The sequence below is a fragment of the Alosa alosa genome, chromosome 5 (genome assembly GCF_017589495.1).
Source record: "Alosa alosa isolate M-15738 ecotype Scorff River chromosome 5, AALO_Geno_1.1, whole genome shotgun sequence".
NCBI classification, from domain to species: domain Eukaryota; kingdom Metazoa; phylum Chordata; class Actinopteri; order Clupeiformes; family Clupeidae; genus Alosa; species Alosa alosa.
Window position 1 is genome coordinate 7,542,334 of NC_063193.1, and position 65,513 is coordinate 7,607,846.

At 41.0% G+C, this 65,513-nt stretch overlaps 5 protein-coding genes across 6 annotated transcripts; 4 read left to right on the forward strand and 1 right to left on the reverse strand.

The window, feature by feature from the left end:
• The first annotated feature begins 4,110 nt into the window (after positions 1–4,110).
• On the forward strand, positions 4,111–17,299 carry LOC125294987 (solute carrier family 2, facilitated glucose transporter member 11-like). The gene is made up of 13 exons (XM_048244088.1): positions 4,111–4,418; positions 6,385–6,483; positions 7,220–7,380; positions 7,854–7,978; positions 8,114–8,243; positions 8,424–8,572; positions 8,834–9,021; positions 9,422–9,532; positions 10,372–10,473; positions 10,759–10,834; positions 11,106–11,233; positions 11,602–11,734; positions 16,253–17,299. Exons 1-13 carry the CDS (start codon positions 4,335–4,337, stop codon positions 16,453–16,455), a joined length of 1,689 nt encoding a protein of 562 aa, XP_048100045.1. The 5' UTR covers positions 4,111–4,334; the 3' UTR covers positions 16,456–17,299.
• Positions 17,300–20,487: 3,188 nt separating this feature from the next.
• Positions 20,488–29,013, forward strand: LOC125294988 (solute carrier family 2, facilitated glucose transporter member 11-like). Of its 2 annotated transcripts, none has more exons than XM_048244089.1 (12): positions 20,488–21,137; positions 21,389–21,487; positions 21,920–22,080; positions 24,055–24,179; positions 24,474–24,603; positions 24,918–25,066; positions 25,619–25,806; positions 26,304–26,414; positions 26,768–26,869; positions 27,354–27,429; positions 27,594–27,721; positions 28,418–29,013. In XM_048244089.1, exons 1-12 carry the CDS (start codon positions 21,069–21,071, stop codon positions 28,619–28,621), a joined length of 1,542 nt encoding a protein of 513 aa, XP_048100046.1. In that variant the 5' UTR covers positions 20,488–21,068; the 3' UTR covers positions 28,622–29,013. The 2 variants fall into 2 exon arrangements, with proteins under 2 accessions (XP_048100046.1, XP_048100047.1); XM_048244090.1 differs by having other exon boundaries at positions 20,488–20,760.
• Positions 29,014–33,844: 4,831 nt separating this feature from the next.
• Positions 33,845–36,785, forward strand: gstt2 (glutathione S-transferase theta 2). The gene is made up of 5 exons (XM_048243512.1): positions 33,845–34,027; positions 34,522–34,609; positions 34,682–34,832; positions 35,372–35,548; positions 35,833–36,785. The coding sequence occupies exons 1-5, from the start codon at positions 33,904–33,906 to the stop codon at positions 35,977–35,979; spliced, it is 687 nt and encodes a 228-aa protein (XP_048099469.1). The 5' UTR covers positions 33,845–33,903; the 3' UTR covers positions 35,980–36,785.
• chek2 (checkpoint kinase 2) lies at positions 36,753–43,176 on the reverse strand. Its single transcript, XM_048243510.1, has 15 exons — positions 42,752–43,176; positions 41,856–42,128; positions 40,700–40,821; positions 40,472–40,604; positions 39,588–39,678; positions 39,366–39,462; positions 39,211–39,264; positions 39,065–39,129; positions 38,397–38,496; positions 38,198–38,284; positions 37,910–38,073; positions 37,630–37,745; positions 37,437–37,522; positions 37,253–37,315; positions 36,753–37,056 (listed from the first exon to the last, which is right to left on the reverse strand). The coding sequence occupies exons 2-15, from the start codon at positions 42,109–42,111 to the stop codon at positions 36,907–36,909; spliced, it is 1,584 nt and encodes a 527-aa protein (XP_048099467.1). The 5' UTR covers positions 42,112–42,128; positions 42,752–43,176; the 3' UTR covers positions 36,753–36,906.
• Positions 43,177–43,284: 108 nt separating this feature from the next.
• hscb (HscB mitochondrial iron-sulfur cluster cochaperone) lies at positions 43,285–49,783 on the forward strand. The gene is made up of 6 exons (XM_048243511.1): positions 43,285–43,720; positions 47,676–47,772; positions 48,806–48,895; positions 49,050–49,197; positions 49,299–49,346; positions 49,525–49,783. Exons 1-6 carry the CDS (start codon positions 43,368–43,370, stop codon positions 49,626–49,628), a joined length of 840 nt encoding a protein of 279 aa, XP_048099468.1. The 5' UTR covers positions 43,285–43,367; the 3' UTR covers positions 49,629–49,783.
• Positions 49,784–65,513: the final 15,730 nt, after the last annotated feature.

The following is a 65,513-nucleotide window of genomic DNA, read 5'->3' on the forward strand; positions in this document are numbered from 1 at the left end:
TGTTTGTCCTTAACTTTTTTGAATTGTAATGGAGCAATATCATCCATAATGTTCACCATTTTTGCATTGTGTGATCGAATAAGTCTTCTAATGAGTCTGACAGTTGACTTGATGTCTGTGAAAGTGCTTTCTCAAAGACAGCACTTGTCTGATCATTTATGATTCTCCTATTTACCATCATAGCTCTGTTTTGAGTGTGTGGGGACATAGACACATCAAAAAACACACAGAAATGATCGGATAACGCCAGGTCTTTAACAGCTGTAGAGACATTGAGACCCTTTGTGATAAGGTCGAGGGTATGGCCGAGAGAGTGTGTCGGCCCCTGTACAAGCTGTGTTAGGGAGAAAATATTGATTAGTGCAATTAATTCCTTGGCATAATTTTTTTCAGGATTATCCACATGCAAGTTTAGATCCCCTGATATAATAAGACAGTCAAACTCTATGCAAATGACTGATAGCAGTTCACCTAGTTCTTCAAGCAAAACTTTAGCTGAATGTTTTGGAGGCCTATAAATTGTTAGTAATGAAATCTGAGGAGAAGACTTAATGCGTGCACACATATTCAAATGAAGTAAAGTCACCGAATGATGACTGATTGCACTGAAAAGACGTCTTGAAAATTGTCACTATCCCCCACCTCTTTCATTTGCTCTGGTAGCACTCAAAAAAACTGAAATTTGGGGGAACTGATTCGATGAGACTAGGAACACTGTTTGCTTGATCTAATCATGTCTCAGTTAAAAGTAAAAAATCAAGGTTGTGTGTGCAAATCAGATCATTAATTAAGAATGATTTGTTTGAAAGAGATCTGATATTTAGGGGTGGTGGTTTTGCTGTAAGTGACTAACTGAAATATGATCCACAGGGGAAATCTGAGGTTGTTGTGGTACGGGTAGGAGATTTGACTGGTTTACCCTGTAAGCTCGATGCACTTGTCTTCTATTACTTGTCAATACAGGAATAGAGAATGTCATGGGCTTACTGGGTCCCGGCATTTTCTCAAAACTACTGTCAGTACCATTTATATGGCAGGGACCCTGTGAATATCATATAATTGTCCCCTGCAGCTGCCATCAGTATTTTCCACTGCACATTCCGTGCCGGCTGAGAAAATGAACTAAGAGGTTGTTGCTGCTTAAGAGATCTTTCTGAACGGGGGCGAGGTGGTGGAGGTGCCCTGCGCTTCTTTGGTGCTAAAGATCTTGGGCTAGTAAAACACTGCATGGCTACTGGTTAGGGATGTAACGGTATGAAATTTTAACCTCACGGTTATAGTGACCAAAATGATCATGGTTTTCGGTATTATCGCGGTATTTTTAAAAGTGTGTTCAATATGTTCAGAAAGCACTGCTAGGCCTACACAAGCTGAAATAGTTTCAAAAAGTTTGACAGTGTTTACTATGTTGCAAAACTATGCAAAACCAAAAAAGTCAACCAACCAAAAATCAAAAGTTAACCGGGGACGCTGGAACTCATTTTCACCTGGGGGTGCTCATAGTTGTTAATGAGTAGATGTGATCCATTTATTCTGGTACATTTTAAGGTGGCCTATTGCTGCCTATTGCTACTGGAGAAGGGCATATTTTCATTCACATTCATAGGCCTACATCCTGACTGCCGAAATGAACTTTGTGACTACATGATACAGTGCACGTTTTGCGGTGAAAATGAAAATGTTTAAAATGCCTTTTAAAAAGCAGGTGTAGCCTAATGCGAATCTCAGTTAAATCCATCAATTAGACATCAGAATCAGTAGGGTACCAGTTTTGTTTTATTGTACCAGGCCTACTGTATGTCAAAAGCAGGCTTGGATGAAGCTGGGAAGGATTAAACACACGGTTTCCACACCGTGGTAATCAACCGTGATAATCATGATATTTGAAATGAAAGCGGTAATTATCGTCAACATTTTTATCGCAGTTTACCATTATCCCTACTACTGGTACAGTAGTCTCTCCATTCTTGCAGGGAACATCATGTGCTTGGGTGGGGATGGTGATGGGTATTTAGGGGATCCTGTGGAGTTTGATTGGGTGGTGGGATGATAGGGTGGGGATAGTGATGGGAGATTAGGGGGGTTTGTGTGGCCTGGGGAGTTTGATTGGGTGTGGATGGTGATGGGAAATCTAGGAGGTTGGGGTTGAATATTGATCCAGAGTCTACATCTGCCTGCTGAGGTTCTGGGAAGTTTGTTGCAGACGCTCCGCTTTCAGCAGGTATTCCAGTAGTGTATTCTATGTTGTTGTGTCTTTGTGGTGACAAGGAGTTAACGGAGGTGGTATTGGTAGGAGTGGTGGTTACAACATGACCCTTCCTTTCTGATAGCCTCTAAGTAGTTTTGATAGGTGCCATCTCCTCATGCTCATTACATCCATTTGTTTGCTGAGATTCTAGGGAGTTTGACGCCAGTGATTGACTTTGAGTTATTTCAGCGGCACCCATCTTAACTTGTCCAGTGGACATGGCTGGGCATTGTTGAGCAGCTTGTTTGTTTCTCCAAGGTCTGCATTTCAGTGGAGGCTAGCGGGTGGTTACCAGAGGGCCCCACAGCAGGGGGGTTGGGCATATCTCTGTTTCAGCCAGTGCAGAGTGTTTTGGTTTAGCTGAGTTGTTGATGTCATCAGCTTGTTCCGTCTGCATGGCTACTGAGCGCTTATCAGAGGCTCGGCTCAAGGTTGGCAGAAAAAATGTTGGGTGCAGGAGAGAGAAGTGATAGGTTAAGATCTTGGTCCCAGTCCAACTCAACTTTGTGCTATTTGGTCTGAAATATTCCCTGCGATTTCAGAAAAAGTTAAAATTGTCAATAAAAGCCATCCCAGCTGAAAAGCATGTTTTTGCGAGCCAGGTGTTTAAACTGAATAGTCTGGTAAATACAAAGCTTCCCTTTGCTGGGAGTGGGCCACTGATGAAAATTTGTATTCCAAGCTCATATAGGACCGAGAAAAGTTCCTTTAAATCTTCTTGGACATACAGCTGTTCTTTGTAAATGTCATTTGCTCCAACATGCACAATGATGCGCTTGATAGTTGCATATTTTGACACCAGTTCTGTAAGTTTGTTTTTTGTGTCAGTCAGACTTAAGGATTTGGGAAACAACATACAATCATCCATTCCCTGTTTAAAAGTCTCACAGCAGAGTCGCCTAGAATGAGGGTTGTGGGATGAATAGGTGCCGAGTGCTGCTTCTTGCCTGTGCCCATCTTTCTATTGTTGTGGTTAGATCACTGCCTGCTTTGGGTCTGTTCCCTGGGAAATTCCTCTCTTACGCTCTGGAGGAATTCAAATCTGTTCCATAGTTTTAGGGGCTGTGGGTTTCCCTTAGGACCACAAGCCCTGTAGCAGTCTGCTGATCTGTCTGAGGTCTGAAGTTAACATCTGAGTTTACTGGTGTTGAGGTAATTACAGTTCTTGTATTATTTCTTTTTGTTTTTTGGTCTGGCACCTTGCCTGTGCCAAGGCTCTGTACCCACATTTTCCTTTGTGAGGTCTGCTCTAATAGCAGTGATATTAGACTGCTTGGTTACATTTTGGGTATTTCCAGTAATTGCTGTACTCACTTCATGAAATGTCTCTCGCAGTTCATCCGTCTTTGATGGAAGGGCTATGCATCTTTGATTCCAAAGTGGAAATCCTCTGTTCTAGCTCAGTACATTTTCGGCATGATCTCCTGGGTCTGGCCGGAGGAGCGCATTTAGTTTCATTCCAACTTCAAGGTGACTTGCCGTTCAGTTTTTGCTCATTGACTTAGCTAGCTCATGTAAAGTAAAAAAGTTTGTAATGTTGTAATGTTTGCAACTCTCATGCCCCTCCCCCACTACCACCGAGCACCCTCTCATCGAGTTTGTGCTAGTCAGTGCGCACCAAACTGCACCAGACTGTGATTGACAGTCAGATCTCACACAGCCCTGCTCTTATTGGACCAGAAGAACCGGGAGCTGTGGATTTTTGCAAAACAAATAACAGGCTCTAGGTGGAGCTAGAAGTGTTTTTTTTTCTAAAACCGGCTGATTTATGTTGTTCTTTCGGAGCATAGTGTCGATTTCAATGAATACGATAAAAAAAAATCACTCGAACACTCGAAGTACAGTTTAGCCTGGGTGAACCCAGACAAACTTGTTAAAATTTGAACTGATCATAGACATACTATGCAGATGACCCTAGGGGAAATTTTCTTTCCATATAATTTGCAATTTGTATGCTGTTTAAGTTTGGCTCAGACTCAGAACAAGACATTGATTGTGTTGTTCTGTACATAAAAGAGGCACAGCTAGACTTTTTTTCTCACAACACTCAAATATTAGTAGGCTACAAAAGGAAAATTCATGAAAAATGAAAAAGTCCAAAGAAAATGGAGATATGATGGAGACGGAGCCTTTGCTCAGAGATATCAAAGAAAAGCATGTGCAAGTTGAGGTAAGTCAAATTTCATCAAATTTACTACAACATAATCCATATTTTCTATATGATATACTGATGAGATAGCATGAGACCTATTATTATTGGCTGATGTAAAGGAGACATTTCCTTGACATCACAATGTTATGGTTATTTTATATTTCCATCAATAGTCAACTCATCTTTATACCTGCAGTTGTACTCCACATTGGTCTTTGAATCCATGATTTGTTACATTCCATCATACAACCCCAAAACAGAAAAAGTTGGGACGTTGTGTAAAATGCAAATAAAAACATAATGTGATAATATACAAGTCTCATAAACCCATATTTAGCAGCAGAAAGGACATAGACAACATATCAAATGTTGGAAATGAAAATTTGACTATTTCATGGAAAATATATGTTCATTTTGAATTTGATGCCAGCAACATGCTTCAAAAAAAGTTGGGGCGGGAGCATGCTTCACTGCCTAACCTCTTCATTTTACAAAATTCTGTAAATGTTTAGGAACTGAGGAGACCATTTGCTAGAGTTTTGAGAATGAAATGTTGTCCCATTTCTTCCCAATAGAGGATTTTAGTTGCTCAACAGTATGGGGTATTTGGGTTAGTCATGTTTTTCATTCCATTATGCACCTAATTTGACAAATGTGGACTGCAGACAGGCCATCTTAGCACCTGGACTCTTCCTCTATGGAGAAATACTATTTAAATATGTGCAGAATTTATTTAGGCATTGTTTTCCTGAAATATTCAAGGTTTTCCCTGGAAAAGACATTGCCTGGATGGCAGTATATGTTGCTCAAAACCTGTATCATTCAGAATTGATTGTGCTTTGCTGAATGTGCAAGATGCCCATGCTGTAGGCACTAATGCTCCTCCACACCGTCATAGATGTTGGGTTTCGATCTGAGCACTAAAACAAGTTGGATACTTGGATAGGCCCTCTCCTCTTTAGCCCAGATGAGTCCATGATTTCCAAATAGAATGACAAATTTTGATTGGTCTAACCACAGGACCTTTTTCCATATACCTCTTTTCCATATTTCCATATATTTTAAACAAGCTCAGGCCCAGATAAGACGGTGGTATTTTCTGTATCATGTCTCAATACAATTTTAGCCATTACAATTTTGGCTGCAGTTTTTGAATTGAGTATCAAACTGTACAAATAGAGAATGGTTATCAGATGTTTTCCTGAGCCCATGCAATGACAGGTCAGGAAACAGGTCTGGTGTTGATGCAGTGCCTGTAAATGATTCACAATTTCATATTAAGAAGCATTAAAATGATATTGTTTCATCATTTGTGCACACAGGTTTGCACAGAGTGATGAACACCCCTACATCTTTACTTTGCAGACACAGACGCGAGACCATATCATAGCCTTAAGAGACCCTGCCTCTCTGGGATGCTCTTTTTCATACCCAATCGTGTTGCCAGTTACCCTAATTAATTTTGAAACATCCATTTTCATGTTTCCAGCATTTTGTTACCCCTGTCCCAACTTTTTTTGAAACATGTTGCTGGTATCAAATTCAAAATTAACATATATTTTCCATGACAGAGTCAAATTTGCCATTTTCAACATTTGATATGTTGTCTGTGTCCTTTTTGCAACTAAATATGAGTTGAAGAGATTTGCAGATTATTACATTCTGTTTTTATTCACATTTTACACAACGTCCCAACTTTTTTTCTGTTTTGGGGTTGTAGATTGCTCAGAAATAATAAAGGTCTATGTTACACCCTAGATTGCAAATTGTATGGCAATTGTATCTTGATCATCAAATATTTCCTACCTACTATCATATAGGCCAATCCTCTCGTGGTGAGAGGTATTTCCCTGACCACTGCATTTGCTTAAATGTATGTTAGTATTGACTTACAGGAACTTGTTTTATGATCACTGCACTTAAAAACAAGCCGTCAGTGTTGCATGAACTTTGTCTTGGGATTGAATCATTCTCTTCTGTTTAGTCTCTTAGCAGAACACTGGTTTTGGCTGCCTGTGCTTCTTGCATCGGAGGAACATTTCAATATGGATTTAACATCTCTGTTGTAAATGCACCCACTAAGGTAAATATGTTTGGGATATCATTTTAACTGAGATTGCTATGGTTAATATTTTCTCTGTCATTTCCTGATCAAATCAAAATTCCTTATAATTGAAAATGATTGGATATCGTAATCATTATATCAAATGGTACATACATCATGCATCAAACATATATCATATTGTGAATGATCACATATGATATATCACATATACTGTACACTGTAGGTCTTGAAGCCAGCCTGGTCTCAGCACATGCTCTGCAGATAGCCACTCCATCAATACCCATGCCTCCTGTGGCCTACCCTCTAATGCATGTCCAATACCCATGCCTCCTGTGGCCTACCCTCTAATGCATGTCCAATACCCATGCGTCCTGTGGCCTACCCTCTAATGCATGTCCAATACCCATGCGTCCTGTGGCCTACCCTCTAATGCATGTCCAATACCCATCCCTGGAATGTCTCAAAAGGAGCTCCAGCATTCCTATAGGGCAATTCACACAACCCTAATGTCCATAGTGTGACTCCCCGTGCCTGACTTGGCCAATAGCGACGAAGTCCAAGCACATCCGTAACCATAATAACAGCCTTTGTCACAGACTGTCACATGAAGTAGACCTGTTGAAGGTCAGACTTTGCTTAGTCACAGGGAAGAGGCGCGTGACGCACAACTGTGCTAACAGCAATTCATGGTCTGATGTATGGACTTTGGTGTTCTCTTATCCAATGACCCCCTTGTCTGTCTCTGGTTCCTCAGTATGTGATGACATTTATCAACCAGACATGGATGGAGCGATACGACACGGAGATATCAGAGCAGCGGCTGACACTCCTCTGGTCCGTCATTGTATCTATTTTTACCATTGGTGGACTTGTGGGCTCGTATGTTGGTGGAGCATTGTCGATCAAGTATGGAAGGTATTGCACAGTCATGTTTTATTCCTCTTTCATAATGACCTTGATGAGGACATCTAGGCTATCATATGTAATAGGCTACAAATCAGACACATAAGATGTAGCTGCTGTAATCTAACATTTGAATTGCCATAAAAAGAATGTCACACTAAGGTCTGTTTATTACAGTATTCTCCTACAGGTAAAGCCAACTAGCTAATACGTATCATTCACTTTTATTCAATCAGTTTGGTTGCTCTTAGGAATTGTAGCTCAGTTTGACAGCAGGGCAGGTACATACTGCATGAGTGTCATGAGCAAGTTAAATCCATGGTGTTGGATTCAAAATAATATTTTGTCCACAGAAACCACATTAGTTGGTGAATGATTTTGAAATTAATTTTTGACTGAACTTGGTAATGAGTGGAAAATTATCAAAGTAGTCCTTGTGATACTGCTTCTCATACTCACTTTGTTCTGTTATTGTTTTATTATAGGAAAGGGACATTGATGATGAACAACATATTTGCTTTGCTTGCAGCTTTTTTCATGGGAATAAGCCAGACTACACATTTGTTTGAATTGCTTATCATTGGACGTTTTCTAATTGGCATAAATGCAGGTAATTATTCAGACAAATTCAAAAAGGTTTGTCTTCACCAATGCAAAATATTTTTGGAAGATAACAAAAGCTGAAGGAAAAGTTTTGGAGTTTTCAGGAATTGGCTATTCTTGAGTCTGTCCCTCTGATGTACAGGCATTGGTTCATGTGTCCAGTCCCTCTACCTGGGAGAGATTGCCCCTCGTGCACTGCGTGGAGCCATGGCCATGGGCACCTCTGTATTCATCACAGGGGGCATTTTTGTGGGTCAGGTGGTCGGACTGCGGTAAGTAAGGACCAAGGGGTTAACTGACCTCTTGGATTTGGTAAAAGCCAGTCACACTGAATTGACTCATGGACTGATACACAAGTACATTCCCCCATGTGAAATACATCACCCATGCATGACCAGGCAACGGTTCTGTTTTTAATCTACCTCACTAACATCAGCTGACTCTTGTTGCAGTGAATTATTGGGGGGAGAGGAGTACTGGCCCCTCCTGTTGTCCACCACCTGCATCCCAGCAGCAATGCAGCTCCTTCTTCTGCCCTGGTTTCCAGAAAGTCCCCGTTATCTACTGATAGACAAAGGGGACGAGCGTGCGTGCGACGAGGGTAAGGGAAGCTATTTCTATACTGAGTCTTCTGTGTGACCAGTCACTGCATGTGGAGTTCCTTGTGGTCGTGTTTACGCTGTCTAGAATGCGGTCTAGTTTGAGTTTTTATAAGTGAATGAGCCATTGCAGTAAGCATGGTTTTGTGTCAAAGTGCTCAGAACAGTAAACACATTTTCATTCCTGGAACAAAAGTGAAGAGAATCTAGTGAATAAGAACTCATGAGCCGTGGAATGTCTGCCATCTTGTGTTTCTGAACAGCACTGAAACAGCTTCATGGTGCAGATCAATACCACGGAGAGAAGGCAGACATTGAGAGGGAGAGACTTGATGCTCTTGGAGTCAAACCTAAGAAGCCCTGGGAACTGTTCCTGGATCAGAGTCTCCGCTGGCAGCTCCTCACAATCATTATCCTAAACATGTTCCAACAGCTCAATGGCATCAATGCGGTGCGGTTCAGACATATCAGACTCAGTATTATAACCAAGACAATGGTGTTGAGACATAATTTAAGTCATTGTGTACAGGCCTACTGTAATAAATCAAATTTTCATGTTAATAAAATGTCACAGTACTTAGTCCTGAAATCGTATCTGTTGTATATATGACTGCATATAAATATCTGTTGTGGTAATATTTGGCAGATGTTGAGTTTAATAGACTGGAGTACAGTTATTATTATTCAAAATGAATGAACATTATTACTGTGTCTAAATCACTAAACAGGACATCACTGGGGTCAATGATAAATATAATAATGTCTCACAACTATGTAAGAATGGAATGCAGCTCATACAGCAATATGTCTTGTCTTTAATGTAATTATGTTATTGTGATTTCCTGTTCCAGATCTATTTCTATGCAGATTATGTGTTTTCCCAATCAGGAATTCCAGAAAATAAGATACCTTATGTGACACTTGGCGCTGGATTATGCGAGCTTTTTACTGCTCTTACCTGTGTAAGTCAACTTATTTTAGTAATCTAACAATGTCAGTTAGTATGTTGCCGAGAAGATTGTTTGTTGTGTAGTGACACAGCTTCTCTGACATTAACTGTGACAAAATCTCAGACTTAAAAAGAGATGATTATGGAAGGGTGAGTACATGAAGGGGGAAAGTGGTAAGAAGGAGGAGATTAGTTTCACCTGTCCCTTGGGAAATGTGGAATTCAGTTGGCCAACCATGAGATCAGATGACAGATGCCAAAGGAAGATAAACGTGACAATCATGAGTGATTCATGTTCCACAGTAATGTACCATGAAGTAACTGTTGCTTGTCCTCAGTAATAAGCATAATTTCTTGAATTTCCCCTGGGGATCAATAAAGTATCTCTATCTATCTATCTATCTATCTATCTATCTATCTATCTATCTATCTATCTATCTATCTATCGAGTAAAACAATTAATTAGTCTATTATCTGCAAGCAATTAATTAATTATCTGCAAGCAAAAAGACCTGATGCTTCTTTCCCGAGGTCTCAGAACGGGCCATGGATTTATCAAAGTGGAGGTAGACTGGTTAGAAGGGTGTCACTTGCGCTCAAGCCTTTTCGGTGCTCACAGTCCAGGACCAAAGGGTCAGAGAGACTGGCTGGGCTACTTCAAAGAGGCTAAACCCAGGGATGACCGGAGCACTCAGAGAACTTTTGAACTTGTTTTATTGTGGTGCACAATCGACTGACGTTTCGACGCACTGCCTCTTCCTCAGAGTCAAGAGGACTCTGGAGGTAGACTGGCATGAGCGGGTGGCCAGCAGGACTGTCATGTGACATGATATGAGCTGTTGTGTCTTCCAGGGTCTGCTGATTGAATCTCTGGGCAGGAGAGCACTCATCATCGGGGGATACTCACTGATGGCCTTCTGGTGCTTCTGCTTCACTCTGGCTCTGACTTTCCAGGTGAGTCATTTCACACTTACGGCTCTGTGTTAAAAGAAAGATTTTGAAAGAGAGAGATTTGCTCAGCATGAATAAACTACCAGCATTTGCTGTATTGGCGAGACCCATAATTAATCATCAGTATCAGTGATGGAGTTATTTTACAATCTTGAGTCCTTCTCCAGTTCTCTGTCTCTCTCTCTCTATCTCTCTCTCTGTGTGTGTGTGTGTGTGTGTGTGTGTGTGTGTGTGGCAAACCATGAGCAATGGAATCCTAAATGCTGGATAATTCTTTTCTCTTCTCAGGATGTCAGCCCATGGGTGCCGTATCTCAGTATGATCTGTGTCTTCGCTTTCATCCTCAGCTTTGGCTTGGGACCAGGTGCAGTCATGCACTAAAATACACTTTAAGTGTTTTTTCTCTTAGTACAAAAAGTGTACTAGATTTAGTTCAGCCACTGACCTCACTTTAAGTGTATTTTAAAATACAGTAAAATCATTATTTGTGTAACATTTTTCAGTTAGTTCAACATCAGAATATAAGCACAACATGTTTTAGCCTAAATGGCAATCCCAAAACAAAAACATAATGATTAGATAATGCATGTAATTTAAGGACACCAAATGTGAATATTGCCGTATCTCTGATTTAGGTGGCGTCACCAACATTTTAACTACAGAGCTGTTTACCCAAACCGCACGCCCTGCTGCCTATATGATCGGACTGTCTGTCAACTGGCTCAGCTTCTTTATCATTGGAATGGCTTTCCCATTCATTGTGGTAGGTGCATACAGGGCAGGTGTTTCTGGTCATTGTGTTGCCTTCATGGTTTCTGTATTTGGCCTGAACTGAAGAGAGACTTACAGTAAATATCACTATGATCACAGGTCTGATTTGATCAGCCATGTTGATATTCAAAGTCAAATCACAACCTCACATGTGAAAGTGTTCATATCCTTAGAAAAAAAGACCTCAACGATATACATATTGCTCAAAATATTTGATTTGAGAAAACAGCTTGTGATTTTTTAAAGTCTAACTGATATAACTGAATTAAGGATTGTCATGCATCATTATGGTAATCGTAATGTTTAATCTGTTCTTTTGTTAACTAATATAGCTAATAGGCTTCTATGCTTTTCTTCCAGAGTGGGCTAAAGCAGTACTGCTTCCTGGTGTTCTTGGCCGTCTGTGCTATGGTGGCCATCTACATATTCCTTGTAGTTCCAGAAACCAAGAGCAAAACTTTTCTGGAGATTCATGCTGCGTTCCAGTCCAAGGGTAAGAAAGGTGCGGACGGGCTTGGAGCATCACTATTGTCAACTTCTTTGTAAAATTAGCAATTTCACTCATTGCAAAGGGGACTCACAATTATGTAACCAATGTCTTTACTTGTGCGTAGGCCTACTTGTTTGGTTATCGTAAAAAGTTAGTTTTTTCATGTGATCAAGAAATAAAGACATGAACACTGAGAATGTCATTTTTTAATGAATGGTTTATGGTTCTGTAAGGAATTACAGCTCCCATGATATACAATAGGAGATCTGCCATTACAAAATCACTTGCTACATATAACAGTGTGTACTGCTAGTATTACAGTCCAGATCCTGTTGTGACATACTGTAGCCATACCAGGAACCAGTTTGCTAATGGCAAACCAAAAAAGCGAGTCGAGGCGAGTTGAGCAAATACCACGCAGTGAAAAAATGACTTTAGAAACCTTGGTAACAATCAGTAGCAATCTACCTACAGTTGACAGTTATAGGGCCTTATTTTAGCAATCTAAACCCATGGTCTTGGGTGGTTTTGTTATCAAACGTCGGGTAGATGGCGCAACAAGGTGTTCCTATGTTTCTTAATCAGTCATGGGTATGTTTTGGGCATAACATCAGCGCAACTTCAAACAACGCCTGGAACGCAACATAGCCTGGAAAAAGCAACACTTTTCCACACTTTTCCAGGGTAGTGTACGGATCTTTCCGTGCACAGGTATATCTTTCGCTCCGCCTAGCTCCACTCATCCATCTGGAACCGATCCATTGAAGTGTTGCTTCAGAAGGCTGGGCCTAATCAAAAAATGCTTGCATATGATTGAATAAGCCACTTGTCCGTCATCTATTGACGTGCTACTTCAACCACTCACATCGAAGCTAATAACAGACTCACAGTCGCTTCTACGCTATGTCACATCTATGAAACTCCCGCCCTGCGTCCTGATTGGCTAAACCATAAAGTTGGTTGGAGAAATCACTCTCAATGGAAGAGGTCCCAGATGGATGTGAGTGAAGCTAGGCGGAGCTAAGCGGTTGGATTACCAAAAACATGTAATGTAATCTGATTACTTTAGGATTACTTTTAGATTACTTAAATAAATATGTCCCTTAAGTAAAAGACACCACCACTGAATCGATGAAAGAATTCTCCTTCTATTTTTCTCTTTATTATTTCATTACATCTAAGAAATCTCTTTGCTCTGAGTAAAGCATTCCTGTGTGAATAACTGATCTTTTCCTCCAAAAATCTTAATGTAGCCCCTTGTTTTAGTGTTACCATTTACTTTAAGGTCACCAGGTCCCATTGTCTGAAAAACACCCAAAACTAATACATTTCTATAGGCTAGCTATTCTCCACTTTGGGGGTGGTGTTATGGTGGTTGAAATTTTCACCCCATCCCAAAATTTATCACTTAGTCATCATGGATGTGATCATGGATCACTATTCTCCAAACATGCACAACTCAGCTTAACCTTTATAAGGGCACACCTGGACAATGAATTTTGCTTTCACTGGATTTTTCTGACCCAGGGACATGGCCTGAGATTGAATAACACCATGTCCATTTCAATTGTGGGGGTGAGAAAATTATTCCTTTGGGATGTTTTTCAACCAGGGGGGCCTGGTGACTTTCTCAAAGTAAACGGTAACACTAAAACAAGAGGCTACATTAAGATTAAACGATCAGGCAGTGTGCCGAGAGACCTGCCCCAATAGTAAATAAGTTAGTGAGTAAGTATAGATACTCTTTTGATCCCGTGAGGGAAATTTGGTCTCCCAATCCGTGAATTAGGAAGCACACAGTACACAGTGAGGTGAAGCACACACCAACCCGGAGCAGTGAGCTGTCTGCTACAGTGGCGCTTGGGGATCAGTGAGGGGTTAGGTGCCTTACTCAAGAGCACTTCAGCCGTGGATGTGGGCATGGGAGAGCCCACATTTTTTCTTCTGGTCGGGGATCGAACCGGCAAGCCCGAAGCTTGTCAAATTAAAAGATAGCTAGGCTATCATCATAAAAAAGTTGCATTATTTGCATGATAAAATGTAATCAGGTAATCCTCAATGATGTAACTGTAATCTGATACACCATTTTTTTTATTGTAATCTGGGCTGATTATAGTTACTTGATTTTTGTAATCTGATTACGTAATCCAGATTACATGTAATCCGTTACTACCCAACCCTGATGATAAACCTATTTATATATTATTTACAGTAGGTGTGGCAAATCTGATGGAGTTTATATGTAAGCTAAGTGACAGGTTCTCAGATTACATTTTGGTGTCATTAAATTTCAAGTGTTTATGTCGGTTATATATATAAAATATTTATTATCATTCACTACATATGTTAACAGTGGACTCGTGTTGACAGTATCCTACACTAAAGAAAATTACAGTAAAATGAAAAGGAAATAAAATGGAAGCAAACATCTTTTTGTTCAAGAAAAACATGGACAAAGTAAGGTATTTTTGAGTATATTCATAACAACTAGATGTACCTATAGCGGATCGCCACTCAGTCCCGTATATCCTCTCCGTGAAAATAAATCACGCTTGTCAATTTGTCTTCAACAGCTCCATCCTCTGCTCTTGCGACTTTTGTGTATGCTTGTATGTGTGTGTGTGGTGTGCATGCGTGTGTGCCTGTGTGTACAGTATGTGTGAGTGTGGGTGTTCATGTGTGTGTGTGTGTGTGTGTGTGCGTGCGTGCGTTTAAATTTGCTGTTTGTAAATTTGTATCGAAACTGTTAGCCCGTGGTAAAAGTGTTTACAGGGTTGTACATTTGTTTTAGATTGTCATTTTGTTTTATAACATGTAAGTGTGTGCTTGTGAATTGTAAAGCTGCTCCCACAAACGTAAAAATGTTTTCCACCGTAATAATTAAGCATAATAATGATCCAAGAGTGTCTATTAGAAAGTTAAGCCTTCTCTTGCATTGAGTTCCTACTGTGGGGGGCTGTGGTAACACAAGTAAGTAAAACCAAATGAAGCAGCTGGAGGATGGATGGTTACATTCTTACCGATGTACTCCTGCACTGTGCCAGTCACAACTGCTGTTTGTCTTGATGTGCATGAGCCTGGTACATTCTTTTGGGTTTAGATTCCCAACTTCCCTCTGATTTCAGCTACCATGGGCTGCTTGCATTGAAGGCTCGTTTCAGTATGGATATAATAGCAGTTGTAAATTCTCCCTACAGTAGGGTAAGGATGTGTATAATGCTTGTCATAATTTCCACATGGAAACATGGCCTTTTTTTACAATCATTTACAAAAATCCCTCTTTAATGTAGAAGTGAAAGCAAATTTCTACAAAGTAATGTTAATTAACACACCCATCAGCCTGTAGATGGTGGTGTTGAGTAGGGTTGCCGGTAGGGGATGTTGAGAAATTAAGATGTAGAAATGTACCCCCCCTCCTGCTAATGACATCCCAATATAACCTTATGGTCACCCAGATAAAGGTTAGTTCTAAAGTAACTCATGTTCAAATAACTTTTCCTTAACGACTCATAATGATATCCCAATTTTTCTGAATGAAATCCCAATTACTTTCTTGATGTTCATGGTTACTGTATTTTGAAGTTTATATTTATATATTTATATGTTAAACCAAGATCACTATAAGGAGATGTAGATAGATGAATTGTGTAGGCCTATACCTTGAAGCAAATGTGGCATTTGGCTGTTTACTTGTTGGCTGTTTTAACCCAGTGTCAAAATAGTCAATGGTGGATGACTCTTGACTTGACTGTTGATTATTCTATGAGGGGAAAATAATTTGACAGTGTTGTTAAGTAATGGCTTTGTAGGAATATCATCTTTATTATTAATAATAAAGATATATAATAATATATTTCTTTAGTTCACAGAGTGATAGGCCTAATATGCACAACTAACATTGATAGCAACAACCTACAAAACCCCACTAAATCCTTTGACTTTAATATGTACTGCAGCAAGTTATTGGGGGTACTGGCCCCTCCTGATCTCCTCCACCTGCATCCCAGCAGCAATGCAGCTTCTTCTGCTCTGGTTTCCCCGTTACCTACTAATAGATAAAAAGGACGAGTGTGTGTGTGACAAGGATAAGGAAAGCTATACTGATACTTCTGTGTAACCAGTTAGTGCACAAACAGCACTCTGTGCTGGTACACCTGTAGAAATATTAGAGTTATTGATTAACAGAGAGAGTCTTAAATGTTGAAAACAAGTGTAACAAGTGTAAGAGACCAGTATCTGCACCCACAGTTCCTTGCAACTGTACACTGTCTAGAATGCCAGTTAATTATTCTTTTTAATGTGACAATGTTTCATCTGGGCCATTGTGTCAGCATGGTTTTCTGACAGAGTATTCGAAACAATTCTGGGAACATAAGGCCTGTTGTACTACTACTTTTACACTAGTAGTGCTATTGAAACTGATTAACAGAGAGCAAGCTGGGTCTCAAATGCTCACGAGCCTTGGAATGTCTGCTGAACTCATGAGCCGTGGAATGTCTGCCATCTTGTGTTTCTGAACAGCACTGAAACAGCTTCATGGTGCAGATCAATACCACGGAGAGAAAGCAGACATTGAGAGGGAGAGACTTGATGCTCTTGGAGTCAAACCTAAGAAGCCCTGGGAACTGTTCCTGGATCAGAGCAAGATCTCTTGCAAGTCTTCACAATCATTATCCTACTGTAAACTTTTTCCAGCAGCTCAATGGCATTATCTGTCCTGTTAATAAAATATATACTGATCATAAAAATGGCAGTCAGATGAAGAATGAGTGTGTGGATGCAGCTTGTAGGACCATACTTTATATCTCTGCTCCTAATGTCATCCTTTTTATTGTGCTTTTATTTCCCCAGATACATTTTTATGCAGATTACGTGTTCTCTGTGGCAGAAATTCCAGAAAATAAGATACCATATGTGACACTTGGCAGTGGATTATGTGAACTCTTCACTGCTTCCATCTGTCTAGGTCCACTTGATTATATTTGATCAGGCTTATGTTTGTCCAGTGGAGGGTCATTTATACCCATGACCACGTATTAACTGTAGTGTTCAATAGGCAAAGATCATGCTTTAATCTTAAAGAAGAATGAAGAAGAATTCCCATGTATAGCCCGCCCCCATGTATTAACTCAGGGGTCCTGATGGCCATAGAAAGGACAGTGCACAAGCAGGAGGAAATGTCTGCTCAGTTTGTCAGCAGGAATGTCAAGTATATGGTTGTGTCTTCCAGGGTCTGCTGATTGAATCTCTGGGCAGGAGAACACTCATCATCGGGGGATACTCACTGATGGCCCTCTGGTGCTTCTGCTTGACGCTGTGACTGTCTCACATACTTCATGTGAATAGCTTTACAACTCTCTGGTGAAAGGAGGACCAGCTCCTTGACCTTGAGTATAATTAATAACCCCACTTGTGTTTTGTTGTTTTTTCTTTTGCGAGAACTATATATAATTTGTCAGGATCACTAGTGATAAATACCTTACTGTGTTTTCACAGTGTAGTGCAGCAGTTCAGAGGTGTATATCTCAAACCATCAATAATCTTGCAGACTTACTGTGTGTGTGTGTGTGTGTGTGTGTGTGTGTATGGGGGGATCCTAAATGCTGGATAATTCTTTTGTCTCCTCAGGATGTCAGTCCATGGATACTGTATCTCAGTATGATCTGTGTCTTTGCTTTTGTCCTCAGCTTTGGCTTGGGACCAGGTAGACAGTATGCGTGGGCATATGCAGTAAAACCTTTTGTGAACCAATGTTTTTCAAACATCCCGCCTTTTGGCGCATTGTCCAACCCACACGTTAATTTAGCAAAATGTGGAAAAAAGTGACGTGGTATGCAGGGCTTTCCATCAGCTCTCTTCCAGACCCCATTTGAAAGGATACAGCCATCACGGCGCCAGGTTTTCCATTCTCCCTGAGTGGCAAATATTTGTAACGCAATTAAGTCTTGTGGGAGAGAAGTGGTTAATACAGGACATGTTTTAGTCACATCGAGGGTCAGAGCGGCTGCGGCCTTGGCAGCAGCATCAGCCTTCGCATTACCCAAAGACAGGATAAGCAGAGGAGTGTCATGCAATGTTCATTTCTGCACAGATGACAAGCAAACATGATGTGAACTAACTGGATAGATAGAGGGAACTAGGCTATTATCAGATAAATGTTTGCCAATATTTGCATAGCCTGTCACTCATATATCATAAAAAAAACAACGGTGATTATTGACTTAATTTCATTCCCTAGGTTACAGACACAGAGTTGAGAGATGCAAGTCAGCAGATCAGCTATTATTATTTGTTGACATCAAACCAGAAGAGGAACACAATAAGTTTATCCAACGGCTGTTCCCACAGTTCACTCGCATGGAGTTTTTGTCTTCTGCGGTCTGCTTCATCTGGTCATCAACAATATAACTCTCACTAAACTTGATTCAAGGGGGAGGCGAGGGGCCCTGATTTATTTTGCGGGGGCCCTACATAATGTGCGTAGTGTGCGTATAGGGCAGTCTGGCTCTGGTATAGTTGAACAACAACCCATTGGTACATTGAACAATTGTGAAGCCAGTAATTATGGCATGATCAATATGTTCTAAAATTGTAAAAGTAACAGAAAACATCTTAATAACGTAGGAACTTCCCAAGTGGTACAAACCCACCCATTCTCTAAACCAATTGGGAGAATTCAGGGACCATGACTAAATAAATAAATAAATAAAAATTTGTTGCACATGAATGAAATATCTGCAATTAGTCCAGCATTTATCTTTCAGTTTACAAAACTGATTCATGATGTGATTACCCAATTTGATCAAGTAATTCCGATAAAAATGTTAAGTTAAGTTTATATGAAATATTCATGTAATTTCAGGTGGCATGTACTGAAAGTAAGCATTCAGATGTACTTTGTATTGCAACATCAATGTTAAAGGAAGATAACTTTGATGCTGAATGTTAGTATTCACAAAGCATGGTTCGTCTCAAAGCATAACATAAGATACAACTAGGCTCCAAATTCTGGTCTCTAAACTTAACACTCCTTAAGAAAACGTTTGCCAACACCGTTAGCTGCTGTTATGATCTCAGTATTCATCTGGCAAAGGCTCATGGGAATATAGCCAATGCATCAGATTTTAGTCACTAGTGACTAAAGGCTTGACACCACACCAAACCACACATCACATCTTCCAAAGGGGATCTTCAACCCTGTGTAGCCCTCACAACTTTCAACAGAGTTTGGCATTCAACACATCTTCATCAGACTCTATTGAAACTGACATTTGCACTCAAGGTCAGTTCAACTTGAATGGCCCCGTGACTCTGCATGCCACAGTGTGTGGTAGCACCTCCAGTGGGAAGGGAAGATGACTTTAAACTGCATTCTAACAGCTCTCTGTCTGGCTTCAACCAATATTATTGTCAATTCTCATCACTTAAGCCAGCAACTCAAGACCACTAGTGCTCTTGAAAGGGAAAACAAATGTCCAGGATCCAGGCACACATATGGATTGAAATGGTAAAATTGTTATCTTATTGGACTGTGTTTCAAAAACCAACACTGATGCTTGTGCCTTCTTCAGGGTGTCCGATGTGAATAGTCAAGTTGTATTTTTACACATTTCTCTAGTACAAGTTTGATAGAAATAACGACTGTTGGCCCCAGCCATGGCGCAACTGGCTGGGGCACCTGCATCGTACGCCGGCGACCCGGGTTCAATTCTCGCCCCGTGGTCCTTTACGGATACCACCCCTGACTCTCTCTAACCCTCGCTTCCTGTCATTCTCCACTGCCCTGTCTTTAAAAGGCATAAAAAGGCCAAAAAAGAAATAACAAATATCTGGAATTATGCGACGATCAAACTATGGAACCTCTGCATGCTGGAGCCATGCCAGGCTCCTGTATGTCTAATAAAACGTCATGTGACTTTGCATTAGTCTGTTCATTAACACTAACTTATTGCCCTGTGAAGGGCACAGAATTAGTCCCATTTTGATGCTTTAATTCAAACCCAAATGATTTCAGTTTCAATTATTTCGCACCTTTTTTCACACTTGTTCTCAACGAAGGGTCGAATTTGACGCCTGAGAAGCTTTGAGAACGAGGGAGCCTTCAACAGTTGTGGAGCGTGGTGTGCACCAGCAGGTTCATGAAGGGGTTCCTCCGACTAGAGTTTTCTGCCATCGGACATACAAAACAAACACTAAAGTGCAGTCATACTTCCTGAGACTAATGACCCAGGACTATTACACTTGTGTATGATCACATTACATGCTGTCTCTAACGGGGATACTGGGGTCGCTGTGTGGTCTCGAGTTTGGAATAGCATCTGTGCATGTTTTCTGACGCACGCACTGTGTGAAACACTTTGTTGTTCAATTTCTAGTAGGTATACTATGCCTATTTACCCACATCAAAATAAAAGCATAGCCTATGAACTATGACTCCATGATCGATGACTATAGCATACCTCTGAAAAGTATTCCGTATGTGGAGTTTTCTAGCCGGCTTTATGGACTTCTGTTAATGTGAAACGTATTTCTTACATCGATGAGGGTTTATACTGCATGCCCCCAAAGAGGCTTAGGGGCTCTGCAGGTCACTTGACTTGAGAAACAATGGGGTCTTTGTAATCAAAGCAAGCTAATTATGAATCATAAAACATAAGGTCAATGGGATAGGATGTGTGATTCACACTCTCGGAAAAATCTTATTTGAGTGTCAAGATCCACATGGGCTCATTGTTACTTGTAGACAGGAGGAGAGAGAGAGAGAGAGAGAGAGAGAGAGGGGTGTGAGATGTCTGCTAAGATTAGCTACCTAAATTAACTCTAATGACTATTAGGCTATGCGCCCCTTCTTTCAGCAGCCCTCCATTTGCTGACAGGTAGCCTGGTCAAATGAAGTTAGAATTCGTGCGGAATAGGCCTTTTGAACTAATTTAATTGATATTAAATTGATTATTATAAAACTTCGAGCCTCATTTTAATGAGGCAATCTTGAAATGTGTACCAGTGAAGAATCACCGGGTGTGCCCAAGGTAATTCTGTTTCTTGTTTGTTTGTTTCAGCACAGTATTTTACAGTCTTAAACTTTATAGTATTTGTCAGGCAGTGATACTGCCCCGGTCTATTGGTGGAGCAGCGTTCTCATTCTGTGATTGCAGAAGAAGAGACTTCACGCTGGTTAGAAAGCAGAAGAAATGCTATTTTATGCCTCTTAAAAAGTCGGACCTTGAGCCAAACAAGTAGTTGTATTATCCTCTGCGTAAAAGTTGTGCGTCGTGAAGATGAGCCACTAGTATATCTTAGACATTTTAGAAAAACAGCACACACGCACTTATTGAAAATGACAAGGGATAATGGAGATATCATGGAGTCACTCCCTTTGTTGAAAGACAGACATGAGCAAATTAAGGTAGGTGTAAGTGGGCAACATAGTGTATAGTCTAAATGTAGTCATATAACGGTATCAAGTAGATGCATAAAGTTGTAGCCTACTCAGAATCTTTGGTCTATAGCCTGCAGAATATGCACGATATCACATGTAAAGCCTTAAATGTCTTTTTGTAAGATAATTGTACATACCGTAGGTTATAATTTGCTCTCTAAAGATGTCATGACTTCTGTTCAGTCTCCGCTCTGCCCTGTGCATTCCTTTGATTTTAGCTTCCAAGCAAAACGTTGCTGTTGGCTGTTTGGGCAGCTTGCATCGGCGGGACGTTTCAGTATGGATATAATGTATCTGTTATAAATGCTCCGACAAAGGTAATGTATTATATTTTGCTTGTAGCTTTCAATATGACACAATTTCACTTGAGTCAATTACATTCAAATTCGTGCACCACTGAGGATAATGTTATAAAACCGCTTCAAATATCAAATAGGCTATCAGGGATTCCTTTGATAAAGTTCTCCTTACTCATAATAGGATTACAGTTTCCATTGTGTTCCTAAAATGTCACATCTTCTTGGAAAGCCGCCTGTGACAGTCACATGCAATACTTGAGGTCAGCCAGTGTTTAGTCATGGTACGGAGGTGTAACCCAAAACAGCCAAAGCTTCCTAATTCCTAATTGCAAGATACCTGCTAATCGTCATGCCACCCCCCTCTCTCTTTCTCTCTCTCTCTCTCTCTCTCTTTCTCTTTCTCTCTTTCTTTCTCTCTTTCTCTCTCTTCCTTCCCCCACTCATTATCAGGCTGTACAGTCGTTCATGAATGAAACATGGATGGAGCGATACCAAACTGCCATATCAGAGCAGAAGCTTACTCTCTTGTGGTCAGTCACTGTGTCTATTTTCACAATCGGAGGGCTTGTCGGTTCATTGGTCGGTGGGACATTGGCAATTAAGTGTGGGAGGTAACTATGATTTAATGTTATTTTATAACCAAACATTTTATAACCAATGTAGGGTCATGTAAACAGGCATTGAGTGCACCTGTGGATGGATAGATCTTTCATAATAATCTGCCAGTTCCACTCAATGGGGGGCATTCATGGTCCTAATTAGACAATTCATCCTCTAGGTCAATGTTTCCCAAAGTGTGGGCTGCGTCAAGGCATTGTAGGTGGGCCACGAGACGTAGCCTAAATTACTTTATTAAAACCAGTGCTGCCGATCCGACCACGCACATCATGCACATTTGACACCATGCATCTCCACTCATGCAGCACTTCATTGGGAACGCATCTTGAGCACACGAGAGACAGAGAACTTGTGGCAGGTTCCAGCTGCCTTGTCATTATTTATTTCTATATGTGGGCCACAGAAGTTTTAGAATTTAAATTGGGCCTCAGCAGTTTTAAATTGGGAAACCTCTGCTCTAGGTACCCAAATGAATGGCCCTATGACGTTGAGAGGGGAGAAAAATGAGGAGAGAGAAAAAAGCCCACATAGGGTAAAACAGAATAATAATTGAAAGAAAATGGCTATAAATTCCACATAAAAAAAAAAACATCCCTCATAGTGAACCATGGAATCAAGAGCAATGTGCAGGATGTAACAATCCCAGTCTGTCATTGCATTGGTGTAGACATATTGCACACACAGCACTGATATTAAAATAGATGGTACACTACTTACTCACTATTCACTCCATCTGTCTGTTCATCTGCAACTGAGGGAGATGTGTTGGCCCAGTGGGGACACTTGACTTCTTCTTCAGTGATGAAGAGAATATAATTTGTGTGACCACCATTGTCCTCACACCACCGGGAATGTATTCAGCAGTCTGTGAAAGTATCTAGTCTAAGAGAAACAGCTGTTATACAAGATCCAACCAATATTTGGTTGCAGGTTGGTTGCTTTCACCTCATTTATGAAAGCTAGACATTCCGACTTGGCTTCTTGCAGTAGAAGCAGGCAGGTTAGCTCTTTCCTAGACCATGACAGACAAGTCTTTTAGACCCATTCCTTTGTCCACTCCTGGGTAGGTCAACGTTTGACCCAAGTCGCCAGGCACAGACCTGTCTGTGTGAGTGAGCATGTCAGGTAAAAAAGACCGTTCATGTTTCTCTCACTCACGCTCTGTTGTCTTTAGCTCCACTTGCCACTACTCAAGCTGAATTAAATTGCATTCTCAATCTCTTTCTCCCTAAGTACTGTAGCCTTTTTGTCAGCCCTGTGTTTCTTCAGGTCCAACTAACGTTTTCACCTGTGAAGTCATGACTTTTTATTTTTCCTCACCAACATCAGACATCATGTGACAAAGTGAAAGAAGCACTAGTCAGGATTAAAGCAAACAGATCAGTGACAAATGGCAAAACAGACCTAGATGATAAGTAGCCTAATGTCATACATATTTTTGGGGGGGAGAAAATGAGTAAAATAACCAACTCACTTAGACAGGGGCTGAGTGGGAGAGTGAGTATTACCGGAATATTACCAGGAAGCTTCTGTGCCACTGATACCAATTGGGAATGGGGGGTGTTGATAGAAGTGTGACCCAACTTGGCCTGATTCCTATTGTAATGGGTGGGTGTCTACTTGAAACATATCCTGGCAGCTCATCTAAAATCCTCAGTAGTCCCATCTCATACCTGCATGTCAGGTATAGTTGTTTCCACATTATGAACCAGGGCTGAGGGGAGGGGCTTCGGGAAGTGAGTGAGGAGTTGCGATCGCACAGTCCAGGCTGTTGGAGAGTGCAGCAAAGAATTGATACAAAAAGCAATATTGTGCGCTTTTTAAGCTCACAGTAATCAGCCTGGCCTCAAAATGTTACTGGCCGACTGGGAATTCTCCCAATCCTCCCGGTTACCACTCCACTACAGCACTCAGATCACTTGTATTTGATAATGATCTCAGACCACACTTTTTTTCTCCCTTTACAGGAAAGGGACACTGTTAATCAACAATGTCTTTGCTATACTGGCCGCTTTTCTTATGGGTATAAGCAGTCCTACTGGTTTGTTTGAACTGCTCATAGTTGGACGTTTTCTAACAGGTGTAAATGCAGGTAAACCATCTAAGTGATTCAACATGGAAATTACATTTGACTATTCAAAAAGCAGAATGTTAAGACTCAGATTATTAGTTTTTCAATCATTTTAATAACTCTCAGCCTTTCAGTATTAACAAAAAAAATAGGATTTCGGGCAAAATATGTACAGCAGGAATGCTGTTAATTATGCCAAAACACAAACGTAGCTGTAAATAGCTGTGGTGCTATCCTGCTTTGCTTTGTATGTGTTGCAATGAACAATCACATGAGCAAGATAAAGGAATTAATTTCTGTGTCTGTAATTGGCAGGTATTAGTTTATGTGTGCAGCCCCTCTACCTGGGTGAGATTGCCCCACGGGCACTGCGTGGAGCCATGGCCATGGGCACGTCAATATTCATCACAGGGGGCATCTTCACCGGACAGGTGGTGGGACTGAAGTAAGTCGGGTGATAGTGGAAAAAGGAATACTTTTTTCCTGATTATCATATGAAGTAACATGTCAGAACAATATTAAAAATGATATTATTCAATTCATATTGTTTTATTATTATGTGATCTGTGTGAATAATGTCCAGCCATATAGATGTGCAGATGAGATGTCTCTGATATCCCTATACAGTATTGGCCTTCATTCATTTATACATCAGTAAACAGTATAACACACACACACACACACACACACACACACACACACACACACACACACAGGCACATATAGGCACACTGTAACTTCAGCTGACTTTTTTTTTAGAGAGTTGCTTGGGAGAGACGGGTACTGGCCCATCTTGTTGTCCACCACCTGCGTCCCAGCAGCAATTCAGCTGGTCATTCTGCCCTGGTTTCCAGAAAGTCCCCGTTACCTACTGATTGACAAAGGAGATGAACGTGCGTGCAATAAAGGTAAGTGATGGTTGAAATTTTTTTGCAGGGTCCAAATATTCCGCATCTAGAATGATATCTGGTGAGTTTATAAGTTTATAACATTCTCATGCATTTACATTTTTGTTTGCATCTGCATCCAATTTGTTTTGTCAGAACATTTCATCCTAATTGACATTTAAGATAAAAAGAAAAGTCCATTGCTGGAGATGTACAGTAAAACCATATTCTTCCATTTCACTAGTCTCTTCAACTAAAGATATAGTGACAGAAGAACAAAGCAGGAGTAAAAAAGGAGAATAAAATCAAATGAGTTTTTAGGGTTTGGGATTGGACATGAGTGGTGGGTCTTTAACAGTTTCTCAGAGATTCAGAGGGATTCAGTCAATTATATCGACATGTATAAGATTTGAAGACAGTTAAAGAGTGGTTTTAGTCTTGAATAAAATAGGCTCAGCTAAATTGAAATGATGCCAGTGTAAAGTCTTAACCCAGCGAAGTAGAACAAAAAAAATGTGGCCAAAAAAGAACTTGTGAGCTGAGGAATGTGCCATGTCTTGTGCTTTTTCACAGCACTGAAACAGCTTCATGGTGCAGATAAATACCATGGAGAGAAGGCAGACATTGAAAGAGAGAGAGTTAATGCTATTGGAATCAAAGCTAAGAAGCCCTGGGAACTCTTCTCTGACCAGAGCCTCCGATGGCAGCTTGTCACCATTATTTTCATTAACATTTTCCAGCAGCTCAATGGCATCAACGCTGTATGACTCTGTCCAGTAATGTTTGTTGTAATTTTGCTTGTCCAACATAGTGGCATGGTCTTTGACCACAACTAGTCACATCATTGCTGTTTGTTTTATTTACTCAGATGAAAGATCAGTGTGTGTCAATGTATTGGTTACTGACAGTTCATGATTATTTAAAGGTCCCCAATATTGGCCTGGACAACTAGTGTCCACTGCACAGATGATGAAATATAAATATCATACTAACATAATTTTTAGTTGGCATGTTACAGGATCCTAATCATTTGCAGGTTTCAAAGCAAATGGAAACAGTTTATGAAATATTAAATATAATAGATAAAAAGCTGTTGATCATATTCAGATAGCCTTAGGTAGGCCCCATTTCCCCCATTTGTTCACTGCCCATTAGTTATCACTTTACAGTACCACTGTTTCCGGTAGATGGTCATTATTAATGTTTTATTATCATCATTGTATTTCAAATAATTAAAATAGTATATTGTTATTCACAGATCTATTTCTATGCAGATTATGTCTTCACCGAGGCAGGAATTCCACAGCAAAGGATACCATATGTGACATTAGGTACCGGGGCTTGTGAGTGTATGACTGCCCTCACCTGTGTAAGTTGACTTGGATTGGACTAATTTGAAATGCTTACAAACGTAATCTTCTAAAATGTAAATGATTAACCTCACATCCAGTGGAGCGATTTTAGACAATTGCAGATTCATCTAGAATAGCCCCGAGCATGTTCTGTAGCTATACTATAACTTGTCCTAGCTCTGAAAACATGACCACACTCGAGCACAAAATGAGCACAGTGTACTGTCTGCAGACCACATGGGGTGAAGATTCTTCAAAAGTCTTGATGTGAGAAGGAAGGAAATGACTTGATCAGGAGGCATATTATTTCTTCACTGATAGTCGGCTGGAATGTCATGTGATGCATGATGCATTGTGTCTGCCCCCCCAGGGCATGTTGATTGAATCGCTGGGGAGGAGAGCTCTTATCATCGGAGGATACTCACTCATGGCCGTCTGGTGTATCTGCTTCACACTCACGCTCACCTTTCAAGTAAAGCATTTCACAGTGTTTTCTACATTGCAAAGCTTGCCAGAATAAGATTAGTTTTTGGAAGGTTCCGGAGCACAGTGAAATTCCAGATGATTAATTGCAGAGAGCAACCGGGATTTGCCCAGAGCTGAATAGGCCTAATCTATTTGGTAATGGAGAAAAAAAGAAATCAGAATAGGCCACAATAAAAATGCTTTCGAATGTAAAAAAATATGCTATTAGTACTATTAAAATTATATAAAATTGTTTGATTTTTAACAGACAATGCCCACGTTTGGGTTGAACTCTACCCATTGCTGGCCCACCCCTAAGACAGTCGGCTATGATTAAGTACCTTCTGTTTTCCCATTGGTGACTGCAATAATTTGTCAGTATCAGTGGTGATGGATTGTAGTATAGCAGCCTTGCTCTGAAGTCCAGTGTTTGTGTGTGTGGCAAACCATAATGGAATCCTAAATGCTGGATAATTCTTTTGTCTCCTCAGGATGTCAGCCCATGGGTGCCGTATCTCAGTATGATCTGTGTCTTCGCTTTCATCCTCAGCTTTGGCTTGGGACCAGGTGCAGTCATGCACTAAAATACACTTTAAGTGTTTTTTCTCTTAGTACAAAAAGTGTACTAGGTTTATGATCTTAGTTCAGCCACTGACCTCACTGAAAGTGGAAACATTTTTACTTTATATATCATGTTGCAGAGGATAAAAGTATTAATGTTCCTGTCTTAGGTGGCGTCACAAACATATTGGCCGCCGAGCTCTTCACGCAAACTGGGCGTCCTGCTGCCTATATGATCGGCGGCTCTGTTAATTGGCTGAGCTTTTTCTTAATTGGCATGGCATTCCCATTTATTGTGGTAAGTGGTGGTATGATGATAACTACTGTGGAAGAAATTTTGCTTAAAGATCTATAAATACTGAGAGTCTGAGATAAGGTTTTGTCTTTCTCATTTCATTAATCTCTGCAGAGAGGTCTCATATGCATCAGGCAAACAGGATAAAGAAACAAAGTCTGTGCACCAAAGAGACAATCAGTGTTTCTCACACACATATTTATACCTGGCATCATATCATAGTATCATTGCATCATTGTATCATTACACCTCCCTGCACACACACATGCCTGTATCAATACAGATCCAAGGACATTGAAACTGGGTTAAGAACATTTCTATCGTCATACAACACATTATTTGCCATCTGCACACCAACCAGAACAGAAATATCAAATGAAAAGCACTTTAAGAACCAGGTTAGTCTCCAACGGAAGAATGAATTCAAAAGGCAATAGAAGTATCAATTATAAGGAACATTATGAACTAGGTTAAGCTTTAACAGAAGAGTTCTTTCAAAAGTTTAAGATCTTACACTTACAGAAACACAAGTATCAAAGCAAAAACAACACAAGGTTAAAGTCCGTCTTTGTCATTTCCCCCTCACACTACCAGAGCGCAAAATGCTGAAGACACAAGTAAAATGGTTTGTCGTGTTTGTCAGCATCTTGGTGATTCTACATATTAACTATTCTAGTCTTTTCACACTTTCATTTTCAGAATGGGCTCAAGCAGTACTGCTTCCTCGTTTTCTTGGTCGTCTGTGTCATGGTGGCGACCTTTATATTCCTCATAGTTCCAGAAACCAAGAATAAAACCTTTCTGCAGATTCATGCAGAGTTCCAGTCCAGGGGTAAGAAGAGGATAAGCAAAGTAGATGGGGCTGACGGGCCAGGAACAACTCTGTTGTCGACCTCTCTGTGAGGAGAACTACCATTCTGATGCAGCCTAACATGCGTCTCTGGTGTTTACTTGAAAACTTCACAAAGTCGTGTTAATGCAAAAAGATCATAATACTGATAAGAGGAATAATTTCCTTGTCATAATCTTACTAACTCAAATCATCAGCTAACAGACATAAAATACAACAAAGGATTACTTTTCTTCTGGAAAAGGATGACGTTTAGTTTGGACATTAGTGTTGAGGCTAAGATGTCTCTTGTCTTTTTTATAATATCTTCTGTTTGTAATGATCTCTACGGTATTTGTATGATGTATGACAAAGATTTTTAAAAAAGAGACCACATTCACTTTAGATGCAGTTATATTCTCAGTCACAAATTATAACCATATTCCCATATAACAGTGGAGGAAAATGACAATAAAAGCAATGTTTTCATAAAGATGTGACCTAGGCTATTTAATCATTTCAGTTTCACAGCCTCCAGATGGTTATTGCTTGGGTCATTCTAACTAACCGCTGGTCATTCACTGCCTAAATTCATGTTCATGAAATAAATTGTTCATGATTTGGAAATAGGTAATTCGCCTTATTCACCCGGCGGCCAGAATGAGGCTACAGGGTACACTTGCCATCACACCTCAGTGCAGCAGATGGTGGTAATGCACTCTGTTTGCAAAACCAAACTGCTAAACCAAACTGCCTTTTTCACCAAAAAAAGAAGATGGGTTCTTCTTCTTCAGTGTTTTTTTTTGGCACTTTGCAAACGGAGTGCATTACCTCCACCATCTGCTGGACTTAGGTGTAATGGCAAGTGTACCCTGAAGCCTCGCTCTGGCTGCCGGGTGAATAAGGCTAATTGCGGCTTGTTTTAAACCAGGGGTAGACAAACTCTTTGGCTTAAGGGCAAAATTGGGTTTTAAAAATTGACAAGACAGGTGGATAATGGTAGATGAGGTGAAAAAATAAACTAACATAGGCCTACATTATTATTATATTTGAAATATATTTTCTAAAAAGTAAAGGAAACAAGTTTGCTATTAAGTGGTTAATTCAATTTTAATGGGAACAGTATTGTTGGACACCATTGTTTTTGCCAGTGCATCAAAGTTTGGTGTCATTTTAATTTGGGCAATTCATAGGACAGAGCTCGAGTGTTCATCAGTGAGCTGGACTCTGTGGATTTTATTGTTGATAAACAATAAAAGAAAGTGAAATGAATACCATTCTTTTAACTTAATTATAGGCCTATTTTGTAAATACTTGACGGCCGTATTGAACTGCATAACAGGCTGCATAACAGTTTACCCACGTCTGCTTTTCTAAAAACAGTTCAGTAAAACCAAGGGATGTGACTAAAACAAGAACGACAAAACGTGTTTAAAACAAAAACAACAAAACAGTTAAATTTAATGCAGTGTAAGATTCAAGATAAGATCCTTTATTCATCCAGTTCTTTTTAATTATTTCTTTTGATATTTGTCTTTATGGCGTATTAGCTACAGTGGAGGAAATAATTATTTGATCCCTCACTGATTTTGTAAGTTTGCCCACTGACAAAGAAATGAAGGGTCTATAATTTTAACAGTGAGAGACAGAATATCAAACAGAAAAAAAGAGAAAATCACATAAAAAAGATAAATTTATTTTGCTTCACAAAAAAAAGTATATGTTTTGATAGGAGATGCAAAAAAAGTATTTGATCCCCTATCAAAACATACAGTATACTTAGTACTTGGTGGAGAAACCCTTGTTGGCAAGCACAGAGGTCAGATGTTTCTTGTGGTTGATTACTAGGTTTGCACACATCTCAGAAGGAATTTTGGACCACTCCTCTTTCCAGATCCTCTCCAAATCTTAAAGGTTTTGAGGATGAGGTTTATGGGGCAGCCATGGCCTACTGGTTAGCACTTCGGACCTGTAACCGGAGGTTTGCTGGTTCGAACCCCGTCCAGTAGGCACGGCTGAAGTGCTCTTGAGCAAGGCACCTAACCCCTCACTGCTCCCTGAGCATCGCTGTTGATGCAGCCAGCTCACTGCGCCGGGATTAGTGTGTGCTTCACCTCACTGTGTGCTATGTGTGTTTCACTAATTCACGGATTGGGATAAATGCAGAGACCAAAGACAGGACCAAATTTCTATACTGCTCACAGGATCAAAAGATATGACCTTATATACTGAGCCTCCTTTGTTGCTGTATGTTTTGGGTCATTGTCGTGCTGGAAAACCCATCCATGACCCACTTTTAATGTTGTGGCTGAGAGAAGGAGGTTGTCACCCAGGATTTTACGGTACAAGGCCCCATCCATCTTTCCCTCGATGCGGTGAAGTTGACCTGTCCACTTAGCAGGTGTTCAATGGCAAAATTCAGACAGCTTCAAACCTCACCCAGCTTATTGCCAATGGTTTTGTAACCTATTTCGGCCTTGTGCAGGTCTACAATCTTGTCCTTGATATCCTAGACAGCTCTTTGGTCTTGCCTATGGTTGGAGTCTGATTGATTGATTCTGTGGACAGGTGTCTTTTATACAGGTAACAAGTGGACAGGTGTCTTTTTATACAGGTAACAAGTTGAGAAAGGAATGTAAAACTTTCTTTTTGAGAGGGTACCGGTGGGGCCAGAATTCTTTATAGGCTAGGGGATCAAATAGGCTACATTTTTGGATCTTTTTTAATCTGATTTTCTGGATTTTCTTTTTGATATTTTGTCTCTAGTTAAACCTACCATTAAACATATAGACCGTTCATTTTTTTTTTGTCAGTGGGCAAACTTACAAAATCAGTAGGCTAGGCTAAGGGATCAAATATTTATTTTCTCCACTGTCATCAGAAATATTATTTCACAGCTCTGTAACATGCAGGCAGAAAACAGCTCGCAGAAAAGCCTGCAGACAGCCTAGTAAGGAATTGTAAAATTTGCACTCGATTACTTTCGACTTCCTAGATCTGTGCTCCGAGCAGCACCCATAGACAGTAAAAGAAAGGCAGCACCAGAGCCCGTCAGACACATAGACAGTAAAAGAAAGGTCAGACATTCTCTGGCAGCACCCATAGACAGGCAGCACCGTGATTTTAGCGAAAATAGCATCCGGATATTTCCGATTGTTAGCAAAGGCAGACAAAAGTTAGCATTCTTTTCAAAATAATAGTCCTGCTAACCACATCGGGTTGAATGGAGAAGTTCGGAATAATAAAACAGATTTTGATTTGACATAAACCTATGTGACATAAATAATTTATTAGAGAAGGATTGGTTAAATGTTACAAAATAACAATTTAGTAGATAATACATTTAATATGTGTTTCTTCAGACTGATAGTAACAGGCTTAATAATATAGGTGGTGAGGAGATTGGCATATGTGTAATCCTATATATATTTTGTTCTTCACGTTTGCATGAAAACAAAATATATGCATGTTTGCATGAGTCTCACAACATGCTTTATGAAAATACATTTGTTTAACTTAAAGTGGAAATGAAGCAGTGAGAACTGTGACCATTTTTTGGTTTCATTTTTGAAGATACATGGATTTTCATTAACCTTGAAATTCAAGTATTTTACTGGAAAATGACATCAAAGATTGTTAAGGCATACAGGGATCATCATGTGCCAACCGCGTCATACACCTATGATATTCAAATGCTGTTGGTAAAGAAATAAAATAATTGTAGCCTACACCTACTGTATGAAAGGGTGTTAAAATGACATTTTCACAATATATGCTTTAAAGGTGCTCTGTGTTGGGAAACATCACTTCTGTTGATACTCAAAGAAAACAGAGAGCTACCCCTTCCCTTCCGTGCAACTGAAACTCTCCTGAATGCGCATCTCCTCAGTGATTGGCTGGAACAGTTTGTTATGTTTTATGTTCCGGGCTGGACCAGGCTGTTTTTGTTAGATAGATAGATAGATAGATAGATAGATACTTTATTAATCCCCAGGGGAAATTGTTTGTTGCCGTTTCTGGAGCCTGGGCTGTCCACAGAGGCCACGTTTTTTTACAGTGTATGCAGGGGACAGGCAGCTATCGGATGGTGAGGTGATGTTTACTGTATGTGACAAAAAATGTTTTAGCTTAGAAACCTCGTAACATCGCTTAAGAAAATATATGATTTGTGTAACTTAATACGTCTATGCGGCGTACAGGGGTTGGCATGTGCCAACCAAGCCCTTTATCACAGGCCAAAATGTGATTGGCACGTGCCAACAGAGGCCTTTGCATGCACACATAAGGAGAATAGATTCCACCAAAATACCATTTGACTTTCTTTCTTTCTGTCTGTCTGTCTCTCTATTTGAATACTCTTGGCAGCCATTAGAGGACTGTGCCTGTCCCAGTGTACAAACATCATCAACATGAGCATCAACCATCCATCTCACCCTGTGTGAATACTGTATATTCCCTGCATCCTGCACAATAATTAACAATGCATTGTACTGTTTTATTAAAGTCATGTGATTTATTTTATTTGCATGCTGTAACGTGTCTGTTTGCATACGTAATATGTCATCACAGCTTTTTTAACATTGTTTTAGTGCATGTGTGTTGCAAATAGTCAATCCTGATAATCCACAGTATTCAAGGGAGCCACATTGAACATTAAGCACAGACAATAAATAACAATAAAACATCAAACATTCAACAACATTGAACACGTAGAGAAACAGAACATAAACAACAACAACACAGCAATGGTGGCATGCAATCATCAGTCCAATAGCTAAGATAAATCAATACATAATTTAATAAATAATCAAATGTGCCTGTGTCTGATCTATTTAGTGCCCTATGAGGTTGGAGATGCTTTTAACATCACATCCAGTAAATGTCCTGCCCATTCTAGTCACCTTGTCCAGCATGTTCTTGTTTTTTTTTTTTTCGTAACCTGGGTTTATTATAGTTACTTGATTTTTGTATTACGTGAGATGTAATCCATTACCCAACCCTGGTTGTGGGGATGTCATTTCACCCCATGTTGAGGTGGCACAAGACTATGATTTCTCAGCTCAACAATTTGAATGTCATGATATCATACAAGCTCAGCTGGCCATGGGAACCCAGGTATCCTTGTAGGCTAGTGCCAAGGGCTGAGCTGGCCAATTTTATTTATTGACTTTGTTTATCCCTCTTTTTCTAAAATAAACTTTATGTTGAATTCAGTGCCTTTGACACTGAGCTCATTTGGAGGGATTTTTTTACGAGACTTTTGTTTCGCAAATTTGGCTCGGCCGGAAGTCTTATTTTCGCTGGAACTGCTCTGAGCGCATTGACAGGTAGAACTCCGATTCAGGCAAAACTCGTCATGGCTGGTAGAAAAGCAGTAGAAGTATATCTTGATTTATTGTCGCAGCCATGTAGAGCCGTGCAAATATTTCTTAGGAGCACAAAAATACCTCACACGGTGAAATTAGTTGCAATCCGAAAAGGTGAGTACAACCGATAACCAACACAGTAGGAGAACTCCGTTCTCTCTTTGATCTAGTTTGTTCATCGTTCATGAGGGTATGCGAGGTCACGTCCATTTAAGACGCAGAGGTTCACTGTTGCAGCGCAGTTATTTGCTGCATTGAATCTGAAGGGAATACGTATGCTACAGGTAGTCACAACGGAACATGACATTTCTTGAGGACGTGACCTCTGAACTTTCCCCTAGATGCACTGTTAAGATGTAGCCAGAGCCCGTCTACGTCTAGACGTTCTCTGATGTAGCCTTGACTGACAAACTAATTGACGGAGCTAATTGTTGGAAGTTAACAAAATAAATGGCTCGAAGTCTAGCCTAGCTGACATGTTCAGATGTTGACGTTAGTAAATATCAAGTAAATCAATTCCTTTGGTTGTCAACAAGTTAATGAATATTAATGCATTGCCTGAGGTCAACACAGACTAAATTTCTTCACCAAATTGTGTGGTAATTTAGGAGAAAACAGGACCCCCGAGTTTACCGGACTAAATCCAATGCAGAAGGTGCCCGTCATGGTTGATAATGGATTTGTTCTGACAGAGAGGTAAAACATCAAATGCAAAAAGCTGTGTCCGCATTATGAACGTAAGAAATAACACTAAACCTGCTCTTTCAGTGATGCCATTCTGAAGTATCTTGCTACCAAATACGATGTCCCTGACCACTGGTACCCACGTCACGCAGAGAGGAGGGCGAAGGTCAATGAGTACACTGCTTGGCATCATACCAACACCCGTCCACATGCGGCTAAAGTTTTCATTCTTGAGGTGAGATTTGGTTCAGTGATGCCCTCCACATGTTAGCAATTTCATGACAACATATTTGAGCTGTGTTAGTGCCTGTGCTCTTTTCATGGTTGCAATCTTATTTCTTATTTCATTGCTCATATTTGTTCTCTGGTCCTATTCATTCTGGAGTGCACTGGAATACTGAAATAGGTTATGTATTATGTTTCAACTCCCGTCAACATCAAGTGCAAATACTGACATAAAGAACGGGGCACCTGTGGTTTTAGCGATCAAATAACATTGATTCAATAGGCCTTTATCGCGGCAGCCGAAGTAGGAAGTGAACAGCCCTGTTCCTGTGTGAGCACAGGTGTTTCTAATTAAGTGTCAGATTCGGCCACAGTTACTTCAACCAGAGGCCTCGTTAATGTTTTTAGGAACACCTGTGGTTTGCCTGCCAACAGGAAATTGAACAGCCCTGCTTCAGCTGCCCGTGGGCTGCCGTGATAAAGGCCTATATCACATGTTGCTGTTTAATTACAGCTACATTAAAATGGCATGTTTGTTGGTTTGTATAGGTGCTGTTGCCTCGTATGATGGGACAACCCATAGAGCCTGAAAAGGTACAGAAAGCTTTGGTTGAGCTCAGTGGCACGCTAGATAAGCTGGAAGGCATGTTCCTGAAAAGGCAACCCTTTTTGTGTGGAGATGACATCAGCCTGGCTGACCTGCTGGCCATCTGTGAAATCATGCAGGTAATCAATTCACAGAGGACCAGCAAGATGGATAAGGATGCGTCACATCTTTTCTATGTTCAGAATTGTAGTCGGGTGTGCTATGTGAATTATGCATTGTATAGAATGTGATTTATATTTTAATTACTCATTACTACATTGAAATCATGACATGTTGTAGGGATTAAAATGACATGTTAGGATAAAAAAACATAATAGGTCATTTTTTTAAATTATCTGAAATGACACCATGTAGTGAGTTTGTTGTGACTTAACTTGGGAATCCTTGCTGTTATCGATTTCAGCCCCTGGGGGGTGGCAGAGACATCCTGCAGGATCGACCCAAACTGTTGAGCTGGAGGAGCAGAGTCCAGTCAGCCCTGAAAGACTCTTTCGACGAGGCGCACACAGTCCTGTACCGCTTGCGGGACAAGTCCAAAGCGAAATTATGAGCACCAGCAGTGATGCATTGACGAGTCTAGAGTCAATTTAAGCTCTGACGAAGCAGGTGTGCCATGCACGATCAAACTAAATGATTTATGCTTGAACTCGGTGGGTGAGTTCTGAAACACTAGGCTTTTTGAGTTGTGTCTGCAAGTTCCATGATTGATACTACAGATAATTTAGACATGCAGTGCCACATACATCTAGTGCAGCAAATCGTCCCCTTAGAATTATAAGGTGACATTTTTGTCAAAATTGAGTTATTGACATTATTATGTGACAACTTAAGATGAGGTGAGATGTTTCTTGCAGTTGTATGCATTTTTCACAATAGAACTATATCTAAAGAGCTTTGTTCTGCTTAACCAAAGATCCTTGATTACTAGCTCTGCTTTAACCCTCTTTGGCTTAATAGAATTCCATTAAGTTATACTAAGACTTTGATGCTCAATAACTTAGAACGTAGATAGAACCTTATAATTCCAAGGGGACAAAAGTTCTTTGTTATTGGATTTCAGTCTTCAATTTTTCTTTTGCTCTGTACTGTCTTTGGATGCAGACATTTCCCTGATTTGATACAATATAAAACAATTAACAGATCATAAATATGTCCATATATTGAGATGTGCCTTTGAAAAACATTTGATTCTCATTGATTCTTAATGCATTAATACCATCATTCTGTACCATCTGGATGTATGGATTTTTACATACAAGACATACTACTGTCATACATATCACTTATTGTAGTGGGCCTGGATTAAATTAAAACACACTTAAATCACAAGTGAAAGTTTATTATAAAACCTGAATCGGAAAGAAAAGGCTACATATAAAGGCTACAGTTATTCAGAAACAGAAAATATATACAAATGTCAACATAATTGGAATGATGATAGGCAAACACACACAATCCAGTGTCTGGCATTAGCTTTTCAGGTATCCTTTCTTTGCCGTTTGGCTGGTTGTTGCGGCACTTCCTCCTCATTGGCATCCGCCTGTCTGCGCCTCCTGCTTGAGGAGGGCTGCGACGGAGGTGGGGGTGAGGGGGGAGGTGGCGGTGAGGGGGGAGGTGGGGCCTGGGCCTTTAGGGAGAGAACTCAAGTCAGGTCACTTTACAATCGGTAAGTAAATAAATGTATAAATGCTAATACGAAACTACCACTACTTGGATGCAAACTGAAAAAAAACATGCCTTTGGATGTAATTTGTGGTTTTTAAATGTTTTGATTAACACGTGGGAATAAATAATTTATTTTCTCAATGTCTTTAGTCTCTTACCTCAGCATCACTCGCACCTTCAGGATACATGATCTGGTTGGCCAGGTTTTTCATCGCATCGTCCTGTAGAAACGAAACACAGATATGAACCAAGTTGTAAAAGGTCATCAGAGAATCAGACTTGCATTCCGTTACCATGGCGGAGCTTCTCTCCAACATGCACACTCGTATGAAATATTCAAACCTGCAGCCACGGATGCTCCAGCGCTTGTTCAATGGTCAACCGTTGCTTGGGGTCAACAACAAGGAGCTTCTTCACAAGATTCCTTGCTAAAAATGCAATGACATTTTATGATGTTCAGGATGTGAACACAGCCATTTATATCTAATTGCTATACCAAAAGAGAAAAATGAAACCACCTAGCCAAAATGTTTACCTGTGGACGAGACATTCTCCCACTTAGACTGGATGAACCTGTAATGTCCCTGAGTGATTTGCTCTCTGACAGGAAGATCGCTAATGTCGGGATGGAAGGGCTGGTACCCACCTAAGCTGTAGGGGAATAAAGAAAAACAACAACATCCATACAGTCATCTGCAGGTATATTGACTTCTGTTATTCAGCAATATGCAAATTTGCTAATGCGTGTTTAACAGAAAAATGACTTCTGCTTGTTGAACCTGAGCTGTGGGTGCAACGAAAAGTGCAGTACCTACCAGACGAACAGGAGCACCCCTAGACTCCAGCAATCCACTGCACTTGTGTAGCCGTCAGTGTTGGCACTGAGGAAGACCTCGGGGGCCAGGTAGTGGGGCGTTCCGCACAGCGTTTTCATCAGAGACGACTCCTCCAAGATCTTCGACTGGTTGAAATCTGTGATCTAAAGCACAACAAACAAACCACCATGTCTCAGTTTTCAAAAAGGGGATTGAAATAGAAAATTGTAAAAAGTAAAGAAAGTTAAAAAAGAAAGAAGGAAAAAATAAAAAGTAACTAGGTTTTACTTTGATCAGACACTGGTCCTCTCTGGATGAAAGGAGAATATTTTCCGGTTTGAGGTCTCGATGTATTATGTCATTCTGGTGGAGATACTGAAAAGAAAATATTACCAGATCATCAGAGTGCAGGACAGGTCCAAACAAATATGAAATAAACAAAACTAAAAAGCATAGACAAATAAATAATTAATTAATCAATCCATACCTGCACTCCTTTCAGCATTTGAAAAAAGTACAGCTTGGCTACATCTTCCTTAAGCTGACCTTGGGTTTTGATTCTGTCCAGAAGCTCTCCACCCCGCATCCTGAAAGAGAAGACAATACCAGTGGCCAGGAGTGCAGCAGAAAACCTCTGCAGAAGTGACCAAGGCCGCCATCGCCCACACACACGGGCAAAGTCGCACTCCGCTATCATGGTTTGGAGTCAGATCAAAAAAGGTGCAGACATGCTTTGAATTTCGACAAAGCTCAGTTTTTTTTCCCAGCTCAAGCCTAAGGAAACTCTGGCATTCACTGCAACATAGATCTGTTTTGTAGTGCATGGTGACTTATAGAACAAAGGGGGAGGGGGCCACTCTGTACGACATGCAAATGTCACTGACATCTTTTACCATCAACACAGAATGAGCTCGACTGAAGAAAAAGGTTTCAGTCAGCTTTCATCTTTTCATACAGAGGTCATAAAGAGGTTTGTGATCTCCTTACTTCAGGGGTGGCTGTACTTTCAGATACGCCCACAACGCAGAGCAGCAAAGAATCACATATTTGTCCTGTGCTTACTCTAGGCTTCAGGTGCCTCCTTCAGTTATCTGATCTACTGTGCTTGTATAAGTTTACTCATTCAAATGGTGATAATAGAAATGTTATACTCACAGCTCCAACACAATGTAATATGATTCTTCTGTTTGGAAAAAGGCCTCTGTTTTTATGAGACAAGGCTGGAAATAGAAACCAAGTATTTCAAACACATTCAGATAGCCAAGCTTAAATTCATTTTCCTAATTAAGACACATGCTTACATGATCAATTCTTTTCAAGATTTCAATCTCTCGTTCAGCATTCCGCGTTGCTGTCTAAAAGTATGCACACAGATTAAAAATTGAATTTTCAAAAGTGGAAAAATGGTAATATGAGCATGAAGAAAATGACCTGATTATTCAGTAAACTGACTTACCCCGATGGATGGAAAGTTCTGCTTGTTGATAGTTTTCACCGCAACTTTTTTACATGTATCCCGCTCAAAAGCCAGTTTGACTTCTCCACAAACGCCTCTGCAGACAAGGAAACAATTGCACTGAACATACTGCTCTAAAAGTTTCAAGCCCACTCCTTAAAACTGTAGGAGGAAAACCCTGATAACAATGTAATACATGTAATGGTTATGAAGTATACTTACACACCAATCTTTCGTGACATCAGGTATTTTGCCTTAAATTCGCTGGGAAGGTTTTCCTGTTCATCTGCAGTTAAATCAATGAAGACAAAGACTGGAGAGAGACACAAAAAGTACTCACTCACTGAAAACATGCAGTATAAGCAGTTCATTTAAAAGGGGTAAAATAAAAGTGATATTTTTTTGTTTGGGCCAACCACCAAACAAACAATTACATTAGGCTGACGCATTTTTAGCCAAAGCGACTTACAACATGGTAAACAGTTTAAAGCTTTTAAAAACAATTCTCTCTTTTTTTATACAGTCAAGTGTCAGTTCTAGTCAGGTGATAAGTGCTAGAATTAGCAAGGCTAGTTGTAAGTAGTGCAATGATTCAATCATGGCACCAGCTCAAAAACTTGTACTTGTATGCCTACACGAAAACAAATAGATGGTGTTTGATGCAATGAAATGAATGCATATGACTTCATTAAAGTTCAGTCCTCTTCCCAAGAGACTTTTATGCATGGTACTGTTGGTGTACCAATCAGAGCACCATCATCCCTGAGGAAAACTGCATCCTTCATGGACAAGGCCATGATTAATTGTGGCTGTTGGAAGTTGACTAAAACATGAGGGAGGTGTTCTCATCTATAACTTCATTTTGCCTGTAGGCATTAGTTTACACTGTCCACTGAGGCGGAAAAATCTAGACAGTTTGATATACAATTTGTTTACCACAACAGCAAGCTTACAGAGAAACTCAGGGGGGAAAAACTTTAAAGTCACTTTGAAGAGTTATCAGGATGTTGTGTTTGTAAGAGAACCACTTATGTAAGTGTTGTGGTTAAAACGTGACAATTGACACAGATGAAGTTTCCTATTCTCTCAGATGGTTTATAACACACCTTTATGACCCTGTCCAGCCAAGGATATCTCTGCATTATTGGCTAAAGGAATTTTTTTCCCCTTGCCAATTTCAACACCATCAACAAACGTTCCATTGGCACTAGTGTCCTCAATGAATACAATGTTGTTCTCCTGTGAAATGAAAGGAAAAACATTTTTTATCCAGGCAGAGGGCAACCATATACATGTCCAATGACTGCCAATGTTTGAGAACCATAAAGACCAACCCTGAATATGCGAAAATGCCGTTTACTGTAAGATTGCACCCATAGGCTCTTCTTGGCAGCATCAGTGAATGTATAACTGCACCGTCTGTCTCTTCCAAACGTATATTCATCGTCAAAACAATCTGTAAACAATTATGAAGTAATTCCCAACTAAATAACAATATGGTGCAACACAACTCCACAAAGCAAAACAGAAACACATACTATCCATGTGAATCCAACATACACTGACTTGCTCTTCTGAAAAGGGATTATTTACATAATTACAGTCTATGTTCAAAATTTGGAGAATAGGCCAAGGAAGCAAGCTGGATTGCTAACTTGGTAGGCCAGCTCAGGCAATAACAATGTTCTTTTTGGCATGACCAATTAACTTTAATTGTATTTGAGTTCAATAATGAAGTACAGTAAATGGAAATAAAAAAAAATATGATCTCTTTAGTATGTAACAAACACATGGAACTTATGACACTGAACTGCAACCAATTGAAAATAACTCCATTTGCAAGTGTGTGGGAGAAATTTGGGCACATTCAAATGGCATTAAAACTCTAAAAGTCCTCTCTAGAGTCAGTGATTTGGTTAGTGATTTGGTTTGGAGGCTGACTCACTCTCTTTGAAGACATAAAGGGCTCATTATAAACTTACAAAAACTCAGATTCATATATACAGGTAATTATACACTAGAACTAATAGACTGCACTAAATCCTATACACTGTATCTTTTAATGTTCTGCAAATTGTTTAGACACATTGACAAAACCCTTATTCAAATGGCTGTGTTTAATCCTCTGCTATGGTAAACTAATGAAGAAATGTGTTTTGAATATAGAGTGTATATATCATCCATTTTGGAAGAATTTACACAGAAACACCTGGTAGCTGTTGTGCATTTTAATCTTTCATTGCCACTTTTGGTTTTTAGAATACTTACAGAAATATGCTGGGTCAGTAAAGTGCATAGTATACCTGTATCTGCTATACAATCCAATAGCCAGGACTAATTAAGCAGAGTCAAATACAACCCCATGAGGCTATAGGCAATCTTTTTGCCACTCTATTTTTATTCCTGATAACCGATAAAATCAGCCAATAAGGTGGCTATGAAACGGTAATGTATCCAGTGGTGGTGAGGAGTCCGTGTGAGAGCTCTTACTGTGCACTCTGAAGCCAGACACCATGGGCAACAGCCGGCCCCATGGCTCAAGTTCTGGCTCCTCCTCGGGGATGGAGGCGAGGTCTCGCACTGGGATGGTGTCCACAGAGCTGACCGTGCCCGAGCCAGAGGACGACTGGCTGCCAGAGGTTGGAGCAGATGAGGAGCTTGAGCCACTCTGTGACTGGGGCTGGGACTGCGTCTGAGACTGGGTCTGGGACTGAGAGGGGGTCTCCTTATCAGGTTCCTGAGACATGCTGCTGCTCTATTGTACTGAATGAAGGGAGAAGGGGTACTTTTAAGGTCAGAGGACAGGTCCTCTTTTCAAGACGTGGGAAGGACAATTTAGATTAAAAAGTGGACAGCCTACATATGCACTTGCCCAGAAATGATGAGCTCAGAAAATAAGACTTCTGCGTGTCCTTTTGTCCAGCTACTGGTTAATCTTCAAGTCTAACGTTGAAGTTACAAAAACTTCCGCAGTTGGAATGCTTTTCAAAGCATTGCAACATTTCGAGCATTTAGAAACCATTTGAGGATACCATTTGAGGTACCGCAGCTGGTTATTGTTGACATTATGCTCACTCCTTCAGACCAAAACATCTTCCTAATCCTACACATCATAACAAATCTGTGATCGTATCAGCGTTTCGTTAAGAGGAACACTGCATCGTCTGCTCGTTTGTTATTACTGAATAAATATTTAGTAATCCAAGCAAAAGACACATAACATTAATAACGTTGAAGCAAAACTTTGCTAGAAGACGCAGACGAAGGTTTGCATGGTTTGACAATGTATGCAACTAGACTGTTACACCACTTGCAGAAAACAATTAAGAGTGTACGACAGGTTACGTATCTTGCCTTGTTATGAATTAATATTTAATGGAACTTACCTGATTTCAAGGAAATGTATGTAGCTACACGTGCCAAATTTACCGGGCTTATCCTGGACATGTCTTAACACAGCAGCATCATACGTATTACAAACGTAGCCAATCAAATGGGGAGAATTACATTCTGGGAAAGTAGTTCTAGTTCCTAGTTCACATCAGGCTGTATGTATTTGTATCTGTATCATTTAAACGTAGCGCGGCAGGCGTCTCGATGTGATGATTACAGTTAATTCATACATTAATAAAATGAAAAGTTGCGCAAAATGTTTAAGGAAAACAGTGATTGTACCGGATGTGTACATTCCTGGGTATCCTAAGTCCCTCAGACAGACAAAACAACAGACATTCTTGCAGTGTGTGTGTAGTAGTACCATACTTATTGCATGGACAATTTTGTGTGATATTGTTAATGTTAAATAAAGGTAAACCCACATTGGTTCACATTCAAACAACACAGGCTGCTGTTATTACCGCTAAGCAAAAGCCCGAAGTAAATTTATTTTGAAGCGTACATTTTCTCGGTCAGAGGAAGTAGGAAGTAAGATAAAAATCTACACGCGGAAATGTTATGGAATTTTCTATCGACTGATGCCGACTGTCAAAAGTAGGCTTAATCATGTTGACACAACATAAACTGCGCCAGTTGTGTTTCCTTTACTGGCTTCAGTATGCAAGAAAGGTATATGGAAACGGACAAAGGGTTTTAAATCCTACACGATACTTCGGATCTCTGGTCACCTTCAGCTCAAACGTCGTCGGACACGGAAGATATATTGGCAACCTATTCCATCATGACATTGGAAGTCAAACAGTGACATACGTTCATCTGGCGACTAAAAGACTGTATACAAACTCTGTGAATCGAAAATGTTGGAGCTGCGGTTCGTCAGCCCCTTCATTCTTTTGCCCGTCTTGCAAACTCGTGCAGCCTCCTGCAGATAGAACCTCTTATTTTGACATCATGGACTGGTGAGATCCTACCCCATTTGTATTCACTTTAAAAATAAACGTACTCTATTATGAGGGCTATACTGAAAACCAACAGCAAGACGTTTTTAATATTGGTGGTTGGCCATTCTTTTGGTATGCCATCACAGAAATGATCTAGGATACATTTTCACTTGTGCCCTAAACCTAGATTACTGCACATTATTTGTGGTCTATGTCTAAAAGTATAGTGTTGTCGCTTTAGTGAGGTGTGTAATCCCAGTGGTAATGCAACTTGTTTGTACTTTTGCTCAGGTCTGACCTACTCCTACTTTGTCACAATTTGTTGGTCAGTTTTTTGAGGATTGAGTTACTCACATCTTTTGCACTGTGGATAGATTCCCTAACCAGTAGGGAGGGAAAGTAATCTCATCGCCATCTAGTGGTTGCGTTCCTATAGTTTAGCGGAGTGGATGGGATTTTTTAGAAAAAAATATATCTCGGTGCACATTGGGATCAGGCCCGGATCTAGGCTGCTCAGATTGGGGGCAAATAGAAATTTGGGGTGGGCACAATGAATACACAACCCCCGCTCAGTTTCACCTACAAATGCATTACTTTTCACCTTAAAACCCCTATCTAATAGCAAACATGACATATTACATAGAACTGTTAATCATAGACCTGATTTTAATATGTACAGATATATAGGCTATATTTAACATTTATTTTCTATGTGGCCTGTTATGAAATTATGTATTGAACAATTAAAGCACAGTTCAGCTTTAAGAAACTCAAATAGTCTACATGCATGCTTAGCATTTTGTCATCATTAAGGCTACTTTGACAAACTCTTAGTCAGCTGATTTTAATATTTACAGATATCTAGGCGATATTTGTAACATTTATTTTGTATTTGGCCTGTTATGAAATCATGTATTGGACAATTTAAGACATGCATTTAGACATTGCTGCAAATGTAAAACCGGATTACTCTGGAATGGCTAACTGTACAGGGTAATGCTTTACATCTTTTTATTCGGTAAGGTCTGCTATTTCTTCTAATATATGGTTTGTCATGTGTTCGGGAAAAAATCGTGAAGTACTCCACCGAGATGAATGGGTAGGGAGATGGGCGCAGAATGTAACATGATAAATTAAAGTTACTTTTCTCGCGAACCGTTTACCACAACTTGCGGCCAACATAGTTTAAAAGCTGAGAAAAAGCTCTTTCGTGTGATGTGATACATGTAATATCTTTGCGAAGAGTAGGCTATCGGAGTATAGGCTATTTCAGCAAAGAAGGCGTGAATTTGGACGCACTTTCTTTCTTGGTGCGCTGTCACATTCTCCACTGCGTAAAAGACATAGGCTAAATGAATTTGCGTTGTGAATGGTAAGCTTAATCAGGCCATAGGATAAATAAAAATCGCTAGTCGGATGCAAAGCAGAATATAGAAAGAAATGGGCACCAAGGCCACAGTGGCCTGTGAACCTCTGATTTTCAAAGAGACATCACGGCCAATGCAAGGGGCAACGACGTGGTCGCCGTAAAATTCCCCCCCTGTTTATAACACAGTTGAATGAATGACCAATGTTAACAAACTAACTGGCTAGATCATCTTAGAAAGCTAACATGCACATTAGCTAAAAACAAACCTTATTCAAACAAGAATAATACAAAAAGGTCTTTATTTAAACCAGCAACAAGAATCTATATTACATCTAGTAGCCTATAACCTTTATGGAAATATAGCTAAGCCCTCTCTACTGAAGTATGAAACAGCAAGTGATGCACTCAGTGTGGAATGGTAGGGGAACGTGTCGCTGCTGCTCCGGTAGCTTATTTACGGCTCCCACACACAGCTGCGTTCCGTCAACGCATTCCAGTGGGTGTTCCCGACCCAATACCTCCATGTTCCCGACGGTAGCTATGCAAATTACTTAAAGTAAAACCGTAATGTGATTGGTTGGTGCCGTCCGTAGATTGGCTTGATTGGCCGGTGCCGTCTGTCGGTGCAGCAACAGCTGAACTCCTCAACGCGAGCAGTAGCGGGAGAAACGAGACGCGACGGACCCACAATTCAGTTCGGCAACGGATCACGTGAGCCCATTTAAAGTGAATGCAGAGCCCGTCTACGGAGAGCATTGCCACTCCGTATTAAGTCCCATTGTACCGAATTTTGGATGCAGTTCCACCAGAGTTCCACTGGGGGCGATCGCCATGAGTGCAAAATGAGTCAATGGAGCTAGACAGCTAAATTTGTCTCTTTCACCTGATTGTTGTTGACAAATCTCAGATTTGATTGTAGTTTGTATAACTTCAACATGGGTTATAGGTCAAAAGTTGAATGAGCAGTACTTATGTCCTTTTGATTTCTTACAGGTTGGGTCGTTGTTGCACATAACACGCTAGCATTGTGGTAATGAATGGCGTCATTGACACATTTTAAAGGCTTTTAGAACAATTAAGTGACTTTAAAAAATATAATACTCAACCAAGTGTATTTTCTTTGCCTCCCCTTTCGAATACAATACTCAAATTACTTGAAAAAAAAAAAAAATATATCGAGAAAAGTGGATTTTGAGGGGTACAGCTCCATAGACCTCCATGCATTCTGCACTCGTGGACGAAGCCCTCATGTGGAACCACAGAAGGAACTGCAACCAGTTCAGAAACCGGAAGTTTTCCGAGAGTGGCAGTTCTCCCCTTATTAGACATTCTCTGGATGGGCTTCGCCCAGCTTTTTGATGCGCGACATATTTTCAAATGCAGCGCTGCCTTCCCGGAATGCTTTGCGGGCGCGTTAAAGTTGCTTGACGTCACCCATAGGACTACAGTGGAATGCGACACGACAAAATGAAGTGTCATGCAAGTGGATCGGTACCGTTATCCTATCCAATCAGCACTCTCGAAATTCAGACGGGACGAATTAGAAAAGTGTGATTGGCAGATTCAATAGCTGTCAATTAAAATTGACCAATTAAGTGGGGCAGAAGAAATATTTGGAGGGGCATTGCCCCTCCCAGCCCTATTCTAGATCCGGCCATGATTGGGATCTTAATTTAATGCCTTCCATATGTTAGGCACTGGGGTCACCTCTATTGCTTCAAGTGGTCATACCTTATTTTTAGGATCAGTTGAATTGTTTTGAGTTTTTGTCGTAACACGGTGATAAGGAACTACAGCTGCATGTGACGTCACATGTTTGGGCGCTTAATCTCTAACTGATCAATACGGCAATTTGCTTACCTGGCTTAACATATTTTTGTAATAACGGAACGTGATGTAAACCGCGTGGTGATAACCTTTTGTCTGGATAACTGGTGTTGTGCTTCTACTCACATGAAGAGCTGGCTGTAAGTGTTAAGTGTCAATGCTAACCAGGCTAATAAACAAACCATGCTACCGTGAGTAACGTCGAAGGGTAAAGTCACGTGACTTCTTTTGTAGTTCGTTTATGAAACAAAAGGAGCAATTTCGATTTTCTTAAATAAGGCAAAATAGGGTCTGACATTTTCACAGTTAGAAGATTATTACTGAATAGACACTGAAAAATATTTTTGGTGGATAACATCGCTGATTTGGCTTCACAATATTTTTTTTAAAATAGGTCTATGGGACTTAACATTGGAGCTGCTCTTCGATAGGAACGCAACCACTTGGGGCGCTGGTTTTCACTTTCCCTCCCTAGATGCGATGCAAGCATGAAGGGACAGACAGAATATTTTTATATTCGCAATTCTAAAGATTAATTTTTCAATCTGTAGGTACTAGTAGGTAGACATTCATTTTATTGATTTCTTTGAAAGGTCTTAAAAACACATAACTGTGTTTTATGCAATGACAGTGCCTAAGAATATTTAAATTGATGAAGTGCATAATGGGTAGTTGAATTGTTATTTGATCTATTAAAGTCCCTTTTCACTTCCTCTATTTTACACAATTATATGAATCGAGAAATTTGGGACAATCTTCTTCTGTTTCTCTCTTAAGTGAACAGACATTTGCTCTGGATACCCAACGGCTCCAGCGAACATACTTACATCTTCAGCGCTCTCTCCATCCTGACAACTTTACCCGGAGGACATCGGTATTAGGCCTATTTTTGGAATTTGTAATACTAACTGCATCAATGTATGCTATGTAGTAATATTTTGTTTTAGGATTTTGTTTGTACAAAAAACTATGTTACTAACATACAGCAAATAGCAAAGTTGCTATATATCCATAATTCCTATTTTAATGTTTCATTTGATGATGATCTGGTGGCTGGTAGCTGTCTACAGGCATAACTGACATCTTCCTAATGACATCCACTCTACCATTTCTCTGCACAATGCTGCTTAACAGTACACTGCAGCCAGATGGAATAGAGAAGGCTGCTCAATTGCCACCAAAGCTTTTCCACCGCTGCATACAGATGATTGTATTAATTAGTACCACTGGCTATCCGTTATTTAGACACCTTCTGGAGTAGAGGAGCTACTGGACTAGTGGAGCTTAAGGCTATAAATCAGCTGCACAAGGTTACCGGAATGTTCTCATGGAGCACGTTGCTCCCCATAAGGAAGGGTTGACAGCAGAGCTCCAATAGCATCCACTGGAGGTTATTGATTCGCTTTTTAAAATTTGACAAGCCTGACAGCTGAAAATACACACTGCCTACGAGCGTTTTTTTTGCCCCATTTTTTCCCACATTATTCCACCTGCCACATATCCCTCACACTCTTGTCCCTTGGCAGTCTCAAGTCTTACCACCATTATAAAAAGTGGCAAGATCTGTTAAAATATCCAATTATCGGCATCGCTCTGGATGCCTCCACTCCTCCAGCAGTTCCCTCGTAGGCATATTCAAAAACAAAGGTGCCAAAGACAAGGAGACATAATAATATGAAATAACTCCCCATGACCCTGTTACACAAGGAAATGAGTCGGTGAACGAGCACTTATCTATTTGCTCCTGTTTTACCCTTTTGTAGTTGACCCATTCTACTCTTTATGACTATATTGTATAATATATGTATATAATATGTGTTATATTTTGTAGATTTTTAGTGGTATAAAATATAAGAAAATAAAACTTATGAAAGTGTTTTTTTGTTTCTTTTCCTTTTACCTTCCAGAAAGAGCAAGAATATTCAGCTGAACAGTCAGCATTCGTAAACAAAGCCTATAGGATTCTTCTAAAGCCTTTGAGTCGTGGGCTGTATATGGTAAGCATGATCTTTAATTATCTATTCACACACACAACATGAGTTTTAATATCTTTACTTCACACATTTTTGCTGTACAGACTGAAAACAAGATTTATCTTTAGGCTGTATTTAGTCTGTGGTCTGTTATTAAGCCGCTAGTGATTGATTTCAGCTGGAACTCAAGGGCATGCACCTGGAGGAGGGGACCGACCTCAGCGCTGACCCCCAGCTGCTCATGGAAGTCATGGAGATCAACGAGTCTCTGGCCGAGACTCGGAGCCAGGATGAGGAGGTCGACTCAATCGGCCGCTCAATGAGAGGTAGGAAGACAGCAGCCAGTCCACAACTGAAACAGCATGTCGGTGCCTGTTTGGGGAATAATATAAGCGGCCATGCATTTTTATTGCTTGTTTCTTTCCAGAGAGACTGAAAGACTTGATGGGGCAAATAAACACGGCACTGAATGAAGGTAATGTGTCTTGCAACAACATTTACCTTCCCTTCTTTGCTCTCTGCTCTGACAGTTCAGTTTCCCGACGAGCCTGCTGTGAAGACACAACGACAGCGTTTTTCTTTTTTCTTTTTCTTCTTTTTTTCATGCTCTTACTGCAAGATGTTTTCATGCCTCCCCCTTCTCTTTTTCACAGGAGACCTTCAATCAGCCAAAGCACTTCTCGCCCAAATGAAATACTTTGCGAACATTGAAGAGAAAGTGAAAGACAAGCTTTCTGAACTCGCAGAGAGTGCTTAGGTACCAGATGAGTACCTACCATTTTTATGGGTTCACATACAGTATGTCCTGTGATATTTAAATACAACTTTAAAAAGCACATTTTACAACTAGTTTTGTATTTATTTTGGTAAATGTTGAATAAGAAATAAATTATGCATTCACTTTTAGTTTAATTGAATTGAATTTTTTATATATTTCAATATTATTTCTGTATTGATGATCGGGCTTGCCCCTCATCGGATCAACTCCTGTAATGTATCATATTTATCTTTTAGAAATGATATATCAGTTTATGGAAACTACTTTACTTTCTAGCAAATCAAATCATTGCCATCTACTAGCTGGAGTCACATCTCGGCTGTTATTGAATTGTGTGGATAAAATGATCTCATTACAAGTTGTACCACTGGTCAAAATGAAGGATGGACCCAATTATTTGGCAATTTAATCACCAGCAATGTTTTTTTTTATTGTTCATGATTTGTCTGTCTGAAAACACGTTTGGTGAGTTTGGTGAGTGTTCCATAACCCAACTGTAGAGGGAAGCATGTTCCGTTAAAAACCTGAAAACGTAACGGTGGGAAGGATATTGCTCTGCAGCATTAGATGATAAGGAGATCTAAGTGTCACAAATGCATGCCATACACATGTGATAGGCATGATGACGGGCTCAAATGTGTGAAATATAATTTCATTTCTTCCCCAGAGATTACAATCTCTTAATCACAACATCTTTAAAGCAAGCAGGGTTGGGGGCAGGGGCTCTCCCTGCAACAGAAGAGAGAATATTATTTTATTCTCATGTTGCTGCTTGTATCTTGTAAGTGTTTTCAACGGATTTGAGACATTTTTCTTCCATATCGCACTGTGCCCCTTGCAAAGACTTTGACTATCCCCATTCATTCAATACTGTCCTTATGATGCAAGGGGTAACACACACACACACACACACACACACACACACACCGTGATTGTGAGAATTGTGAGACATCATGGGGAGGTGTTGCTGACAGAAGAAAATGGAGAAAGCAAGAGACTGCAACTTATGCTGGAGGAGGTTGGCTGTCATTCAGATGCAAAGGTGAAGAAGCAGAAAAAAAATCCATATCACACCAGGGGAGTGTGTGTTTTTATACCTCCCCTCACCTTGGGAAGAAATCCTGCTTTAACAAGAGCTGACTGGTTGTTTATTAAGTCAGGAACAACAATGTCACACATTCAAGTTTCCACTGTGGAGAAGTCATTTCCTTAATACATGTGGAAGGAGAGTGAATTAAACAGGCCCACCCACTGCAGTGGAGAGAGGGGGAGAAAAACTCACAGTGCTATTTATTATTCATCGCCCTAATCGGAAGGCATCTACGGTGCCTCCAAATTAATGAGAAAATGTGATCGACCAAGTCTGAGGCCACTGCTGTCTCGGAGGACTCCTAGAAATTGAGTTTGAAAGGGAAGGAAAGAGAAAGGGGCAGGAGGAGTAGAGGTGGGGGGTAGGGGTGGGGTGGTAACAGCAGCTCAGGAGCTGAAGCTCACTGGAGAAATTGACTTGGATGGTGGCGGTAGAGAAATGAGCTGGGAACATGTGGTTTCAGATTAAGCAAGGTACTGTGGGCTCGTTTCAGTCAAAGACCAATGGCCCATAGCATCCCCCCGATTTTCTCTTTCAGTTGGCAGTGCTCCACCTGGACACTGTGGGAATTATTAAGAAGGGGAGAAAGTATTTTCTATATCACATTCTGCATAAAGATCTATGGAGAGAGTTGCAGATAGTGAAAGGTTACTGATATGGATAAGGTCTATTTTTTTTTCTGGATGTTGCACTGTTAATAGGGAGCTGGCAGAACCTGATAGCCTTCCTGTTACGTTCCCACCTGCTGTCATTTTGAATTTAGTCAATTAAATTCAACCTTCTAAGCTGTAACTCATCTCTGTATAAAGATGTCTGGTTCTTACCAGGCATACAAAGCATACATTTGTTGCAAATGAATGCCGAATCTCTCTCTGCACTGTCCTGTCACAATAAAAAAAGGCATAACAAATTGTGGTGGAGGGTTTTGGATGTTGTGATGTCCTCCAAAAAGGAAACCCTGTAAGGGGACATGGCATCCAGTCCATGAGATACCAAGACATCATAAATCAAAATCTAGCCTTATCTGCTAAGGAAGCAAAACTGGGTCATCATCGGATCTTCCAGCAGGACAATTATCCAAAACATGCCCACTAATAGACTTTTGCAGGATATGTGACATCCACATTTATTTGACTGTAGCTGAATCTTGATTTCCTCCCACACAGACTCACTGACTTTGATGCGTGTTCCTGCTAACTTTGTGAGCCCTTAGGGCTTTTTCCCACTATGAAATTGTGAGGTGCAGAAGGGCTTGCACGCACCCTTTCTCTGCCCGTAAGTCAGCATCTATGCAGACTTTACCTTTGGGAATCCTCAATAATTCATAACGTTGTGACGTGAAACACAGTGTTAGGCTGGAAGCTTGAAAAAACATTAGTAAACAATTGCCATCCAATGGAAACGGAAACGTCTGTTGCACGTTGCACTTTTACACATTCCTTTGGTCAGCCACGGTTTTAGCGCTGGGATCCAGGAGAATGCCATTTATGTCCACAAGGAGAACACTATGTAAGGCACTATGACTACCATGCTTTGTCATCCAGACAAGGCCACACATCCCACAGCAGCCAGTAGAGTGAAGCAGAAGGTCATGGACTTGGGTTATTTCCCAGGAAGTGTTTTTCCTTGAGCAGTCTCTTGCTTCTACTTCAATAACGAAAAAAAATGACAAAGTCAGAAACTGATGTGTTGATGAAAGTGTTCTTCATACTTTCCAGTCTTCTTCAGAGAGTGTAGCCTGTAATAGTGTACTCCTTGAAATTCAGAAACTATTCATGTCAGATGGTCTGATGAGTTTCACATTGATTCTCTGTTAATTATCCCATTATACAATAACATATTAAGGTTCAATTTCTTTAGCTATGAGGTTAATACACAGGGGCAGTTAATATGGTATAAATATGGTTTTGTTTCTTTGAAATTGCATAAAACACTGTCCTATGGTTTATACACAGTGTGGCTAATACACAGGAAATTACTGTAGGCCTATTTTGATGCCACGTATTCAGGAGGGAACAAGATTTAGACTGAATAGAATTGAGAAGATTTCTTTCCTTCTTGCCTTGAGAATTACACCAGGGCTGTATATTTTAAAATAAAACCAAGCTGAACTACATATATAAGTGATGGACTTCAGACATTACTTCATGATTCCAATATGAAAGCTGCATTTATAATATTATGGTCTTTGTTCAAGTATGTCATACCAGCTGGGGATCCTCCTTACCTTTTGAGATATGTGAGATTAATACTGTACAAGTCTAAATGCAGTAAAACTGGCTCCTTTTTCTTTCAGCTACGGTCTGCCGGAATTCCCAAAGGTATAAATCTCCCTGAAGCAGCTCTTGCAGACTTTAAATATCAGATCTGCCCAGAGACTTTCTTCCAGGGAAAAGCTTGCTTCAGCATCACTGGGTGTCTGCCATTTTGTCAAGGGGGGGGGGATCGTCCTGTCCTCGTCACGACTTACAGAGCGCCTCACGATTATTAATTCCTCCCAGTTTCCCCCTCCAGAACATGTAATCCCTCTTCAAACATGTGCCATTAAGATGCAAGCCAATTCATTACCTAACTGAAAATCTTGCGCTTCCATCACAGAGTGGATTACTGCAAGTAGGCCACAAGGAGTTCTACAGAAAGCGTCTGTCTCAGTATGACGTCTGACTCCAGACTCCACATGTTTCACTGCAAACACAAGAGAATGCTCGGGCAGTGACAGTTCCTTCAGTCCATCTCTTTTTTTATATTTCATAACTTTTTCTATTTTCTTTTTTTAAAAATGAAATTATTACAAAGTGACACCCTACTATGCAGGCTCCAAGAGCGCCTAGAATGAAATTCAAACCGGTCAATAGAATCCTGAAGCAGATTAGTTGTGTACGGAAATCGATTGCAAAAATCAAGATGGCTGAGAGAGCTCTGTTGTGCTCTGCTTGCAGCGTGAGCATCAGATAGCTGGAAACGTGACAAAAAACATCCCCACCGCCGTTGTGCACCTTCCCCATGGGAAAGGAGGCTCAGATTTTAATTAAAGATTGGCAGAGCAGCGGGATCAGGAACATCACAGGGAATCCTCTGCCTCAGCCCAAGCTTTTGAAACGTCAGGAGGTATTGTATGAAGGATTTTTTTTCAACACCTCAGGGTTTTTTTGTGTGTGTGTGTTTTTTTATTTATTTGATTTATTTATTGGAAGTGTTTGAACGTCATAAGCAACCGTCAAAAACACTACACACAGGAGAGTTATGTGGGAGGCATCTGGATAGTTGAAGGCTGGAAATGAATATCACCCATCTGTGCTAGCCAATGCTATTAACATAATTCACCATGGCTTCTTTAGTTCCAGGTTTGGTGGTCTGTATTTTGATTCATTCATCACTATAGTCACTCATACAGACACACACACACACACACACACACACACACAGATGTCTGGATTGCACTTTATTTCCCTTTAGACCAGGCTTTGGTTTGGCTTTAAAGTGTCTGGGAGGCTGGTGAACACCTATTATTCACTTGCAACTAGTTATTGCTTCAGTGCTGCACTGAATAATGACAGTGACTAGTGATGTGGATTCTTGGTGTGAATCAGTGGACTGTGATGAAATTTGGTCTATAAAAGTGGAACCGCATCCAGTCCACAACAGACTGGAAGAGCACACAGGGAATTTATGATCATTCCAATAAACGTCAGGTCAAGAGAGCAAATGGTGAGAGTGTTTGATTTTATGAGGTGCAGCCTGATGCTGATGGTATGGCCCACTCAGATTGTGAAATCGCTTGAAACTCTATTTGACTTTCACACAGAGCCTCTCCTATTTAACATTCTCCATCCACACAGGTGTAGCAAAACAGCCATGCTCTTGAAAGTTATTTTGTTCATTTGCAAACCCAGAGCGCCCTCCAGTAAACAATCCTCAGCTCTGGCATTTGTGTTATTTGGTGCTGATAATGGTGGGATAATGATGCTTCTATCCATGTGTGTGTGAGTGTCGGAGGGGGTGTCTGTGTGTGCATTCGTCTGTGTGTGTGTGTGTGTGTGTGTGTGTGTGTGTGTGTGTGTGTGTGTGTATGTCTCTGCAGGTTTTAACAGTACTGTAACCTTTTTCTGCAGTCCCTGTTTCCATGCCAACGCAGACTTCAGCTGCAACTTTACAGCGCAATAAACACAAAAGGCTGATAATAGATTTCATATTCATCACACCTCCATTGATCTAGCCTCGCTTCAGCACAGATATGGGCGGTTTGTGAATGCAGAGCAGTTGCTGGAAACAGACAAATCCATCGTTGCGCATTGCAGCTTTCAATGGCCAGCACTAAGGCCTTCATCAAAGAAGATGTGGTTTGTATCTCAACTGTTCCTGTCCATTAAAAAATGTAATGTCTCAATCAATTTATTTAATTTGAATGAAATTAGACTGTCACCGTTAGACCTTATATCAACATTACATGTTTATTTCTATTAAAATATTTGTTTTGTTAAAGACTTTAGGGAGGATATTGAATTTGTGTATTGCAGCAGGAAGGGAAAAAGAAAACCCCTAAGGCTTTTCTGCTGTCACGTTGCGGTTATTGCATTTGACTGGACAGTGACCACATAACTCAGTCCTGTCAACACTTAAATTGAAGCTTACACCAAGTTGTTTTCTGCCACTGACCTGTGCTCACCAAGGCTGGGTGGCTCATGAAATGCCACCGGTCCACCTCGAGCAATGTGTTTCTTCTCTTTGAAGTTTTAAGACCACTTTTTTTTTTTATTCCTGCTGTTGCCTCCAGTTATGTGGAGTTTTGATAGCTGGGATGGCCAGCCCGTGAGTGATGAGACTCTTGATGATATATGATACTCGCCCTCAGATCCTTGCCAATCCCAGCTGTAGCGCGAAACATATCCTTTTCAGTTGATGTCAGCTAGAGCCCATCCATCTTTGATCCTGTGTCTGTAATTTGGCAAGGACTGTTCTTTTGATTAATTTCTCTGGCTGTGCCGGTTCTTGGAGCTTAAAGATCAGCTGGTGACAGATTGATGAGACTCGCATCCTTACCTTAACACCCATAACTGTGCAATTATATGACCGTATCAAAGAGTTATGAGAGACATACTCTTCACTAAATATAATGATGGGAATATCATTTCCCATTAATGTTCTATGTTGGAGATTGTCAACCCCCTAGTGTATGTCAACAGTCTGTTCAGTCCCTGGGGGTATAAAGTTGTGAGGCTACAATACTCACACAGTTGCTGTGGTCCAACAACTCAGTTGCCACATACATACATTTGTCACCCATTAGGCTATTAAAACAAATCAAAGGGCGTCATATCTGCATCTGCAACTAAATGTTTCAGTTGCATTCACTTTCAGTAGATTAGGATTAGAACTGATTTTTAAATTAGGAGTTAAATTAGACTTTAATGTGCTTGAGAGGCAATTTGTGTTACAGTGCACCAAGCATCTATGGCAATGGATTACTCTGACACAGACATAAACACATCAATAAATAGAATAAGTGTAAAACTAGTAAGTAACCTACACATACCAAATAAATGGTGAATAAAAGTGAATATGTATACATGAATTACACTTCTACACTGTACAGTACAATTGTCTTCTGGGATTGCTAGTATTCCATACGACTGGTCATTTCTCACCTATGAGAGAACTAAAAAAGACAATGCAGAGACGGGCTGGAAAAATATAGGGATCTGATCTCTGCTGTGAAGTCACACTGACACGTCTATGCGGTGACATTATCATTTGGCATATGCACTGTGTAATTTCCTTCTTCAGCACCTCTTAGTATGTGGTAATGTACATCGTCGACCTCCGGGCAGTGAATCCAGTTAGAGGGGGACTCTTCTGTGAAATTGGTTTGTCAGGCGAGAGCATGCTCTGTTGAAGTGGTAGTAGTAAGTAGTATAAGATCGGTGTAGCCCAAGAAAAAAAAAAAAAAACTAGCCTGACTAAATAAATGGATGAGCGTGGCTTTCCATACGACTCAGCAGTTAAGTCTGAATTGCTCTGTGTGTTCCACGAATTACGCTTTATCCTATGTGGGCTGTAAGTGGCATCTTGCAGCAGGGCCTCAGTAGAAATGCAATTTTCAATTTTCCTCAGCAGATGGTCTCATCGGACACAAGATGCCTTCTATCTTGGTAAGAAGCTGCCCCCGGTTGGCTCTGCAGGGAGCTCAACAACATCTCAATCTGTACGCCTGATGGGCAATGAGACGGATACAGTTCTCCACCGTGCTTTCATTAAATTTTTCAGTCGTACCCCGCCATCGACACAATCAGATATCTAAAGTAGCTGTATTAGGTTGTGCTTTTTTTGTAAAAAGGCATGTAATACTCTGTTTAACACTGACGTCCTTTAGTCATAATCTTGTAATACTATCTGCATCACCCATCCTGCACTGGTATAACTGATTTGCATGGCAGTGAGACATCATAACGTCACCATTCAAAACAGTTACCCAGAGCAAGACAAATTTCACTTCTTTTGGAGCCCCATGTATCACACTAAAATGTAGCCTCAAGAAGACACAAACACAGTCAGAGCAGTGAGCAATTTTCTTTAAAACAACATTTTTTCCCCTGCCGTCAGCATATTTGGAACACCTTTCACCCTCAGTTATTTGTCAGGGACCCTGACAGAGCCTTTAAGTCGCTGCCACAGAAGTTGCTTAGCTGCGGGCTTTTGGGGAGCGTAATTAAAATGAATCCTGTCCAGTGCGTCCACTTTCTGCTCCAGGGGGCACTGGGCGGCGGCGGCAGCGCGCTCTTGGATGGAGGCAAACAGATGTAACGGTCGAGCTGCGGCGAGCGACGCACATGGCAGCTTGCCGGTGCTGTAGCGAAGGCAAATCCTGCACATGCTTGGCCTGGCCAGGGCTTAAAGAAGCGAAGAGGCTTCATTAAGTTATGGACATGATGGTCAAAATCCCTTTTTTCCCTCCTCCGCTTTCTCTGCTGCTGCCCAAACCTTTCCCATCCTGCTCGAGACTCTACTGCTGTAGGAGTGCGGCAGAGCAACCGGCTTTTGGGTCAAGATAATGCAAGAAATATGTCAAATTTACAAACCTTATAAAAATATCCCTGGGTCCCCAACAGGACAGAGGTTATGACTAAAATTGAGGAGGCATACTTAAAATCCATTACATGCCTGTTTTGACATTAATGAATTCTGTGTGTGTCTTTAAGATTCTGCAGAGTTGTGCTGCTTTCTGCATCAGCCTTCTCAGGGGAGTTCAGTGACTTCTCCTGGCATAAATCAGTGCCTTCAGTACAATGGCAAGAATTGCAAAAGGGCACGGAATTCAGAACTATATCCAAATTGAACAATAAAATATTTATCAAGGTTGAGTGTGGTCTATTTACGAGCATGCTCGAGTTTTCAATTTGCTCTGGTTCTAGACTGCAGAGAGAAAATACCTAAACTTGTGCTATGTCCTTGGATTCTCTTGCTCTTTGTTAACAATCACATTCCGTGGGTGAGGATGGAGGGGAACAGATGTTTGTACAGTCACATTTCCTCTCAAGTGTGGCCATCCTTGGCTGTAGCCTGTGTTGCATTGGCTATGAATAGACACTTGAGTCTGTACAGTACACCATAAAGATGTTAGGACTTGAGGAAGCCTCTAAGCCATGCCAGTGTTTCCCACTCTAAGGTATAGTATATAGGAAGTCTCATATAATGTAATGGGTTGTCAGGAAAATAAAACTCATTATCTTTCTCTGTTCTGTCCATGAAAAAGATTTGATCTGCGCGAGATTTTGGCTTGATTTGTCGGCTTAGAGGAGTTTTCATATTTTTTGTTAATTAAGAAAAAATGGAGCTCTGCAATGTTAGACAAATCTAATAAGACGTATTCTCAGTACTGATCCCTCGGCAGAATGGAAAGTAAATGTTTTTATAAAAGAGCATGATGTGTTTGTCCGAGGTACCCCAATTTTCGGCACTGAAATCTTCAATCACTGTTAAGGATTAGGGAGGATGATGAAAGGCTCCATTTCATTCCAATGTAAAAACCATCCCCACACAAATATCCCCAAAGGGGTGTGGTGGGATGTGTCTGTTTATGTATGTGAATAATGTGTGTGTGTGTGGTGCTTGGGGTAATCAAGGCATCAGACTCAACTCTTCTCCCTCCAACCCAGATGAAGTGACAATCAGCCTGCCAATGAAACTGGAGCCCCGCTGTTGTCAAACAATCCTCGAAGAGCGAGTCGGCGCGCTGGCCTCCGGGGACCACCTTCAGCTAATCGCGGCAAATGGGGAATGAAAACGCTGTGACACGCGGTGACTGGCCACCTCCCCCAGCGTCTCCACCCCCCACACACACACGCATCCCCTCCCACACATAAATCATTCACCAGCCACCAGAACAGCGACAGGGGACACTGGGTGTGGAGGATAGGGAGATGGGTGTGTGTGTGTGTGTGTGCCTGTGTGTGTGTGTGCATTTGTGTTTCCAGTCCAAACTTGAGATATCGGCCACTTGCTGACAGTATCACAAACCTGGGAATCCAATGAAAACGAATCATTCTGGTGTTTGGGAGTCTTGGACATGTGTACCAAAAACTGGTGGACTGCAACTGTGTGGACTAAGCAAGCCAAATACAAAAAGTACTGCTCTATTTATGCAATAATTGGTAGTGTATCTATTTAGAATCATGCCATGTTTGCCCATAACCATTAGTGCAGAAAGGATGAATCGCATAAAGCATTCTGTGTTTGATCTGTGTTAAGGTCCAAATAAAAGCATTCAAATGTGTGTGCATGTGTTTGGGGGGTAGGTTGCGGGTATAGCTCTGGTAATAATCATCCTGACTGTCACTCTGCGTTGGCTTCCGATTTCGGCAGTGCGGGTGTCTCCATGCTCTCCTGCCTCATCCAGACTGCTTAATGGGGTTCACCCAGAGACCTGGGCCTGTCGACAGCACCTCCTCATCAGCCACTTCCACTCACTGCTCTGCGCTGTGCTGAGGCTCTTCAGATGGCTAGGTGGCCCCTGACAGCCCTCCTTCTGAAGCCTCCACCACACTTATTAACACGAGTGACTCATCAGGAACGGAAATAAGACTTTTGGGGGCCTGCAACGAGGCAAATTGCTGGCACGAGGCACTATTTGAAAAAAAAAACGCCTTGGCAAGGATTTCTGCAGCTCTCCAGTGCACCACCTCATCCACCAACCCCCCACCCGCCCCAAACCCTCAGCAGAACCAACAAAAGCATGTAAGCAAGGCAAATTATCAAGATAAGTATCAGCTACCTTTCCACATTAAGGCCTGATTGTGTTCCCTTTAAATTGTAGAGTTTGTCTCATTTATCTCAAGAGCATAATTGGTCCCTTTGTGAGTGTGAAGCAATAAATTGGAGGCATAAAGTTTTTGTTTATGGTGAGCCCTATGAAGAAGAAAATAAGTGGCAACTAAGAATCTGGGCTAATTGATCACAGGGCAATTCCACGGAAAATTTACTTTTTGTCACATCCATAACGCCAGTGAAATGCCTTGGCATTTGTATGATGTGAATGATAACATTAATTTTTTGTGCATTTTTTCTCATGTACATTCTTCAGCAAATGCTCAAATTTCATGTAATCATTCACATCATACCATACCATCACATTTTATTGGCGTTATGGATTTTACAAAAAAATGTAATTTTTCATGGAATTGCCCCACATCATTTTGGATGATTCCGTATATGTTGAGTGGGTTGATATAGATGATTGTGTACGTTCATCAAGAGTGAGCGAGTATCTCATTAGTCTTTGCAGCCACCCATAGAAAAGACAGAAGGTCTTTGTAAAGAAAGTAACTCTCTGCAGTGTAGATCTCTCTAAAAGTTCCCCATGGATCATTTTCTTCACTAATAGCCCTCTTCAAATATAATTGAAAAGTGTTGAGTTTTAAGAGTTCAAAGGAACTACAGTACTACATCACAAAATTGTCAAAGGAAATATCTCCGGAGTATTATGATGACCCTAATGTGAAATCGCAAAGTATCAGAGTTCCCAGAATTCTGCAAAATTAGGATTAATGATAAACAATTGCCACGTCTATTGCTCTGTGAATGTTCTGCTGGGTAACCTCCTTAAAATCCATTTTCTCTTGATCCCTCCTCTGTAGCCCGGAACACTTGTGCAGGCTTTCTCATACCCAAGCCCATTCCAATCATGGGAACCTGTGGAGGACAAATGAAAAAAAAACACACCGGAATTCTGATCCTCCACTGCTCTATGAATGACTTATATGAAAGGTTAAACAGGTTGAGTATGGGAATGTGAGTTTGTGAGGAAATGTGTGTAGTGCGAGTGTGTGTGTGTGTGTGTGTGTGTGTGTGTGTGTGTGTGTATGTGTGTGTGTGTGTCTGTGTGTGTGAGCCGGAGTGGGATCAGCACCTCGCCCCTTAAACTTCCTAATGTCAGGGGAGCATGCTCACTCCGGACACCCCATTTTAATTTAATGTGTCGTAAAGCCATGGAAATCCTGCCTCTGTTGTTGGATCATTAGAGGAAGGACCGGCTACATTCCATCCCAGGCACATTGGCACAGGCACATTCCCACTGTCAGAACTGTGTGGAAATCCAGCGAAAAGAAAGGCAGACCCTAGCTGCAGCACTAGGGTCCCCTGCTCCGAGGAGCTTTCTGTCTGTTTGCTGAATACAAAATAGATAGAAAGAGCGAGAGAGTGTGAGAGAGAGAGAGTAAGAACAAAGAGTGATAAAAGGGAGAAGAACCCCCCTGATCTCATTTTAAAACTTTAAGGGAAGATCATCCAGCAGCCATGCCTCAGACATAATTAAATTGGCATGTCATATTTCATTGCATTACAGAGTTGAGTTTGCATGCTAATGAGTGAAGGATCCTTCTGTAAAGCTTCTCCCCCTTCCCCCTTTTTTTCCTCAACACACATTTTGCAGTGACTGGTGACACTAAAAAAAAACAAATCCAGAGAATTCCCAAAATCCTCACTGTGTCTGTGCCTGATCACACACATTGGATTTGTCTTCATTTGTGAACGTTTTACTCCCTTTTACCCTTTAAGTGTTAACAGGGAAAAAACAGCTAACTCAATTATGTCTAAATAATGAGCAATGCAATCAGCGGGAGCTACCTCCATTCACCAGCCGAGGGTTGGGGGGTCTGTGAGTCTCACGGTGTACTCGGATCAAAGTCACACACAGACCAGATGGAGGAGGAGGAAAACAATACAAATCCTAGTGTGTGTGTGTGTGTATGTGTGTGTGTGTGTATGTGTGTGTGTGTGTGTGTATGTGTGTGTGTGTGTATGTGTGTGTGTGTGTATGTGTGTGTGTGTGTGTGTGTATGTGTGTGTGTGTGTATGTGTGTGTGTGTGTATGTGTGTGTGTGTGTGTATGTGTGTGTGTGTGTATGTGTGTGTGTGTGTATGTGTGTGTGTGTGTATGTGTGTGTGTGTGTATGTGTGTGTGTGTGTATGTGTGTGTGTGTGTGTGTGTGTGTGTATGTGTGTGTGTGTGTATGTGTGTGTGTGTGTGTATGTGTGTGTGTGTGTGTATGTGTGTGTGTGTGTATGTGTGTGTGTGTGTGTGTGTATGTGTGTGTGTGTGTATGTGTGTGTGTGTGTGTGTGTGTGTATGTGTGTGTGTGTGTATGTGTGTGTGTGTGTATGTGTGTGTGTGTGTATGTGTGTGTGTGTGTATGTGTGTGTGTGTGTGTATGTGTGTGTGTGTGTATGTGTGTGTGTGTGTATGTGTGTGTGTGTGTATGTGTGTGTGTGTGTGTGTGTGTGTGTGTATGTGTGTGTGTGTGTGTGTGTATGTGTGTGTGTGTGTATGTGTGTGTGTGTGTATGTGTGTGTGTGTGTATGTGTGTGTGTGTGTATGTGTGTGTGTGTGTATGTGTGTGTGTGTGTATGTGTGTGTGTGTGTATGTGTGTGTGTGTGTATGTGTGTGTGTGTGTATGTGTGTGTGTGTGTATGTGTGTGTGTGTGTGTGTGTATGTGTGTGTGTGTGTATGTGTGTGTGTGTGTATGTGTGTGTGTGTGTATGTGTGTGTGTGTGTATGTGTGTGTGTGTGTATGTGTGTGTGTGTGTGTATGTGTGTGTGTGTGTATGTGTGTGTGTGTGTATGTGTGTGTGTGTGTATGTGTGTGTGTGTGTGTGTATGTGTGTGTGTGTGTGTGTGTATGTGTGTGTGTGTGTATGTGTGTGTGTGTGTATGTGTGTGTGTGTGTATGTGTGTGTGTGTGTATGTGTGTGTGTGTGTGTGTATGTGTGTGTGTGTGTATGTGTGTGTGTGTGTGTGTGTATGTGTGTGTGTGTGTGTGTATGTGTGTGTGTGTGTATGTGTGTGTGTGTGTGTGTATGTGTGTGTGTGTGTGTATGTGTGTGTGTGTGTATGTGTGTGTGTGTGTGTGTGTATGTGTGTGTGTGTGTATGTGTGTGTGTGTGTGTATGTGTGTGTGTGTGTATGTGTGTGTGTGTGTATGTGTGTGTGTGTGTATGTGTGTGTGTGTGTATGTGTGTGTGTGTGTATGTGTGTGTGTGTGTGTATGTGTGTGTGTGTGTGTGTGTGTGTGTGTATGTGTGTGTGTGTGTGTGTATGTGTGTGTGTGTGTATGTGTGTGTGTGTGTGTGTATGTGTGTGTGTGTGTGTGTATGTGTGTGTGTGTGTATGTGTGTGTGTGTGTATGTGTGTGTGTGTGTATGTGTGTGTGTGTGTATGTGTTTGTGTGTGTAGTAAACAGGAAACTGTGTGTGGGAAGAGGAACAGAGGGAGGAAGGAAGACCCTGGACTGGGACACACACATCAGGGGAAACATGTGCCTGTGTGCAATTGCCTGGAAGGGGCATTCTCAGCCATAGCGAAGAGAGAGAGCGAGAGAAAGAGAGTGAGAACTGTAGATGGGGAGTGATAGAGTGAGAGGACCAGAATGGACAGAGAGATAGAGAGAGAGAGAGAAGAGGGAAAGGGAGAGGAAACATGAGAGGAGAGTGAGAGTATAAATAAGAAGAACAAGTGAGAAGGGATGGAGCAAGTGAGAAGGAAAGATAGAGTTGGATATGAAAAGAGAGCAAGGATAGAGTGAATGCAAAAGATGAGAAGAAAAAGAGTGCCTGAGGGAAAGAGAGGGGGGGGGCAAAGAGAAAGGTGAAAAATCGATCTACAGTGCCATCCAATGTGCCAAGGGATAATCACTTTGCTGGTGTAGACAAGCTGATAAAACTTCATGCATGGCTCCACACGCTGTCAGGGGCGGCGAGCCGGAAGGCCGACGTGTCTACTCATTATTCTGTGGGACCATCTGGAGCCTCCGCAGCTGCCAGGGGCCCGGGCCTCTGTCGGCCCCCAGCAATCCCAGCTCCACTGGGGACGAGCGCGCCGCTCACAGGCAGGCCAGCCACGCACCACCATCCCCACCACCGTCCCTGTGTCACATCACCCCAGTGCACCCAGGGTGACTTGCTGCCGAGTCCCCACCATCCCCAGCCTGGCAACTCGAGCCAAGAGAGCCTCCACCCCTGAACCAGCCTCTAGATGGCACTAGAGATTCAGATTAAAAGTCCTGAAAAACAGGAGCTCAATTATTTATGACTCTCAGGACAAACTTTTGAATCCCTTCTCCCAACCAACACCACCACCTTCCACACTCATACACATTCAATGTTATTGTTCATCATTTATACTTTGAGACTAGCAGTGTTTTGGTGTAATAGAAGGCAAGGTAGCAGTAATGTCACTGCATAGGAGTCTTAATTATGTTTTGATACTAGAAGCTGCTGCGACAGCGTAGCGGGTTTGTGCTGGACCAGCGAATAGAGCAAAACAGGACTCGCAAAACTGAACACAAACAACCAAGGCTAGAGAGAGAGAGAGAGAGAGAGAAGTGCATTGTCTTGCCTGGATTCACATCAGTGCAGATGCTGCTTACAGACCAGGCTCCAGGATTTAGATGTCCATATGTGGGTGGTGGACACACACACACACATACACATACGCGCACAGACACACACACACACACACACACACACACACACACACACACTCCTTCTTCCTAATGACCCAACAAGGAAAGCAGGGAGTCAATAAATCTGTTCAGTTTATGCAGAGAATGTTATGACATCCCATTTTCCATGCACATGGCTCATCTTGAACTGTGCTCTGTCTCTGAGTGTTTCTGCCTAAGAGCAGACACTGAACGTGAGGCTTTATTTCGATATTTATCATATTTCCCTTTTCTTACTGCATGGCTGGAAGTAATTCCGCTCACAGTCCATCAGAAACGACTGCTTAGCAGGACAGTTAGCCCACACCCCCATGAGTCCTGTCTGTCCTCTTTCTCCCTCTTTCTCTCTTTCAGCTCTCTCTCTTTCAACTCTCTCTCTCCCTCTCTCAACACTCTCTCTCTCTCAACACTCTCTCTCTCCCTCTCTCTTTCAACTCTCTCTCTCTCTCCCTCTCTTTCAACACTCTCTCTCTCAACACTCTCTCTCCCTCTCTCTTTCAACTCTCTCTCTCTCCCTCTCTTTCAACACTCTCTCTCTCTCTCTCAGCAGGCTGGCTAGCCACTTATCCCACTGGTGACTGCGGCTCACTGGGATTACTGACAAGGCCCCTCAAGATGCTTTCATGGGAAATGCTTGGATCTGGATGGCACGTGCGGTTAGCACACTCATCGGTAACAATGCCTTCCAAATAGGTCATGATGGTTGCCTTCTCTATTCAGCATAAACCTCCAGTCAGGAGACAAGAAAAGAGAGAAGGGAAGGAGAGAGAGAGAGAGAGAG

Coding starts and splice junctions, on each gene's coding strand:
- LOC125294987 (XM_048244088.1), top strand. CDS start 4,335: ATGAAAAAGTCCAAAGAAAATGGAGATATGATGGAGACGGAGCCTTTG. Junction 11,234..11,601: donor TGGCTTTCCCATTCATTGTG/GTAGGTGCATAC, acceptor CTTTTCTTCCAG/AGTGGGCTAAAGCAGTACTG. Junction 11,735..16,252: donor TGCTGCGTTCCAGTCCAAGG/GTAAGAAAGGTG, acceptor GTTTCTGAACAG/CACTGAAACAGCTTCATGGT.
- LOC125294988 (XM_048244089.1), top strand. CDS start 21,069: ATGACAAGGGATAATGGAGATATCATGGAGTCACTCCCTTTGTTGAAA. Junction 24,180..24,473: donor TCTAACAGGTGTAAATGCAG/GTAAACCATCTA, acceptor TGTAATTGGCAG/GTATTAGTTTATGTGTGCAG. Junction 25,807..26,303: donor AGCTCAATGGCATCAACGCT/GTATGACTCTGT, acceptor TGTTATTCACAG/ATCTATTTCTATGCAGATTA.
- gstt2 (XM_048243512.1), top strand. CDS start 33,904: ATGGCTGGTAGAAAAGCAGTAGAAGTATATCTTGATTTATTGTCGCAG. Junction 34,833..35,371: donor CTAAAGTTTTCATTCTTGAG/GTGAGATTTGGT, acceptor TGGTTTGTATAG/GTGCTGTTGCCTCGTATGAT. Junction 35,549..35,832: donor CCATCTGTGAAATCATGCAG/GTAATCAATTCA, acceptor TATCGATTTCAG/CCCCTGGGGGGTGGCAGAGA.
- chek2 (XM_048243510.1), bottom strand. CDS start 42,111: ATGTCTCAGGAACCTGATAAGGAGACCCCCTCTCAGTCCCAGACCCAG. Junction 40,605..40,699: donor GGCATTTTCGCATATTCAGG/GTTGGTCTTTAT, acceptor TTCATTTCACAG/GAGAACAACATTGTATTCAT. Junction 39,130..39,210: donor TCTTGAAAAGAATTGATCAT/GTAAGCATGTGT, acceptor TTCTATTTCCAG/CCTTGTCTCATAAAAACAGA.
- hscb (XM_048243511.1), top strand. CDS start 43,368: ATGTTGACACAACATAAACTGCGCCAGTTGTGTTTCCTTTACTGGCTT. Junction 47,773..48,805: donor ACTTTACCCGGAGGACATCG/GTATTAGGCCTA, acceptor TTTACCTTCCAG/AAAGAGCAAGAATATTCAGC. Junction 48,896..49,049: donor TGAGTCGTGGGCTGTATATG/GTAAGCATGATC, acceptor GATTGATTTCAG/CTGGAACTCAAGGGCATGCA.